General features: G+C 50.6%; 1 protein-coding gene and 2 pseudogenes across 9 annotated transcripts in view, besides 7 other annotated features; 2 read left to right on the top strand and 1 right to left on the bottom strand.

Annotated features, from left to right (window-relative positions):
• On the top strand, nucleotides 7379–14789 carry CFC1 (cryptic, EGF-CFC family member 1). 4 transcript variants are annotated; one of them, NM_032545.4, is made up of 6 exons: nucleotides 7379–7689; nucleotides 7995–8044; nucleotides 8139–8312; nucleotides 8972–9086; nucleotides 9351–9460; nucleotides 13878–14789. In NM_032545.4, the coding sequence occupies exons 1-6, from the start codon at nucleotides 7667–7669 to the stop codon at nucleotides 14075–14077; spliced, it is 672 nt and encodes a 223-aa protein (NP_115934.1). In that variant the 5' UTR covers nucleotides 7379–7666; the 3' UTR covers nucleotides 14078–14789. The 4 variants fall into 4 exon arrangements, with proteins under 4 accessions (NP_115934.1, NP_001257349.1, NP_001257350.1 ...); NM_001270420.2 differs by lacking the exon at nucleotides 8972–9086; NM_001270421.2 differs by lacking the exons at nucleotides 8972–9086; nucleotides 9351–9460.
• Nucleotides 8609–9109: an enhancer, noted in NCBI's record as "H3K4me1 hESC enhancer chr2:131355418-131355918 (GRCh37/hg19 assembly coordinates)". NCBI's record gives its function as "activates a minimal SCP1, AML or CMV promoter by ChIP-STARR-seq in naive H9 embryonic stem cells {active_cell/tissue: H9 hESC(naive)}" and the evidence as "EXISTENCE:reporter gene assay evidence [ECO:0000049][PMID:30033119]".
• Nucleotides 13270–13770: an enhancer, noted in NCBI's record as "H3K4me1 hESC enhancer chr2:131350757-131351257 (GRCh37/hg19 assembly coordinates)". NCBI's record gives its function as "activates a minimal SCP1, AML or CMV promoter by ChIP-STARR-seq in primed H9 embryonic stem cells {active_cell/tissue: H9 hESC(primed)}" and the evidence as "EXISTENCE:reporter gene assay evidence [ECO:0000049][PMID:30033119]".
• PRSS40A (serine protease 40A (pseudogene)) lies at nucleotides 22793–36108 on the bottom strand (annotated as a pseudogene). Of its 2 annotated transcripts, NR_027313.1 has the most exons (3): nucleotides 35974–36108; nucleotides 30106–30281; nucleotides 22793–24693 (listed from the first exon to the last, which is right to left on the bottom strand). The product of NR_027313.1 is annotated as a serine protease 40A (pseudogene), transcript variant 1 (transcript). The 2 variants fall into 2 exon arrangements; NR_027314.1 differs by lacking the exon at nucleotides 30106–30281 and having other exon boundaries at nucleotides 22793–24696; nucleotides 35974–36105.
• Nucleotides 23791–24291: an enhancer, noted in NCBI's record as "H3K4me1 hESC enhancer chr2:131340236-131340736 (GRCh37/hg19 assembly coordinates)". NCBI's record gives its function as "activates a minimal SCP1, AML or CMV promoter by ChIP-STARR-seq in naive H9 embryonic stem cells {active_cell/tissue: H9 hESC(naive)}" and the evidence as "EXISTENCE:reporter gene assay evidence [ECO:0000049][PMID:30033119]".
• Nucleotides 29873–30543: an enhancer, noted in NCBI's record as "H3K4me1 hESC enhancer chr2:131333984-131334654 (GRCh37/hg19 assembly coordinates)". NCBI's record gives its function as "activates a minimal SCP1, AML or CMV promoter by ChIP-STARR-seq in primed H9 embryonic stem cells {active_cell/tissue: H9 hESC(primed)}" and the evidence as "EXISTENCE:reporter gene assay evidence [ECO:0000049][PMID:30033119]".
• Nucleotides 37431–37932: an enhancer, noted in NCBI's record as "H3K4me1 hESC enhancer chr2:131326595-131327096 (GRCh37/hg19 assembly coordinates)". NCBI's record gives its function as "activates a minimal SCP1, AML or CMV promoter by ChIP-STARR-seq in naive H9 embryonic stem cells {active_cell/tissue: H9 hESC(naive)}" and the evidence as "EXISTENCE:reporter gene assay evidence [ECO:0000049][PMID:30033119]".
• Nucleotides 42711–43276: an enhancer, noted in NCBI's record as "H3K4me1 hESC enhancer chr2:131321251-131321816 (GRCh37/hg19 assembly coordinates)". NCBI's record gives its function as "activates a minimal SCP1, AML or CMV promoter by ChIP-STARR-seq in naive H9 embryonic stem cells {active_cell/tissue: H9 hESC(naive)}" and the evidence as "EXISTENCE:reporter gene assay evidence [ECO:0000049][PMID:30033119]".
• Nucleotides 43277–43843: an enhancer, noted in NCBI's record as "H3K4me1 hESC enhancer chr2:131320684-131321250 (GRCh37/hg19 assembly coordinates)". NCBI's record gives its function as "activates a minimal SCP1, AML or CMV promoter by ChIP-STARR-seq in naive H9 embryonic stem cells {active_cell/tissue: H9 hESC(naive)}" and the evidence as "EXISTENCE:reporter gene assay evidence [ECO:0000049][PMID:30033119]".
• The window catches only part of PRSS40B (serine protease 40B (pseudogene)), a 13359-nt pseudogene continuing 8874 nt past the window's right edge, over nucleotides 57026–61510 (top strand). Inside the window, exons 1-2 of one of the 3 annotated variants that reach the window (NR_171645.1) lie at nucleotides 57026–57190; nucleotides 60487–60761. The product of NR_171645.1 is annotated as a serine protease 40B (pseudogene), transcript variant 2 (transcript). The remainder of the gene's footprint in view (nucleotides 57191–60486; nucleotides 60762–61510) is intronic. The other 2 variants (NR_171646.1, NR_033930.1) reach the window with 2 other exon arrangements.

Below are 61510 nucleotides of genomic sequence, written 5' to 3'. Positions count from 1 at the left end.
TCACACACCCCTCCTTCCTGTTCAAATCAGGTACCCCTCCTTCCGTCTCCCAGCATGTGACCTCTATCACACCTCACACTGGAGCTGGCAGAGGGAAGGTGCTTTCTTCTTAACTTAGTGAGCCAGGGCCTGAGCAGGCTCTCAGGAGTGCTGGTGACTGAATTAGGAGGGTGGGAGCGTGCAGCAATGTCAACAGAGGTGCACCTGCTGGAGAGATTTCAGGAAATCCCTAAGCAGCTATTGTTCATAAACAGTTGTGTGACAATAGTTATTTGCAGCTCAAACACAAAGTCAACAATTAATAAACTATGTGGCATGAGGGGATTGTTGTCTTTGTGAAAATAGGAAGCTTATTTTTTCATTTGTACACATTCATGGGGTACATGTGCAATTTTGTTACATGCATGGATTGCATAGTGGCCAAGTTGGGGCTTTTAGGATATCCGTCACCAGAATAATGTACATTGCACCCATTAACCAATTTCTCCTCCTCCTCCTCCCTGCCACCCCTTCACCCTTTGTCTCCATTGTCTCTCATCTTACTTTCAGCATACATATTTTTTAGCTCCCAATTATGAGTGAGCACATGCAATGTTTGTCTTTCTATGCCTGGCTTATTTCACTTAAGAACTTAAGATAATGGCTTCCATTTCCATCCAGGTTGCTGCAAAAGACATGATTTCGTTCTTTTTATGGCTGAATAGTTTACCATTGTGTATATATGGCACATTATCTTTATCCGTTTATCCAATGATGGACACCTTGGTCGATTCCTTATCTTTGCGATTGTGAAGCTTTGACTTATTAATGAAGTGGCTTGAAATTCACCCAGGAAATTGCTGAGGTCTTATCAGAACTGAGTCCTTTGCTGGGTCTGCAGTCATTTGGATCAAGCATGACCTTATTCCCAGCAGGGTGGGCATTCAGAACTGCAGAGCTCTACTCCACACAGCCCCTCTGGGTCCCTTATTGGACCTGGGCCTGAAGAAAAGAAAATCTGTCTCTGCATTTTATGCAAAAGTACGGTTATTACTGGTTTGTTTTGTTGTTGTTGTTTGTTTTTTGTTTGTTTGTTTGTTTTGACAGAGTTTTGCTCTTGTCGCCCCGGCTGGAGTGCAATGGCATGATCTCGGCTCACTGCAACCTCTGCCTCCCGGGTTCCAGCGATTCTCCTGCTTCAGCCTCCTGAGTAGGAGGGATTACAGGCATGTGCCACCACGCCCGGCTAATTTTGTATTTTTAGTAGAAACAGGGTTTCACCATGTTGGCCAGGCTGGTCTCCAACTCCTGACCTCAAGTGATCTGCCTGCCTTGGCCTCCCATAGTGCTGGGATTACAGGTGTGAGCCACTGCACTTGGCCCGATTATTACTTTTTATCTTAAAACCTTGAAATTATCCCTCAAAAAAGGCTGTTCATGTTATTAAGTTTTTTGGTTTTTGTTTTTTTTTTTTTGTTTTTTTTTGAGACAGAGTCTCTCTCTGTTGTCCAGGCTGGAGTGCAGTGGCGCGATCTCGGCTCACTGCAAGCTCTGCCTCCTGGGTTCACGCCATTCTCCCGCCTCAGCCTCCCAAGCAGCTGGGACTACAAGCACCTGCCACCGCGCCCAGCTAATTTTTTGTATTGTTAGTAGAGACGGGGTTTCACCATGTTAGCCAAGATGGTCTCGATCTCCTGACCTCATGATCCGCCTGCCTCGGGCTCCCAAAGTGCTGGGATTACAGGCGTGAGCCACCACTCCTGGCCCATTTTATTAACTCTTAAATTGAGCTCAGTTCTCTATGTGAACTCAGTTGTCAATCATTAAAACTGGTAGGTTGGCTGTTTCAAGGCAAAATCTACTTCTTACTCCAAACTGGTTTCCTTTTCAAATTTAAACAGGGAGGAAGCCCCAGCCCAACTGGCTGGATCCCAGAGCTGCAGGTGACAACCCCCATGCACCCTCTGAGTCTCACTGTGAAATCCAGAACATTGGTGTGCAGTCTGGAGGGACTAGTGTTAAGCTCTTTATATATCAAGTGCTATCTATGAACAAATGAGGTTGATTCACAGAGTTTCATCAGCAGGGCATCATCCCCCAATAAAATACTAACTTTAAAGTTAATTCTTATTGTAGATCCATATAGAAGTGCTTCATATGGAAAATTACCTTTTAAGGGGCCCCAAAGACATGTGGCTATACCAAGAACAAAATGCAGGTTAGCAAAGCCCTGCATCAATGTTTATAATTAAGTGGTTCTTATTATATTGAGGCAAAATCCAGACTTTTGCTTCATCAAATTTTAGAATAAATCAGCTTTAACAAGTAGAATTAAATGAGATATAATCTAGTAAGAAGTTAGAAATTGAGAACAAAATCCAATAGAAAGGAAGATTGAGATATGAACTGAGGGGTTGATGGTGCTTACCGCTTGGGATTCTGAGGCAAAAACGCATCTCATCCCCAAATGGAATTTAGGCTGGATGGTCCAGGGTTCTGGAGCACTGTTGTTAATTCAGTTCCATCTAATACAGATTTGTGGGAACACAGCCTCATTTTTCAGACATCCTAAATATGAAAATATTCAGGAAGAAGATGTCATGATGTATGTAATTTACTTTAAAATTCTTCACTAAAAACAAAATAGCACATATGGCAAAACGAGTTTAATCTATGGGTGTGGCTAAGTCTCTGACAGGGCCCCAAAGAGTCCTTCCTGGCCTTCATGCCAATGTGCAACCTCCACCCTTAGAGTGGCCCTGGACTCACCTCTAACAGACAGCAGGTCACAAAAGGCGGGGACTCCCACTCTCTCACCCTCTCCCTCCTACCCTAGGGGAGGCCATATGTGCTGGTGCAGGGGAGAGGCCACCAGGCTGGAAGTGGAGGGTGTAGGGGCTGGGTGGAGGAAAGGGCAGGAAAGACCCTTCCAAGCCCAAATGCTTCTGGTCAAAGCACTCAGGCACTGCAGGGTCCTGGCTGTTTCCTGAATGCCACCCAGTTGAAAGGGAAGCTCCTGAGGGAGGGTGCTTCTCTGTGTCCCAGTCCTCAGGGCTCTGCAGCAGCACTGGCACTGCCATGGGAAGATAAAATGGTCTTGATGCCTGACCCAGCTCTGAGCCCAGAGGTGAGGACAGGCTGATTCCCCTCCTTGAGCCTGCACTCCCAGGAGGGCCCCTGCACGCCAGGCCTGTCCTTCAGCACGTGACTGCCTGCCTCCCTGAAAGATCCAATCTCTCTCTTTTTTTTTTGAGACAGAGTCTCACTCTGTCACCCAGGCTGGAGTGCAGTGGCACAATCTCAGCTCACTGCAACCTCCGCCTCCCAGATTCATGTGATTCATTGCTTTTGTTTGTTTGTTTGTTTCTTGAGACAGAGTCTCACTCTGTTACCCAGGCTGGAGTGCAGTGGCGCAATCTCAGCTCACTGCAACCCCGCCTCCCGGGTTCAAGTAATTCTCCTGCCTCAGCCTCCCAAGTAGCTGGGACTACAGGCACCCACCACCATGCCTGGCTAATTTTTGTACTTTTTTTTTAGTAGAGACAGGGTTTCACCATGTTAGCCAAAATGGTCTCCATCTCCTGACTTCGTGATCCACCCGCCTCAGCCTCCCAAAGTGTTGGGATTACTGGTGTGAGCCACCGTGCCCGGCCCCCATCTCTCTCTTAAAGTGCATTATTTTCAGCTTCCATTTTTACTTCAGGGAATTTTTGCTTTCTGCACCATGTTTTGTTCAAGTACATCTTTTCTGGCAGGTATTTTGTATGATTTAGAGACTAAAAGCATTGCTAATTATGCTAAATAAAAATTGGTATAATTAATAAAGGTCCTTATCTGAGCATAGCATCATCTGGAAAATGAAGTTTGGTCCTGGAGCCCGACTGCTTGCGGAGGTGATGTTCTGTCCAGCATGGTCACTGCCTGGAGGCCAAAATGAGCATCTCAGACTGTGCTGGGCTTTCTGAAGGGCCACACAACAGTTCAGATTCACCATTTGATTTAAAGGAACATCAGCCGGACTCACGCCATTGCCTTTGAGGACTGTCTACAGGGTCCCCCCGTGAATGAAAATGTCTGTGTAAGGACCCTGCGTAAAAGATGCTCTCTGTAATTCTAGAAAGCCACCAGTACAAATGCACTCTAAATGCAGCAAAAATTACTAAATTACATAACACATAACAATCATGGAAAAACAAAAACCTGGTGTATCTGTCAGCTCGGGCTGCCCTAACCAAATGCCGCAGGCTGGGAGGCCTAACCCACAGAGACATTTCCTCTCACAGTTCTGGAGGCTGGAAGTCTGAAATCAAGGCGTCACCAGATTTGGGTTCCCCGGAGTCCTCCTTTATCGGTATGTGGATAGCTACCATCTCACTGTGCTCTTCCAAAAGGTAGAAAAACCAAATATGCATCAACAGATGACAAACAGACAAAATGCGGTGGATGGGTGTTCGTGAAATATTATTCAGTCACAAAAGGAGTGAAGCTCTGATGTGCGCTACAGCACAGATGGACCTAAAAGACATTATGCTACGTGGCATAGGCCGGACGCAAAAGGAAAATACTGCATGATTCCCCTCACATGCAATCTCTAGATGAGGAAAATGTGTGAGACAGAAAGCAGCCCCACCCAAGAAGCCAGGAGGGTGGAGAAAGGTGTTTCTCACTCCCCACAGGTGCCGGGGACAGCCCACTTGGACAGCCATCGCTTTAAAGTCCTCCTCAGAGAATCCCTTCACACCTAATTTGTTGCAGAGCATTTTCCTTCATGATGGATGTGCTGAGAACATTGACGGGGCCTCCAGTCCTGGCACGGGGTTCCGGTCCCACACACTCTATGAGCCAGAACATTCCTCTGGAGTTTTGACGGGTGGGTCGGCTCCAGCCTTATCTGTTCACAGCTGATAAGGAGAAAAGAGGCCCTTTCCTGGCAGGGACCCACCTCCTCCCTTCCAGTGCTCCCAGGCAACCCTTCCAGCTGGGCCTCTTGATGGCAAACAGGGCAGCGCCTCTGCAGTAAAATGCAAAACCCTTTTATAAGACCTTTGAGTCAATGCGGCAACCTGGGACCGCTTTGTGTGGAGAGCAAGTGACAGTTTGGCGAAAATAGGTCATCAGAAGCTTTATTGCCTGGCCATCAGCCCTTCTCCTCAGAGCCGACTGCAGAGCTTAAGCAAACAGCTTAAGCACGTCGCACTGCTATTTCTTGCTTCTCAGTTCTGTCTTGCTGGCAAGACGTTTTTTTTTCCTAGTTTCCACTTATAAAGTGCAGATTTTCAAAATCTTACTCTACATATGAAATGTCATGATGTATTGGAGTTTTTAAAACTTCAAGAAAAAAGTTAGGGAGGAAACAAATGAAATAAAATTGGCAAAGGCTGATACTTAATTGTTGAACCTGGGTTTATTGGCTCATTCTACCAGCCTTTGTGTATGTTTGGAAATGTCCACTAAGGTAAAATTTAATAAATAAACTGTGGGGGAAAGTTAGATTTTAGAGGCTGCTTTTAAAGCTTTACTATTGTCAGAGAGGTTTGGTTTCAATATCACTCTGTAAAATGAACAGTTTTAAAACTTATTTATACAAAAAATACAATCATCTAGCTTATATACATCTTCATTTTAGTATACAAACAATTTAGCTCATGCAAAAGATTCTATTAACTTAAAGTCATAAAATGTACTTACTTTTACATATAATTAAATGATGCAATTAACCAGTAGTAACCACTGAGTTTAAAAGTGTATTTTTCGGCCGGGCGCAGTGGCTCATGCCAGTAATCCCAGCACTTTGGGAGGCCGAGGCGGGTGGATCACGAGGTCAGGAGATCAAGACCATCCTGGCTAACACGGTGAAACCCCGTCTCTACTAAAAATACAAAAAAATTAGCCAGGCATGGTGGTGGGCGCCTGTAGTCCCAGCTACTCGGGAGGCTGAGGCAGGAGAATGGTGTGAATCCGGGAGGCGGAGGTTGCAGTGAGCCGAGATTGCACCACTGCACTCCAGCCTGGGCCACAGAGCTAGACTCCGTCTCAAAAAAATAAAGTGTGTTTTTCACCGGACACGGTGGGTTTGTGCCTGTAATCCCAGCACTTTGGGAGGCAGAGGCAGGAGGATCGCTTAAGGCCAGAAGTTAGAGGACAGCCTGGGAAACATAGCAAGATCCCTATCTCTACAAAATAAAAAAAAAATTAGCTGGGCATAGGGGCGCGAGCCTGTAGTCCTAGCCACTCAGAGGCTGGGGTAGGAGGATCACTTAAGCCCAGAAGTTCGAGGATGTGGTGAGCTATGATCGCCCACTGCACTCCAGCCTGGCTGACAGAGTGACACTTTGCCTCTAAAAAACAAAATTAACAAGGTGTTTGTCTCATGACTTACAGCACTTACAGATGCTTGATGAAGTCCTGGGGCACCTTCCTCCATGTGCTCTGCCCACTCGGGTCTGCTGGCCTTGACCTGGTCCTTGCAGCCCACAGGACCCATTGCTGGGAGGCCCCCCAGGGTAGCCCGGTCCTCCAATTTCCTATTGCTTTATTTAACAGCCTCTTTAATAAACCTCACACGTAAAGATGTAAGAAATTAAATCACCATTAAAGACTATTTCAGCCTTGGAGGAAGAATACTATTTTTAGAAATGAGTTTTTATATTAAAATCACAGAACAATTTGCAACACTGGGTTGCAAAGTGTCTTCTTTAGTGCTGATAAAAGGGGCTCAGTCCCTATTCTGGTAGTTAGAAAAGCAGATTTAGAAGGTGCTAGAAAATACCCCAAATCACTCCTTCCTTGGGTTCCGTTTGGATTCAGCAGGCTCCTCTGGCGATGGGCGGGCGCCGCAGTTGCGCCTGTGCTCCTAAGGGCTCGCCTTAAATACCTGTGGGTATCTCCTCATCATATCGGTGCCATTCATGTTTCTCAGAGATCTAACTGCCAAAGGACTTAAACTCTCTAAGCCTCCCTTTCTCTCTTTTCACGTGGGGGATAATAATAGTGCCTACCCTAGAGGGTCCTATAGTAAATGGGGGCAGTGCCCCTCCCCCACTTGCTGGGCACAGAGAAGAGGCTCCATCTGCAGAGTAAGGGGGCCTCTCTTAAAGCAGGGGTGACGTGCTTTCCCTTATCCTCGTGTTCCCCACTCAGGGCGGCTGGGACCCCAGGCTGTTGCCTGTGCCCCACACAGGAGCTCCCTCTCCCACAGGGCCCCTCACCATCTCCCAGTACAAGTAGTATGCAGTAGAAAATCTCCACCTTCCTGTGAAAGCTTTTTGTTCATGTTGGGATTTTTTTTTTTTTCCAGTGAGAAAATGGCTCGTCACCTTGGATACCAATGTTTTACATCAGGGATTGGTCACTCCTGCTGCTGTCAGCACTGTAAACACTGCTGGGGGGAGTCAGCCCAAGTCCCCACCCCCCAGCCAGGTCTCATAGAGGGAATTGTTCTTCAGGCTCGGAGGGGCCTGCCTGTCACTGCGCCCCCGACCCTAGCTCAGGGACTGCAGAACTCAAGATACCATCCCGTTTCTCCTGGCTGAGGAAGGGAAGGGAACATCCACATCTTCTGTACTCGTCCATTCTGTGTCCCCGGGGCCTGGAGTAAAGACACCTTCAAATGCAGAGACTCTTCAGATTCAGCTTTCCTGGAAACTGATCTTCAATGCACTAAGAGAAGGAGACTCTCAAACCAAAAATGACCTGGAGGCACCATGTCAGGTAAGGACAGAGGTCATGAGATCTTAGAGCCAAGAAGGGGTCTTAAGAGCCTCAGAATAAATCGTAGTGCATGAGCCACTGTTCATTAAAGGAGGTGTACACTTTCTGTCTCAAAATCTTTCTAAGCCATAGCAAAATTAACAAAAACCTACAAGTTACAAAATGATTGCCTTATTCATTATAATTATTTTACATAATTTTATATTTATATATAATGATGGCATTGTATTTTTATGTGTATGTGAATTTCTGCTTATACTTCTAAAGATACTTTCAACTTCAATGATTTTCTTTAAATATTCTAGGCTTCTGTTTACGGTCAGTTTGGCATTACAGATCATCAATTTGGGAAACAGTAAGAAACATTTTATTCATAATTTCAGTTTTAATTGCATAAAATATTTGTTTCTCAATCATTATCAGTCTCACATTTTCAATATTTTTTAAAGGCTATCAAAGAGAGAAACATAACGGCGGTAGAGAGGAAGTCACCAAGGTTGCCACTCAGAAGCACCGACAGTCACCGCTCAACTGGACCTCCAGTCATTTCGGAGAGGTGACTGGGAGCGCCGAGGGCTGGGGGCCGGAGGAGCCGCTCCCCTACTCCCGGGCTTTCGGAGAGGGTAAGTTGCAGCGCTGCCCACAAAATCCGGGGCGTCATCTCAGTCTGCGGACTCAGAGTTTAGGACCTGAGAATATGTAGGATAAATTCAGGATAAAATCCAAGGAGAGCATTTTGTTATCTTCAAATGATGATGCACTTACAAAGCTATAAAGCTAGAGACAGTTCCTAGTGAGGTGTTAAAAAGCTTTACTCTTTCATTGGTAAAACGTTGTATTTGCTCTTCAATGGTTATTTTGCTGCAGATCTAGAGAACTGTGATTTAAATGTGTTGAAAATAAATATCCCAAGCCAAGATAACAGCGGACTCTTGCTTGGCTTCTCCCAGACACCGCGTCCCCAGGAGGCCCCTCGCCGGTGGGTTTGGCGTCATCACACCCGTGGGTGGTCCCGCCCAGGAGGCCTGTGCTTAATCACTGTCAGGTGAAGCCACAGCCAGAGGTTAACATGTGAAAGGAAGGGAGAGAGCAAGCCCGGCTTGCAGGCCGCACCCCTGATAGTTTGTTTCACATCCCTAACAAGCAGGGTTTACCTGAGCAAACACACTTGGCTGGAGGCTGATTTTACTGCCTCCCCTGGGCGGCCACGTTCGGCCCCGTCCCTGCGGGGAGGGCCACGGGCCGCGGGGGGCGCGGGGCTGACGCCCGGGTGACCCCGCAGGTGCGTCCGCGCGGCCGCGCTGCTGCAGGAACGGCGGTACCTGCGTGCTGGGCAGCTTCTGCGTGTGCCCGGCCCACTTCACCGGCCGCTACTGCGAGCATGACCAGAGGCGCAGGTGGGCACAGGGGTGCGCGGGGTGGGGACGGGGGTGGGCGCCGGGTGAGGGACCTGCGGGTCTGGGGGCGCGGGAGTAGGCGTCAGGAGAGGGGCGCGCGGGTGCGGGGGCGCGGGAGTGGGCGCCGGGCGATGGGCGCGCGGGTTGGGGGGCGCGGGAGTTGGCGCCGGGGGAGGGATGCGCGGGTGGGGGAGCGGCGCAGGAGTGGGCGCCGGGCGAGGGGCGCGCGGGCCACCGCATTGATGCAGGTCCCCGTCTTCTCAGTGAATGCGGCGCCCTGGAGCACGGAGCCTGGACCCTCCGCGCCTGCCACCTCTGCAGGTGCATCTTCGGGGCCCTGCACTGCCTCCCCCTCCAGACGCCTGACCGCTGTGGTAAGAGGCCCTGTGATTCGGTCCCCAGCTCACCCCCGCACGCGGTTGCGCCTTCATTGCGGCTCACCCTCCATACCGATCCACAGTGCATCTTCCAGTGCCAGGCCACATAGCATTTAGCAAAGTAGATCGATTCATCATTGAAGAAAGTCGCATTCATTGGGAATCATATAGTGAATTAAATTTTGTTTTGAAGTTCTCATATCCAGATTGCTGAGTTTAAAAATGATTTCCAAACCATGTCCTCACATGTCCGTTTCAGTGAGCAGAATTTCAGGAGATGACCAGCTGGTAATCGGAGAGGAAGCTGGGAGACAAGTTAGCTGCGTAAATCTCAGGTGGTTTCCCTGCACTAGGCCAGCACCATCTGCTCAGCTGTGGGACCAGCAGGGACACAGGCAGGAGCCGCATTTCCCTCTGGAATCCTGTGCCTTCTCTCCTCTCCTCTTTGGTGATCACTGGCTGGGGCTAGCAATGGAGGGCACAGCTAGTGAAGGCCCAGCCTCTTGGCCCCAGCCCGAGCTCTGCCCTCTCCCAGGCCCGGGTGGGCTGGTGGTGCAGTGTCCAGAGGCACACCTGATGAAGCCAAGGCCCCTGATCCACTCTCCTGCCCCCTCCCTCCACTTCAGTCAGCCCTGGGCACCTCCATCTGTCAAAGAGCACAGCCCCGCAACCCCACTTCCCACCTGTCGCTCTCAGGCCGTCCTGCTAGGGCTGCATGGAGGGCAGCACCAGTGGCCCAAAGATCTTCAACCCGGCTCCCCCAGCCTCCCTCTTGCTCTTGGAGGCCCACAATGGAGGAGTACACAATGCATGCTTAGCTCTCCTTCACCTTCCTGTCCTCTCTTCTCTCCCTGGTAGGACCAGCAGTCAAGGGACACTCTTAATAGAGGCACAGCCCCCAACCCCACTTCCCACCCTGCTCCCTTCTCCTCAGCTAGCTCTGCATGGTGCCAGCAGGGAAGAGCACTCCCCGCCTGCCGTGCAGACCACATTTTCCCAAAGCACCCCCTCTTCTATGTGTGCTCCTTTTGCTGGGCCTCTGCCTCTGAAGTCACCAGCTGCTCCTCTATGCCCTAGAGACAGGAGGACACAGATTTCATGGACAGGCATCAGAATCACAGGGGGTGCTTGTGTGGTCCTCACAGATGAAGTCAGTTCCCACCTGCCATTAGGCCGCCCCAGCAGGAATGTGGGGAAGGGACTAGCTGTCATGACTTCCAGGATATCTGGTCATGATTTTACATTCTTGGAAACATCCAGTGCTGGGACTGCTATTTGCCAAGGACAATGATAATGGCTCTGAAAATGTGGCCTCTGTTCATCAAAGCTAGACAAAATAGTGCAGTCATCCTTCAGAGTCATCTGTCAGGTGCAGAGAGGGCAGTAACACCTTTGTGTTCTTTTACCCATTCATCCTGCTTCAAGGCAAGTTACAGTGATGCTGGTGATGGCTGTGCTGATGGTGGTTATGATGACTTGAAGTTTGACAACAGTGATGATAGATGGAACATCCTCCGTGGCAGGTGCCATTGCAATAGGGCAAGCTCTTCTGGGTGTTACAGCATGAGAGGAGCCCTCAGTGTATTTCAGGCACTTTATATACCCATTATCCCATTTAACTCTTATGAAAGCCAATGAAGTAGGTACACCTTTTACATTTGGGGAAGCTGAGACACAGAGAGATCAACTCCTACAGATAGTAAACAGGGTCTGATTCTTTACCTTGTGCCATTCCTGTAGTCTTTTTTTTTTTGAGATGGAGTCTCACTCTGTCGCCCGGGCTGGGGTGCAGTGGCGCAGTCTCGGCTCACTGCAAGCTCCACCTCCAGGGTTCATGCCATTCTCCTGCCTCAGCTTCCTGAGTAGCTGGGACTACAGGCACCTGCCACCACGCCCAGCTAACTTTTTTTATTTTTTATTTTTAGTAGAGACGGGGTTTAACCATGTTAGCCAGGATGGTCTCGATCTCCTGACCTTGTGATCCGCCCACCTCAGCCTCCCAAAGTGCTGGGATTACAGGCGTGAGCCACCGTGCCCGGCCCATTCTTGTACTCTTTCTATAAGAGTAATTATCAATATGACTGGGTACAGTGGCTCATGCCTATAATCCCAGCACTCTAGGAGGCTTAGGTGGGAAGATTGCTTGAGGCCAGGAGTTCGAGAACGGCCTGGGCAATATAGCAAGACCTGTCTCTACAAAAAATTAGCCAGGTGTGGTGACGAGCACCTCTGGTCCCAACTACTTGGGAGGCTGAGAGGCAAAAGGATCACTTGAGCCTAGGAGTGTGAGGTTACAGTGAGCTATGATTGCACCACTGCACTCCAACCTGGGTGACAGAGCGAGACCCTGTCTCTTAAAAAGAAAAGAAAGAATAAATATGAAACAAATGAAGATTTTTTTATAGTGTTGTATAGAATATAGAAAATTTGGTCATGTTCCAAAGCCAACAGCACAGTAATAGATAAGTAAATGTTTTAAATCCTTTAATGGGAGATTATGATGGTTTTGAAGAGTATGTGGAAGATAGAATATGTTGCTACAAAAGCATGGCTGCTGCAGGGACTCTCTGTCTGGGGATCACCAAGAGCCCTCCTTGCTCTGACTGATGCTCTGCAGGTCCAAGAATGAAAAGCTTCCATGTAGCAGGGACTTTTGCGCAGTCCTGAGCTAGCCAGGATCTCCTTGTTAGTCTAAGGGGGTGGTTCTTTCTACTGTGGCCCTAAAGCATCAAGTATCAGTTTTCACAAGCATCAAGAGACAGTTTACTACTCTAAAATTCAGAGTCTGTGGAATGACACAGTGATGTAGCCAACTCAGGTGTCTTCAGAGATGGGCAGGTAACACGGAAGTGAGATGGGGCCCGGTGAAGACTCACCTCACTGCTGCAAACTCATTTTTAAACATGCCATTCTGGCAAAAACCCACCAACCAACCAACAAGCAAACAAACATCCGTGGGCCAGACCCAGTCTACAGACCTCTGGGATGCCATTGGAATGGCTCTCACAGGTCCTGGCACCAGCTGACTCTGAGCCTGTAAGCATACACCCTGTGTCCAGCCCTCCTGTTTCCTTCCCTCAGGGGAAGGCCAGCACGGACCCAGTACTGCTGACCCCTTTCTCACCTGAATAGCTTCACATGCTGTGAGCGCCTGTCTTAGCACCAGCTTCTCTGGAGCCTCGTCTGAGCCTAGACGTTAGCATTCCTGTTTGGGGATTCTGGCACCCCTGGAACAATCCTCTCTCCCAAGGTGGGGGGTGCTATGGGGAGGTGGCACCCAAGCCTGGAGTGAGCCTGACCTGGCCAATGCTACCACAGCCTACCTGTGGACAGGTGTAGAGTGGTTCTTGCTGCAGGTGTTCATCTGCATCATTCCTTGTTAATTTCCAGTTTCATGCTCATGCCAGGTTCCCAAGTCCAGAGGACATCTCCTGGAGGTATAGCAGAGGGCAGGGCAGGCCTGGTCAGGGGGCAGGGAGGTGGCTGGCCTTTGCTCAGTGGCCCCGGGGAGAGGATCCCTGTAGTTGGGCATGCTCTTCTACCAGCCTGACCCCACTCCAAGACAGGCCTGGACTCGCTTGTGAGAATGTTCTAGTGGTGCTGGTTGCCATGCCTGCAAGGTTGTCCGCTTCACATGGCAACCACCACCCAGGGCATTAGCCAAGACCCTGCCCAGCCCCACCACTCCAGAGATTCCCATTCCGCTGTTCTGGGCTGGGGTCCCAGCTACACAAAGACCAAGGCTCAGGGACCCTCAGGGTTCAGCATGAATGAAGCCTGCTGTGAGGGGTGGGGAGGGGACACAGGGACTAGGCGTTCAGGCATGGCCTCCTATGACCAGCGGTGTGGGCGAGGGGGCCGGCAGGTGAGTCCCATGGGGCGCGGCGCCACTCACAGGGCTAGGCCTCCTCAGAACAGCAGCCAGACTTTGGATGGCTGCACCCTCCTGCTCTATCAGCTGTCCCTCGTCAAAGAAATATTTCGAGCACTCATTTGGGGAAAAGTGGAACCTTTGTTGCAGCAGACGGAAGCGAGCTGATTTATATACTATAGCACTGTTTTAAATCGGGTCTATGTGCCCCATCGCTCAATGACCTGGAGCGGGACTCCCTGAAAGGTCACGGGCCAAATGAAAAAGACGGAAGGGCTGTTCTTCGTTCCCCCTTTAAACACAGTACTGTAATTCTCCTTCAGCTCTCCGAGTTCTACAAACATTTAGAGGCTTCCCTCTGTGCAGCCGGCCGGGACTGGCCTCCGCACACCTCACCCTGCAGCGCGTCCCAGGGACAGAGCCTAGTGAGGGCGCAGGAGAAAAGGGCCTGCAGAAGGCAGGGAGCAGGCGTTTCTATTGCACTCTCTCAAACCGAGCCGGAACACTTTATTTCATACATCTCCGGTTTCTCTGTTTTTCCAGACCCGAAAGACTTCCTGGCCTCCCACGCTCACGGGCCGAGCGCCGGGGGCGCGCCCAGCCTGCTACTCTTGCTGCCCTGCGCACTCCTGCACCGCCTCCTGCGCCCGGATGCGCCCGCGCACCCTCGGTCCCTGGTCCCTTCCGTCCTCCAGCGGGAGCGGCGCCCCTGCGGAAGGCCGGGACTTGGGCATCGCCTTTAATTTTCTATGTTGTAAATAATAGATGTGTTTAGTTTACCGTAAGCTGAAGCACTGGGTGAATATTTTTATTGGGTAATAAATATTTTCATGAAAGCGCCTTTGGCTCCAGATCCTTGGGAGAGGGACACGTGTGTCCCCAGCACCACTGTGACCGGTAGGTAGAGACAGCAGAACAACAGCGAGAAGGAGCCAAAGCTGGAGCCAGAAAGCCTGGCACCGCCACCTTCCCCTGACAGTTAGCACCTTCCTTTCACAACATCTCCCTTAAGGGGGAAGCGTCTGCTGTGGAACCCACCGCAAGGCAACGCAGGCAGAGTTCAGCCTGAAGAGCGCCAGGCCAGCCTCCTCTGTCTTCCGAGCACCGCTTCTCAGGTCGCTTCCCAATCTGAGGAGGCTGTCGTGTCCACAACCAGTCCAGGGGGATGTGCGCCACTAGCTGAGGACGCCAGGCCCGGCGACACCACAAAGGCTTGGCCATGCGGAATGTGCCCTCAAGAGCACACACTTCGGGTAGAGGGCACTTGCATTGAGCTCTTCAGCTTTTTAAATCCACTGTAGTTCATGAGCCTGTGTGACATAATTACTTTTACATTTTATATTGTCAATTAGTTTATTGGCATTTTCAATCTTTTCAACTATTGGCTATGAAAATATGAATTTAACGTAACATTCAAATGAGTATTAAAGAAAAATAAAGTAGAACTTCATTAGAGGGCTGGCTTGGAGTTCATTGGTTCATGAGAAAAATAATTATTCAAGTATTGAGACATAAATATTTCTAGGCATTAATATTTTTTGAGACCCGGCGCGGGGGCTCACGCCTGTAATCTCAGCACTTTGGGAGGCCGAGGTGGGCGGATCACGAGGTCAGGAGATCGAGACCATCCTGGCTAACACGGTGAAACCCCGTCTCTACTAAAAATACAAAAAAAAAAAAAAAATTAGCTGGGCGTGGTGGCGGGCGCCTGTAGTCCTAGCTACTTGGGAGGCTGAGGCAGAATGGTGTGAGTGAACCCGGGAAGCGCAGCTCGCAGTGAGCCGAGATTGCGCCACTGCACTCCAGCCTGGGCGACAGAGCGAGACTCCGTCTCAAAAATATATATATATTTATACCAAAGTTGTTTCAAGTGTGTTCTGAGCAGTACCTTTCCTTATTTCAGTTTATTGTAGGAATCAACAAGTGATGAACTTTGCAAATTAGCCTAAGAGCTTGATGAATATGTATATGCTATTCATAAAATTTGTGTTTACAAAATGCCTATTTTTTACAACACTGGCAGGCAAAAAAGACACTGCCTTATTTTCAGTAGGTGCACTTAGGAAATGGAACTTGAGAGGTCACAGTTGTGGTTAAAAGGAAAACTGAGAACTGTTCAATATTAGTATGAATAGGGTATAAATACGTTTTAATTAGAAAATTAGAAATCAGGCTCTATGGATTTCTCTACTAGAATACTAGAATGGATCCTTCTAGTGGAATGATTCTTGATTATAAGCAAGAAAGCCAAAGTTACCATTTATCTGTCTACTAACTGAGAAGCCCTTAAGTACCTAGCTCTGAAAAGACAAGGAGAATTTGAAGATAAAAGGCATTTTCTTTTGGCAGCCCAGGCGTCCAGGGAGACAGTTAAAAAGGAGAAACTTCTCAGGAGAGAAAAGAGCAATGCTGGGCTCATGGCTGTTAGCTTCACATAAATGTGTCCCAGATCTTATCTGTCCCCCGCAGTCGAGGAGGAGAGATAGAGAAATCCCCCTAGGCCACTATCTGCCAGCACCCCTTGCTGGGAAGAGCCTGTTCACACCTCTGGCTTTGCTCACCCGGATGGAGGGAGGGCATCTCCCTTCCCAGAGCAGTCCCCAGCTGTGTCCATTCTGCAGTGTTTATAGAAGCTGCCCTTTCCTTGCCAGCTTAGCCCTGGCTCAGTCATCCCCCACACATCCCAGAAGAGCAAAATCTGTCCTCACATCCCCTCTCCGAGGGAGCCACTCACCAGCGACACTGGGAGGAGACGCAGGGGATGCATAAGGACTTGTACCAGCACAGGGCTGGTATGTTCAGCCCATTCCTATGTTGGGGTTTAACTTCGGAGCCCCAGCGAATGCCTGCCGGCTGAGGGGCACTCTTGTTCCTTTCAGCCACATCACAATTTCCCCACTCTAGCCTAGAACCAAATCGACTCTTCTGGCTGTGAGCGTTCAAAAGCAGTCTCTGGATATTTTCCCAGTTTCCATTGTCTGCAAAGCCACTCTGGCACATACAGCCATACATCACACCACAAAAGTTTCTGGGAGTGACTTTTCCACAGAATTCAGTTTTGAGTATTTAAAATTAAGTTTGATAAGCTTTCTATGCGCAGGCACTTATCTCACTTGGACTGTCTGTTATAGGGAAAGGAAAACAAGGGGCTGTGTCTCCCATGGTTACAGCTGCTCGACTCACATTGATCTGGCCAGCACCTGGACCCCTTCAGAACCCCAGCACAGTACTAAGGAAGTTTGTGGCCACAGAGCTAGCTGGATCCCCAGGAGCTGAGTGCTGCCAAGTGAGTGGGGCCCTAGGCTGGGAAATGTCTGCAGTACTCCCAGGGGAAGGATGTGCTGCTCAGTGTGTAAGAACTGGCGCTCCAGAAACAAAACAGGTGCATCAGTATGCTGATATCACTTGTTTTTTGTTTTTGTTTTTTTATTTTTTATTTTTTGAGATGGAATCACGCTTTGTCGCCCAGGCTGGAAGTGCAGTGGTGCGATCTCGGCTCATTGCAAACTCCACCTCCCGGGTTCACACCATTCTCCTGCCTCAGCCTCCCAAGTAGCTGGGACTACAGGCACCCGCCACCATGCCCGGCTAACTTTGTGTATTTTTAGTAGAGACGGGGTTTCACTGTGTTAGCCAGGATGGTCTCGATCTCCTGACCTCGTGATCCACCCGCCTCGGCCTCCCTAAGTGCTGGGTGGGATTACAGGCCTGAGCCTCTGCACCCGGCCGATATCACTTTATTATAAGTTTTACTGATATAAAGTACATTATAGCACAGAATTTCAAGTAACAACAAAATATACAGTACTCTTTACTCCATGTAGCCTATATGCTTTTGTTGATTTTTATCAGATCTTCTATCTGTACTCAAACCTATGGTTGTGATGCAACCATGATTTGACAAGTGGAGTTGCATCCCAACTCACTGACTCTCCAACAAATTTATTGTCATTAAATCTGAAATGTGATCTACTGTAGAACTATGTCTAATCCTTATACAAATTATGTTAATTACCTGAAACAGCTAAACTCTGGCACTACATATGTGAGAACATTACTAGTTTGTTCGCGAGTGATTTATTTGCCGAGTCAGTTCGTTTTCAAATGAGATTCGTTTTAACCAGATATGGTAAGAATGCAGACCTGGAAATGATGTCAAGGAGGAAAAAGTGTGTATACTCACTTAGAAACAGGAGGCGTGTCATGCAGGGCCACATGGGGCAGCCCCAGGGTGGGCCGGGAGGCAGAGGGAGTGGGCACTGTGGGCAGGAGCCTGTACTGTGGCTTCTGTGGGAAGGAGTAGGTGAGGCAGGGGCAGATGGTGTAGGGTTGGCTAGTGAGTCATTTCTGCAGGCTTCAGGGCACAGGGGCTGTCCCTAGTTGCCTGGTACATTTTCCCCTTGCTCCCTTTGCTTCCTGACCAACCCTGGTGCCTCTCCATGTGGCCCTGTGTGGGGTGGGGTGGACTGTCCTCCTGCCCTATGAATATAATAAACTATCTTTTCATCATTTCCATGTCTGCATTCTTGTCCTACCTAAATAACAATAAAACCCACATTTAAAAACAAATAGGCAAGAGCTGTTCACACCATTAGAACCGCCATGGACTAAGGAGCCACTGAGGCCTTGCTTCTGGGCTGTCCTTGCTAAAGCTCCCCTGATGCTGGTGGGGTGACTTTCTGTCTCGTTGGCGGGGCACACCCCAGAGCCGAGACGAGGATGATGAGTAACAAGCATCTGCTCGGACCCAGCATTGTGCTCAGCAGCCTGCTGCTGCCTCTGAGGTTTACTCTCTGGCAAGGACACCTCAGTAAACCTAGGGGGAAGTCTCATCACCACCCAGAACATGCTCACTGGGTTCTAAACGGACACACCCTGCTTCAGAATCTGTCACGGAATCAATGACTTCATTTAATAATGAATCTCAGGCGGGGTGCAGTGGCTCACGCCTGTAATCCCTGCACTTTGGGAGGCCGAGGCGGGTGGATCACAAGGTCAGGAGTTCGAGACCAGCCTGGCCAACATGGTGAAACCCCGACTCTACTAAAAATACAAAAAAAAAAAAAAAAAAAATCAGCCGGGTGTGGTGGCAAATGCCTGTAATGTCAGCTACTCCAGAGGCTGAGGCAGGAGAATTGCTTGAACCGGGGAGGCGGAGGTTGCAGTGAGCAGAGATTGTGCCACTGCACTCCAGCCTGGACGACAAAGCTAGACTCTGTCTCAAAAAAAAATAATAGGCCAGGCGCTGTGGCTCACGCCTGTAATCCCAGCACTTTGGGAGGCCGAGGTGGGCGGATCACGAGGTCAGGAGATCGAGACCATCCTGGCTAACATGGTTAAACCCCGTCTCTACTAAAAATGCACAAAATTAGCCGGGCATGGTGGCAGGCGCCTGTAGTCCTAGCTACTCGGGAGGCTGAGGTGGGAGAATGGCGTGAACCCAGGAAGCAGAGCTTGCAGTGAGCCAAGCTCGGCCACTGCACTCCATCCAGCCTGGGCGACACAGCCAGACTCCCTCTCAAAAAAAAAAAAAAAATAATAATAATAATAATAATAATAATAATAATAATAATAAATCTCACCTCCAAGCAGACCTTTGTATTTTTCCCTCATGGCATGTGATAGATCATGATGAAAGAAAAGCCACCTTTACGGTCTTTGACTTATGTAGAAAACCCAGGCTTGAGGAGGTGGGAGAATTCAGCAGGTCCGGAAGCCAGCGAACAGGAAATCAGGGGGCTGCAGTTTGGCCCCTGGATTCCAACCCCCAGGCACCTTTTCTGCAGTCTAGGAGAGACTGTAAACCTCCACTACAAGTTTGACGTCAATTATCATTTTAACCCTTGTTCCTGAGCCTCCCTGTGTGGGGTGCTTGCCAGGCCTGAGACTTCAGTCATCCCAGAGTCTTTGCTCCCTCAGACACTTTTGGCATCAAATGAAAACTTCCAGCCAGGTACACAGTGGCTCACCCCTGTAATCACCACACTTTGGGAGGCTGAGGCAGGAGGATCACTGAGCCCTGGAGGTAGAGGCTGCAGTGAACTATATAATATGATGCCACCGCTGCACTCCAGCCTAAGCTACAGAGCAAGACCCTGTCTCAAAAATTTTTAAATTAAAATTAAATAATATATTTTTTTTTAATAAAAGAAACTTCCCCCACTGCAGCATCACTCCAGCCCCTCTCTCATTCCCATTGGTATTACAGGCGGCCTCAGTCAGCCCTCCCAGGATCTCAATAGCTGGAAGGCAGGACAGGGTTCCTGCCTTCTGCAGTCAGACCTCGGTGTAGCCACATCCGCCAAGTGCTGCTGAGAACCTCAGGAAAAAGGAGCCATTGGGCAGAGCTGGGGGAATCATCCTCCAAGTTTCACCATTTGGGGTCTAATATTTTGCTTTAAACAATGTTGCCAAGAATAGGAAATGCCGTTATCGTGTGGAAAGTCTGTCTCTTTCACTCCTGCCCGCCATAATTCCTGTGTGGTGAGCAAGAAACACTATAATATGAAAATCGACATGAGGGTTTCTTCAGGGAAGAGCGTCAGGACCGCACATGGTCCTCTTCCTGCGCGGGAAGGCGCAGGCTGAGAAAAGCTCCGCAGGGGATGGGGGAGGGGGTGCCGCGCCCCACCCGAGTCCGCCCACTCTACCCGTTGAAATTCTTGCTGTGCTCTGCACACCTTTGCAAGGAAACCCGTCGAGGTTGTCATTTTGAGTAAATATAAATATAAAATGAGGCCAGGCACAGTGGGTCACCCCTGTAATCTTAGCACTTTGAGAGGCTGAGGCAGGAGAATCACTTGAGCCCGGGAGTTCGAGACCAGCCTGGGCAACATAATGAGATTCCTTCCTTACGAAAAAGTCTTAAAAAATTAGCCAGGCGTGGTGGTGCGCGTCTGTGGTCCCAGCTACTCGGGAGGCTGAAGAGGGAGGATCACGTGAGCCCAGGAAGTAGAGGCTGCAGGGAGCCGTGATCACACCACTGCACTCCAGCCTGGGAGACAGAATGAGACTCTGTCTCAGATACATGAATAAATAAAAACACAGATGGCCAGGTGCGGTGGCGCTCACTCCTGTAATCCCAGCCCTTTGGGAGGCTGAGACGGGCGGATCACGAGGTCAGGAGTTCAAGACCATCCTGACCAACATGGTGAAACCCCATCTCTACTAAAAATACAAACATAGGCCGGGCGCGGTGGCTCACGCCTGTAATCCCAGCACTTTGGGAGGCCGAGACGGGCGGATCACGAGGTCAGGAGATCGAGACCATCCTGGCTAACACGGTGAAACCCTGTCTCTACTAAAAATACAAAAAAAAAATTAGCCGGGCATGGTGGCGCGCGCCTGTAGTCCCAGCTACACGGGAGGCTGAGGCAGGAGAATGGCGTGAACCCGGGAGGCGGAGCTTGCAGTGAGTCGAGATCGCGCCACTGCACTCCAGCCTGGGCGACAGAGCGAAACTCCGTCTCAAAAAAAAAAAAAAAAAAAAAATACAAACATTAGCTTGGTGTGGTGGCACATGCCTGTAATCCCAGCTACTCAGCAGACTGAGGCAGGAGAATCACTTGAACCTGGAAGGTGGAGGTTGCAGTGAGCGGATATTGACCCACTGCACTCCAGCCCGGGCGACAGAGTGAGACTCTGTAAAAAAAAAAAAAAAAAAAAAAACAAGAAAAACTCAAACACATTATAGTTTGAGTTTCCTTCTGGCTCATGTATATGTGTGAAATACATTGTATTTAAATAGAATTGTTTGCCCCAGAGAGACCCCTCACCCCTTTTGCCAAGTGAGGACACAGCCAGAAGGCATCATCTATGGAAGTGGGTCCTCACCAGACACCAAATCAGCCAGCACCTTGAAAATAGACTTCACTTCTCCAGAACTGTGAGAACTAAATTTCTCTTTTTTTGTTTTGTTTTGTTTTGTTTTTCCTTTTTTCTTTTTTTCTTTTTTTTTTTTTTTTTTGACACAGAGTCTCGCTCTGTCGCCCAGGCTGGAGTGCAGTGGTGCCATCTCGGCTCACTGCAAGCTCCGCCTCCCAGGTTCATGCCATTCTCCTGCCTCAGCCTCCCGAGTAGCTGGGACTATAGGCGCCCACCACCGTGCCTGGCTAATTTTGATATTTTTAGTAGAGATGGGGTTTCACTATGTTGGCCAGGCTGGTCTTGGACTCCTGACCTCGTGATCCACCCGCCTCGGCCTCCCAAAGTGCTGGAATTACAGGCGTGAGCCACCAAGCCCGGCCGTTTCTGTTCTTTACAAGCCATCCAGCCTATGGCATTTTATTATAGCAGCCCAAACAGACTAAGACATTACTTATGTTCCTTTTATCTGTTTCCCAATCTTGTAAATAAATAAAATAAATAAAAATCAATATAACTCGATTTTTCACATTTAAAAAGCAGCATCTTCTGTAACATTTTCATGTTAGAACATGAAACATAGAACTATGTCTTTCTTACCATAGCATAAGTTTTTAAAATTGAAGTTTTGGTGGTTGTGTTTATGGAAAGAAAAATTACCATTAGGGGACAAAGAAAGAGCTCCCGGAAACTCTTCATTTTTAGGAGACAGGGTCTTGCTCTGTCACCCAGGGTGGAGTGCAGTGGTGTGATCATAGCTCACTGCTGCCTCAAACTCCTGGGCTCAAGGGATTCTCCTGCCTCAGGCTCCGGAGAAGCTAGGATTGCAGTCGCACACCACCATGACTGGCTAATTTTTGTGTTTTTATTATAGTAAAGACAGGATTTCACCATGTTGGCCAGGCTGGTCTCCAACTCCTGGGCTCAAGTGATCCACCATCAGCTCTCCTTGAGTCTCTAGCCTGCTGGCCTGCCTGCCAACCTCCGTAATCTCATAAGCCAATTCCCTAAGATGAAAAGTCTCACTATACAATATACATACACATCCTATTGGTTCTGTTTCTCTGGAGAACTCCAACACAGCTCCACTCCTGGGCCTTGACTTCTGCTGTTTTTGCAAAGGTCTGCTGAGGTGCAGCCCAATTGTGAGCTCTGAGAAGGCCCTCCCAGCAGAGACCACTGTGCGTCCCAGACATGTGATGACCATTCTCATGGCAGGCTTCCCTCTAGAACATGGCCTAGCAGATCCCCGTTCTCTTTCTACATTTCCAATGTCTTTATGAAGATTTTTTTTTTTCTGAGATGGAGTCTCGCTCTGTCGCCCAGGCTGGAGTGCAGTGGCACGATCTCAGCTCACTGCAACCTCCGCCTCCCAGGTTCACACCATTCTCCTGCCTCAGCCTTCCGAGTAGCTGGGACTACAGGTGCCCGCCACCACACCTGGCTAATTCTTTGTATTTTTAGTAGAGATGGGGTTTCACTGTGTTAGCCAGGATGGTCTCGATCTCCTGACCTTGTGATCTGCCCACCTTGGCCTCCCAAAGTGCTGGGATTACAGGTGTGAGCCACCACGACTGGCCGAAGATTTTTTTTTAAATAATACAATCAACACTTTTATTGATTTCTGTGTTTGTTTTAAGCAGGAGAGCTGACCCAAGTGACCGAGGCCACCTGCAGCTGCTCTCTCCACTTGCCATGGGAGCCTCAGCCGAAGATGTGGGAATGAAGTAGTCAGGGCATTTGTTTCCATGAAAATCCTCTTTGTGAGGCCGCCTTGGCTGGCTGTGTCCCTCGGCTGAGTGTCCCTGCTCCTCTCAGGCACCCTCTCCCCACGGCTCCTACTTCACTGGTCCCTCAGGGCCTTGGGTGGCAAGAGCTCTGCTTCTGATGCCTGTGCCAGGCCCCTGCCCTGGGCTTTCCCGGAGCCTTCAGCCCAAACATACCTGGGTGATTAGTACTTTTGTAAATAAATGCTCTACAAATTACCCCAACTAAAGTGGACCGGCTCCAAAGTCCACACTGTGACAGCCATACCTTTAAAGTAACGACTGGCTTCCTCTTTCATCTGCATTGACCCTGTTTGCTCAATGTAATGTGGTCTTTAATTCAACGATTACATTTTGCATATGTAATATTTTGACTTGGTTCTTTTCGGTAGTTTCTTTGTCTTAGGTCTTATTACTAATAATATTTTTCTGTATCCAAAAAGATATTTATTGTGCTTATTAAGTATGTTTGGTCTGTCTTTTCCAGCAACTCTACTTCCAGTAGTGGATGCTGTGCAGCCTACTGTGTTTCGGTGGGCATTGGACTCTTAAGATAGGCAGCTGCTCCAGTGCACGTGTGTGCATTCCCTGGGCTTAGCAGCTCCTGGTCACCCTGTCTGCACTAGCAAGGCTCCCAGTGAGTCAACGAGGAGGGTGGCCCCAGAGCAGAGGGCCCCAGGCACGAAGCACCTCACTCACTCTCTCCTGCATCCTGCCACCCCACAAGCCACTCCTGCAGGCGGGCCTGCCGGTGAAAGCCCTGGAGGAGATCACAGTGGAAGAGGCCCATTTCCCTGGATAGCAACTGTCCCACCCAGGGGGGTTTCAGGAGGAGGATGGAGGGCACACAACACCGGTGGCTTGTGGGGCCCTCACACTGGCTGACACAGCCACCTTGCAATCCTGACACCTGAGCGGGACCAGGCAGCATTTGTCACGAGGTGTGGGAGGCAAGCAACAAGAGCAGAGTGTGAACAGCCTTCTTAAGTCTGGCTCCTGGCTGCCCCATCCTCCATTCCCAGCTACAGCCGCCCAGGGTAACTTCAGTTTCTCCAAGATTTTCTCACTGATTTTGGTTAGTTTCTGAAATGCACACTGCCTTCTCGCCTCCACAGCTCACCCAGGGTCGATTTTGGAGAGGGAGCCAGTAGCCCGTGCAGCACAACACATGGAGGCCTGGAGCCCCTGACGATGGGTCTAGGGAAAACCACGCAGGGGCCACTCCCAGCCTTTCCGTAGCACCACTCACTGGCCCTGCAGATCTGTTCTGTTCCCTGATGTCAGTATTGTGGCCTGGGGTCCTCCCTTGCCACTGACCAGATAGAATCTGGCCACACTAGAGACAGGCCAGCTAGAGCCTCTCAAGGCAGTCTGGGAAGGTGAGACAGGGCCGGAGGCCTCTGGAAACAGCTGCACTCATGGAAAGCACAAGGCTTCTGAGCTCTCTCTGGAGATGTGGGTTTGAATCCCTGTTCCAGTATTTACTACCAAGTGACCTTAGACAAGTTCCTAACCACGCTGGGCTTCGGGTTCCAGATCTATAAAAAGAGACTGAATGCGGCTTGTGGTCCTGAGGTGGGTTCCAGGCGCAGAAACCTACAGGCGCTGTGCTCCAGCAGGCCTGCGGAGCTCCTAGGTGTGGATTTGCAGCCACAGAATCGGAGGAGGCCAGAGGAACTTCATGGACAGGCAGGCCATTGCGTAACTCCATGCTTCACGTAGGAACATGCCTGCTGATGGACAAAGCACAAGTCACCACGTGAGGGAACTCCAGCCCAGCCAGCATGGGGCCACCATGGGCAGAGGGAAAGTGGCAGTTCTGGCAACAGCGGTGGCTAATGCTCTAAATCTGAACTGATCAAGTGCTAATTCCCACCTCAGGGCCCAGCAGTCCCACTCTGCAGCCCCATAACTGAGTTTGCCATCAGGAGAGGAAATGCTTTCTTCTCGCTTCCAGACACTGCTGAGCTTGTAAAGCCAGATACCGTGCTGGGCATAGGTGTCTGGCTCAGTGGCACCTCACCAGGAAGGAGGGAAGGAAGGCTCTGAGTTGGAAAGGAAACCTCTGCATTAGTGTCAGAGGGCTTCAAGACCAAGAGATTCTGCCGATCATTCCCATGAGACTTCACTTGTTCCCACCTGCTGGTGAGGGCCTGGGCTATCTGGGTGACAACAGGACTAGAAATAATTTGCACAGAACACCTGGATGGCACTTGGGGCACAATGTACCTTCAGTGAAGGGGGGCTGCCCTCTTTTTATTGTGAGTTCAGGTTGGGGGTTGCGGGAGAGCTGCGGTGCGAGGCCCTTCGAGAGTCCTGCTGACTCGCTAGGATACAAACCTGACTCAGACAGGTTTACAGGGGCAACTCAGAGTCTGGTTTATGGGCTCAGTGCTGGACCAGCAAGTCCTGGGTCAGCTAAGCCACAACCCCTACAAGCTGGAGCAAGCCACAGGGATGGGGGCTGGGTTTCTGGAGGCAGGGAGAGGGCAGGGCAGCGGGTACAGGGGGCAGTCAGCTGAGAGCTGACCCATGGGACACAGCTCTGGTACTGCTGACCGAAGACCTCAGCCCCCTTCACAGTTTACTTGCAAGCTGTCGAGGAGAGCCTCTGTGACCTGCGCACCTGGAAGATGCCGCTTCATCCCTGACCGGTGCACAACACCCAGCTCCAGGAGGACAGGCAGCTTCTTCCATGTGGGGAGGCCCTGGCCCCATTTTTCTGGAAGACTGCATGCCCTGGAGGACCCGAATGGGGCCTGAGTCTGCGCGACCCAACTTCCCAAGGAGAGTGACTTGGCTCCCATATGGTCAGCCTGGACCCTGCCCAGGGAGGAGGGAGACCTTCCCTCCCTGAGGAGCTGGAGACACAGTGGAGCATGGGAGATGGCTCTGGTGGGCCAGAAACCAGAGCCAGAAGCTTCTTGGGTGGTTTTTAGTTTGTCAGGCCTGAGGCAGGGGTGGCCTTGGGTGGACAGGAGAGCTCAGAGATGGAAACACGTCAGGAGTGTGCAGAGCTCAGCAAGGAGGCCGGCCTGAGGTGGGCATGCTTGTGGTAAGAGGCCAGGGGCCCTGGCCCTTCACAGGCTCCCCAGGAGAATCAGCAGCAGGAGGAACATGTGAGCAGCCAGAAGGGCTGCGCAGAGCCCGGGCTTGTGGACGATGCCCTGAGAGGTCATGCTGTCCAGGGCTGGGGGTGTTTCCTGAGGAGGAGCCAAGGCGGGATCTGGAGGGGTGCTCTCCCTCTTCTTCTGGCTGATCCAGTTGGTGAAGTAGGGGAGCCTGGTGAAGACCCTGGGACCGACGGGTGAGCAGCAGTCGAGGCTCCAACTAGACAGCCCCATCAGGAACCAGGTGCCATTTAATGGGCAGACGAGGGGACCCCTGGAGTCTCGCTGAGAACAGAGAGGACATGGGTGGTAGGGACCAAGACAGGGAGGGACACGCATTGTTCAGGGCACAGGAGGGGACCTTACGCTTCTCCAGGATGGAATGTGGGAAGCAAGGTGTGGGGCAGGTGTCTCCACTGTCTGAGTGAGTGGCGCTCATCAGTCACCTGGGCGATGTTAGAAGCCCAGACCCAGGAGGGACCTCCTGGATCAAAATCTCGAGCACGGGGCCCTGGAGCTTCACTCCACAAAGCTCCCAAGGAGACCCTGGGCAGAGCCTCCATCCTGGCAGTCACAAACCCATGAGAATAAGCAGGGGATTCTAGGAGATGGACATCCAGGCCTAGCCCTCCTGACCCCAGTGGGGAGAAGGCACTGCCTGTGGTCCCCAGGGTGGCTGGGTGCCAGCCTGGAGGAATGGCTGTGCCTTGGCCTGAATCTTCCTCCAAGCACTGCATCCCACCAGTATTTTTTTTTTTTTTTTTTTTTGAGACAGAGACTCGCTCTGTGCCCAGGCTGGAGTGCAGTGACGCGATCTCAGCTCACTGCAAGCTCCGCTTCCTGGGTTCACCCCATTCTCCTGCCTCAGTCTCCCGAGTAGCTGGGACTACAGGCACCCGCCACCACACCAGCTAATTTTTTGTCTTTTTAGTAGAGACGGGGTTTCACCATGTTAGCCAGGATGGTTTCGATCTCCTGACCTCGTGATCCACCCGCCTCGGCCTCCCAAAGTGCTGGGATTACAGGCATGAGCCACCGCGCCCGGCCATTTTTGTTCTTTTTTAAACTTTTTTTAAAAAATTAAAATGGAGATGGAGATCTTGCCATGTTACCAGCAGATCTTGAACTGATGGTATCAAGTGATCTTCCCGCCTTGGCCTCCAAGGTGCTGGGATTAAATCTAGTCCCAAATCCAGATGTCCTTCACTTATTAAGGTCTCTAGTGTTCCCTCCATTTCTTGGTTGAGCTTTTTAGAAAATGCCAGGCTGTGGGATGTGCTGAGGGGAAAAGAGGTGCTGCCCGTGCCCAGCGTGGGGGTAGGGCAAGTGCCAGGGGTTCCCAGGTGAGCGCGGGGGATTGTGAGTGTGGCAGGGCCCCCAAGCGGGGAAGTCCCTGACATCATGGGCAGAGCACCCGCATCCCATAGGCCAAAAAGGGAAACCCAAGGAAACAAGCATCCTCCTGCCATCTGTGCAATCAACATGACCAAGTCTTTCTGTGTGCACACAGCACTGAAGAGGCCCCGAGGGACCTTCCACATGAACAGACATCGCAGACGTGGGGTGTGGATCGGGGCGGCCTGGAAGGACCCCAGAAGGGCTGCTCTAATTCTAGAGCTTCTCTGAGCCAACACAGGAAGGAGGGGCAAGACCTGACTGTGCCAGCCCACAGCCTCCTCAGAGGGCAGGGAACCCATGGGACCTGGTGCAGATTCTGTCTGATAGGATGGTACTGGCCTGAGCCCCATCAGGACACAACTGCAGGAGAAGGGATGGCAGAGGCTGGCGGGAAATGGTCAACAGACGGGACTTGCCATATCTGACCCTTTCTCTCTGTCTAAGGAAATGGGGCAAGGCAGGGGAAGCAGGCCCAGTGGTGCACAGTGGGCTGTTGGTGTCAGGAGGCTGAAGGGCCCCTCCAAGGAGGAGAGCAGAGAGCAGGAGGGGCCGCCCACAGTGTCTGATGGGGGATGCTGCACCAACGCCTGACAGCATGGCTGTGGTGAGGACGGAGCCCAGGAAGCAAGAGAGGGCACAGGCAGGCACCCTGGGGTGAGCCCTGCTGGGATGGGTGGGGTGGGAGGAGGTTGTGGGGAGCAGGGAGGGTGCCTGTAGGGCATTTTGTGATGAGAGTCATCGAAGAATGTTTCTGCACCATGAGGTGACCAAAGAGAGAGAAAGAAAAAGAGGGAGGCGCAACAGAGGGAGAGGAGGCCGGGCACGGTGTCTCACACCTGTAATCCCAGCACTTTTGGGATGCTGAGGCAGGCAGATCACTTGAGGTCAGGAGTTTGAGACCAGCCCAGCTAACATGATGAAACCCCATCTCTACTAAAAATATAAAAATTAGCTGGGCGTGGTAGTGCATCCCAGTTACTCAGGAAGCTGAGGCAGGAGAATCACTTGAACCCAGGAGGCAGAGGTTGCAGTGAGCCGAGATTGCACTACAGCACTCTAGCATGGGCGATAAAGTAAGGCCCTGTATCAAAAAAAAAAAAAAAAAAAAAAGAGGGAGAGGATCCTGCAGGAGTCCTCCTGGGACCCACAGCTCCCAAGAAGGGCAGGGCCTCTCCAAGCTTGACTGTGGCTGTGACCCCTCACCTTGGGTGATACACTTCCTCTCTGGGCCTCAGTTCCCCGCACTATAAAATGAAAAGATTACACATAGTGGGATAAGACATTCATAATATATGAACATATCCAATAATGGGCTCATAGCCACAATAGATAAAGAACTCCTATGATTCAGAATGAAAGGCAGACAATCCCATAGTTGGCAAAAAACTTGCACGGACACTTTACAAAAGAGGCAATAAACATATAACAAAGGGCTTATCTTCACCAGTCACCAGAGAAATGCACATTAAAAACCATACACAAGAGTTCATATGAAAATGGCAGACAATTTGAAGGACTGGCAACAACAGGGTGCAACCTGAACTATCACTCACCAGCTGGTGGAAATGCAAATTGGTACAACCAGGTTGCAGAGTTTCTCAGATGATCAACGAGAGATGAACATGTGCATGTCTCATGGCAAGGCAATTCCATTGCCAGGGGGACCGCCAACCAGAATGGGAACCTATGTGCTCTGAAATGCATACACCAGGAAGTTCACAGCAATTCCATTTGCAACAGCCTCAGATGGGAACCACCCAAATGCCACCCACACTAGAATGGATGAGTAAATTGCAGTGTCTTTGCACAGTGGAATAGCATACGGCAATAAAAATGAACAATACAGACTGCACGCCAGATGGATGCATCCCACAGACACAACATTGACTGATGGGACCAGGCAAAAGCTTGCATACCATATGGCTTCACTCAGCTAAAAGTCCCCACATGAAGCTATGGTGCTTTAGAAAGCAGGCAGAGTTATCCTGGGGGAGTTAGCGTCAGGAATGGGCAAGGATGAAACCCACGGGTGCCGGGTACATGAGTGGTCAGTCTCTGAAAATTCCTCCACAGGACACTTGTACTTTTGCCCTTTCCTGTGCATGGTGTGCTTCAATAAGGTTTCTTTTTCCTTTCTTTCTTTTTTTCTTTTTTTTTTTTTTTTTTTGAGACGGAGTCTCACTCTGTCACCCAGGCTGGAGTGCGGTGGCATGATCTCAGCTCACTGCAACTGCCGCCTCCCGGGTTCAAGCGATTCTCCTGCCTCAGCCTCCCAAGTAGCTGGGATTATAGGCACGTGCCACCATGCCCGGCTGATTTTTGTATTTTTAGTAGAGATGGGGTTTCACCATGTTGGTCAGGCTGGTCTCAAACTCCTGACCTCAGGTGATCCACCCGCCTCGACCTCCCAAAGCGCTGGGATTACAGACGTGAGCCACTGTACCCTACCAACAACGTTTCTTAAAAGATACAAAAAAAACAGATGGGCCAGTGCTTGTTGGGAGTTTCTGTCCTGGCTCCGACACCTCAGGCTTGGCTGGGCTCAGGAAGAAGTCGGGGCTGGGGCAGGGTCCAGAGGAGACCCTGTGGCAGAGGCCCAGGGCAGCACAGGGGAGAGAGAGTGAGCCCACTCACTCGGCAAATGGCCTTTCCTGTTATGAGGTCCCCAGCGCACAGCATGTCCTCGTGGATGGTGTAGTCACTGCTGCTTGGCTGGCCGGGGTACTGGGGCTGGAAAAAGGATCCGCAGACAGTGTTGTCCATGACACCGACCTCTGCCTCCTGAAGTTGGAAGGGCTCAGGCAGGAAGACTGTGGGAGGAGATGTCAGATGTGGGAGGAGATGTCAGATGTGGGAGGAGGTGTCAGATGTGGGCCTCAACTGCAGCTGCAGCCAGAGGGAAGCCCTCCCTCCCCAGCCTGCTGGCCCAGGGAGAGCACACGAAGATAAGGGGACAGCCAAAGGGGGAGGGCCTGCAGTAGGAAGAACCAGGAGGGAGGCCAATGTGGCTGCAAGGGAGCAGGCGTGGGGTGAAAGGTGAGGTGCAGCCGCCTCAGGGCCCAGAGCAGGGGCCCTCCTAGCCAGGATGTGGTGTTGGAGGTGTCGTTCCAAGCACACTGGGACACAATAGAAGGGTCAAAAACAAGCCCTCTGGCTGCTAAGAGGAGGCAGAGCTGGAGGCAGGGAGGGTGGCAGCTGGATTGCCAGCCTGGCCGGTGGCATACCTAGCAGGTGCTGGGTGGGTTTGAGCAGTGTAGCAGTGTGACAAATCAGGCATGGCCCTTCCTCAAGGAGCAACTGGTCTGGGGACACTTGGGCTCTGTTTCCAGATGTCGCTCCCAGATCTGGCCTGGGGTCCCCATGTGGGAGCAGCGCGATGACAGGGGCCGACCCCTGCACAATGCCTGCCCTGTGTGGGCCTCATGTGTCCTTGGGGGCTGCCGGTGTGTGGAGAGAGAAGGATGACTAGAGCCCAGATCTCTCATCAAGGTCGGTGGCTCTCTGCTCAGTAGCTGATCCAACTAACTGGTGACTTCCCCAGGCCCTAGCTCCTCCTTTCCCACCTGGAGAATCTTCTCTGCCTTGATTCTTAGAGAATGACAGTCCCTTGGAGGCCGAGGAGGGCAGATCACCTGCGGTCGGGAATTCGAAACCAGCCTGACCAACATGGAGCAACCCGTCTCTACTAAAAATACAAAATTAGCCAGGTGTGGTGGTGCATGCCTGTCATCCTAGCTACTCAGGAGGATGAGGCAGAAGAATCGCTTGAACCCGGGAGGTGGGGGTTGTGGTGAGCCGATATCATGCCATCCCACTCCAGCCTGGACAACAAGAGCAAGACTCCGTCTCAAAAAAAAAAAAAAAAATAGTTTGAGAATGACAGTCCCAGGAGGCTGTCTTTGGAGGGCTGGCTGCTCTCATGACTAGGGCCACGTGACTGGCATTCAGTGGCCAAGGCAGGGAGGCCAGCTCTGGCCTGTTCATGGAAGAAAGTCCTGTCCCAAATGCCTCCTCTGAGATATTCTGCCAGATCATGACCCCACAAATAATGCCAAATTGCCATTCTACTTTTTTGCACTCATCATTACATTTCCCTAAATCAAAAGCATTCACTCTTTTGCTAGAGTCTTTGCCTAACATTTCTTCCCTCTCAGTCTACAAATATACAAATATATGACAAATATACTGGGTGAGCAGTGAGGTTCACATTCACAGAGATAAGTGTTCTTGAGCCATAAACACTTGGACTGGAGGACAGGCCTGCTCTTTTTTTTCTTGAGACAGAGTCTCACTCTGTTGCCAGGCTGGAGTGCAGTGGTGCGATCTCGGCTCACTGCAACCTCCGCCTCCCAGGTTCAAGCGATTCTCCTGTCTCAGCCTCCTGAGTAGCTGGGATTACAGGCAAGTGCCACCATGCCCAGTTAATTTCTGTGTGTGTGTGTGTGTGTGTGTGTGTGTGTGTGTGTGTATAAAATATATATACATATATTTTTTTTCTTTTATTAGTAGAGATGTGGTTTCACCATGTTGGCCAGGATGGTCTCGATCTTCTGACCTCGTGATCCACCCACCTCAGGCTCCCAAAGTGCTGGGATTACAGGCGTGAGCCACCGCACCCGCAGGCCTGCTCTTACTTGCTACTGATGCCCAGCACCTTCCACAGCTGTGGAAGCTCCAGTAGAGTTTGGTGAGGCCCTGGAGGAGGTCAGATGGCAGCAGGCCCTTGTAATCAGGGTGGAGTCAGAAACATTCAGAACCAGGGAATCCTGAATGGCTCAGAGTCAAAGAGCCCAAGTACCTGCCTCCAAAAGTGGGAGAAGCTCAGGCCGCTTGACCCATGCCAGGGGGAATTGTGACACTAGGGAGGACTGGCAGAGCCCCGAAGCGGCCTCCCGCACCTTCACCTGCATTGCCTGCCCTGCACTGCTCACCATCCTCGGTGACCATTCCCCAACCAGATATCCAGCAGGAGCTGTCAGGGGCCAGCCACGTGGTTGGTTCCGGAAGGCAGGCGGGGAGGATGTGGGAGCTGAATTCCACATGACGGTGCAGCTGCAGCAGGGTGATGTCACTCCCCATGCGGTGCAACTCGTTATAGTCAGCGTGCACCATGATCTTATTCACTGTCATCTGCTTGCTGTGCTCTGTGGGATGGCTTTGCTGGTCATACCCAAGCAGGATCCGGTAATCAGATGGGTTAGTGGACCTGTTGTGGGGAGGCTCCTCTGAATGCTGGGCCGGCACCCTCACCCCGGCTGCCCACCTGGAAGGCACCCAGACCCCACCATCACTCTGGGGTTTCTGTCTCCTCCCTTCCTCGTGTCAGATAGCCCTGCTTTGCTCTTGACACAAGCTTGAGGGCCTACAGCCTCAGGACACTTGGCCTTGGATGATTCCTGATGGCTTTCCCAGCATGCCCCAGACTCAAAGGAGTAGAGAATCTTAGTGCAGAAAACACTGGCGATGCATTACACTTCACCCCTTCATTTCAGAAAAGAAGAGACTTGGCTCATTCCTAGCTCTGACCAGAACCTTCCCAAGGCCCCATGACCTACAGCAATTCTCAAAGACCCTGTTTCCCTAGCCAGCATGCTCCACCCACTTCTCCCCGGTTCTCACACACCACCTTCTCCAAGGCTGCCCCACCTGGTGACAGGAACTCAGTAGGTATTTGTGAAGCACATGGAGGAGTTAATGGAACTGAACTTCTTGTTTCCAGAAAACGAGTGACTTTCCAACCCACAGGTCCTGGCTGTGTGGTTCTCCTCCCCCAACATGGCTGCATCCACCTCCCCCAAGGCCTCTCCTGCTCTAAGCCCCTGTCTGGCACAGGGTCTACCATGGTCCTGGGCTTGCGCCTCACTTTCCTGACAGGATGAGAAGCCTCAGAGTGGGGCTTGCATCTCTATGTACCACACAATGGGCCTCACTTGAGGCCTGGCACCTGTGGATGCTGAATAAATGAGTGGGACCTGAGGAGGATGCTACAGCCAGCTATGTCCAAAGCTCTGGCTTCCTGGCTCAGAATTGGACATCCTCCCTGACTCCCTTTGGGCACACAGCGAGCCCAGGAAGCATCGGAGGAGTAACTCAGTCTCTTGACCCTCTGCCTCACACCTCCTGGGACAGAGGCCATCTGTTTCATCCCTCACTCTGGTCTGTGGGGACGGTGGCAAATAATTCTCCAGAAGTGACAAAAACCCCCTGGTGGCTGGACATACAGAGTCGCAGGACCCTTCTGGGGAAGAATGTGCCAGCATATGTGGGTAGCCAGGACCTAGGGGAGCCTCCGGCAGGTGTTCCCCGGACAGCCTGCAATGAGCCCTGGTTGGAAGGGGCCAGGTGCTCGACCATGCCTGCCTGGCCCTGAGAAGCCCTGGGACTGTCACTCTGTCTTATCACCTGAAGTGTGTGTCAAGTGTGTGGCCTGGGACACTGCACACCCACTACCATTTACACAAGAAAAACCGAGGCCCACTGAGATTGTGTGGATGGCCTAGAGCTGGGCAAGATGCAGAAACCAAAGTTCACCCTGAGGGGAACATTAGGATTTTGATTCCTAAAGTTTACAGCAGACGGAGAATGGGCTGGAAGTGGTTCCCTTTAGAACGAAAGTCTGTTTTCCTGTATTTATTGACAGTCCCAACTAGAGTGAGTTAATTTTCATTTAGCTATTTATTTTATTTTATTTTTGAGACAAGATCTGGCTTTGTGGCCCAGGCTGGAGTGCAGTGGCACAACCACATTTCACTGCAGCCTCGACCTCCCTGGGCTCAGGTGATCCTCCTGCCTCAGCCTCCTCAGTAGCAGGGACCACAGGCCTGCCCCATCGTACTTGGCTAATTTTTTTATTTTTAGTAGAGATGGGTTTTGCCATGTTGCCCAGGCTGGTCTTGAACTCTTGGGCTCAAGCAATCCACCTGCCTTGGCCTCCTAAAGTGCTGGGATTACAGGTGTGAGCCACCGTGACAGGCCTTAACTATTTATTTTTACTTTTAATTATTTACTTATTTTCAGACAGGTCTCATTCTGTCACCCAGGGTGGAGTGCAATGGTGTGATCACAGTCACTTGCAGCCTTGACCTCCCAGGCTCAAGTGATCCTCCCAAGTAGCTGGGACTACAGGCGCACACCACCAGGCCCGGCTAATTTTTGTACTTTTTGTAGAGATGAGGTGTCACTATGTTGCCCAGGCTGGTCTGGAATTCCTGGACTCATACAATCCTCCCACCTTAGCCTCCCAAGTACTAGGATTACAGGTGTGAGCCATCACACCCGGCTCCATTTAGCTATTTCAAAGTAATGTGCAATGTAATGAGGCAACCACACCATCTTAGCAGGCTGACCAATGTGGTGTGGGGTGGGGTGGGGTTGGGGAATGCCCAACCCCAGAGTGAGAGATGAGGTAGGAGCCTCTGCTTGGGAGATGCCACACAGTTGGTCAGGAGACTGGAGCAGAGTGACGAGCAGGGACAGCATTCCAGGCACAGGGCACTGCTGGGTCAAAGGCAGGACACCTGGGGCAGCAAACTGTCCCAGAACAAAGCGTACAAAGAAAAGACTGCGCCCTCACTTTGGGCTTCCCTCTTGCATGCACTCCCACAGCGGGGCCCGTGGAGGGAAGATGCATCTTTGGAAGCAGTGAGCAGCAGAGGCCACCCAGTTGCTGTCGATGAGGGCAGCTCCACAGATGTGCCCGCCTAGGTAGAGGAGACTGGCCTGCCATGGCCACCGCTAAGGCTCAGCCCTCTGGCCTCCAAAGATCTTCCCGGTGGGCCTCCCGGAGGAATTGCCGCTGAATCTGGCCTTCTCACACACTGTGGAGACAGCCCAGCAATGAGGTGCCTGCACGAAGGACGCCAGCCAGCCCCGGGTGCCCCCAAATATCAGGATCAACAGGACTCGGGGCCACCAGGCCCCTCCTCTCACTTCACAGGAGGGACAAGTCCAAGGCTCAGGTTGAAGCCACGTGGCCCATGTGACAGCACCACCTGGATGACCCGGGAGCACACAGCCCATGGCCCCCTGTCAGGGGCGACGGCCCGTGGGGCTACGGGGTGAGCACTGGGCCCGACTTTTCCCAGGCCTCAATGCCGTTTGTGATGGCGCAGAAGCTGCCTGCTACAGAAGGGATGTACTGCTCCACTGCGCGGCCCCTAAGCGGCAGTGCCCTCCCTTCCCGGCCCAGTGTTCTCCCAGACTGAAGCGAACGAGAGACAGTCCGCGCACAATCCCGTCTGCAGTAGCATTTCCCCATCCTGGAAATGAGGGTGTGTGGGGCGCTGGACTGTAGAGGCCTGAGATCCAACCCGGCAGAGCCAGCGGGGGAGCGCCCCGCCCTCTCCCCTCCTTCCAAAGGCGCCTTCCTCCCAGGGCCCGGAGAGCCAGACCTGGCCTGGCTGGGCCCTCCTGGCGGGTGTCCTCATCGGGCGGAGGGGGACGGCCACGAGAGGCAGGCGACCTCTGCTCCTCGCTCTGTCTGGGCCACCCCTGCCCGCTCACCTGCAGAGAGGGACGAGGTGGACTAGACGCGCAGCGGCAGGAGGATTGGCCAGAGGAGGGAGGCGGCCAGTGCGCAGTGCCCCCGCCGGCCCTGGCCTGAGCGCTCTGCCCCTGCTTCCCTCATCAGGCCGGTGGCCTGGGCGTCCCCGACGGGGCGGAGAGCGCGGGGCGTGGCCAACCGCGGGGCTCCAGGAAAACGCCTGCGTCCATCAGGATGCTGGGACTGGATCTCGCGCGGCGGGTGCGGGGAGCCCAGGTCGGTAGGAGGCAGGGGTCGCTGGAAACCCCCAGAGCATCACAGGGCCCCTCCCTCCAGGAAGTCCACTGTGCAGGGGAGACATGAAGGCAACTATGGCCCAAGCCCAGAAATATACAGTAATGATGAGAGGGCAAGTGCTTACATCACGTCATCAAGCATTTCCAGCTTGCTTTCCGAGTTCAACCCACTCCTCCATAAGGACGCCGGCTCAAGGGATTAGGTCAGGCCCACTAGGGACAATACAATATCCTTTTCTTAAACTCCAGCATACAACAGTCACGAGAGGGCTGTGCCATCTCAGTCACAGGTCCCTCCACACTCAACAGGAGGGTCATAGACAACAGCTGAGTGGCAGCGAGTCATCTTAGAATTCTACCTAACACAGCCCAACCTCCGGCCTCCAGTGACGCATGTCCCTCCCAATCCCCAAAATGCATTCAGCATACCTCAAGGTTACCAAGAGCCTCATCCTGTTACTGGAAAGGGGCCGATTCAGACATCAAGACAGGATTCTTGGATCTTGCAGAAGAAAGAGTTCGGGCGGGTCCATAAAGTGAAAGCAAGTTTATTAAGAAAGTAAAAGAATAAAAGAATGGCTACCCCATAGGCAGAGCAGTCCTGAGGGCTGCTGGTTGCCCATTTTTATGGTTATTTCTTGATTATATGCTAAACAAGGGGTGGATTATTCATGGGTTTTCAGGGAAAGGGATGGACAATTAACAGAACTGAGAGTTCCTCCCCCTTTTAGACCATGTAAGGTAACTTCCTGACCTTGCCGTGAACTGTCATGGCACTGGTGGGAGTGTCTCTTAGCATGCTAATGTATTATAACTAGTATATAATGAGCATTGAGGACCACCAGAAGTCACTCTCGTTGCCATCTTGGTTTTGGTGGGTTTTGGCCGGCTTCTTTACCCCAACCTATTTTATCAACAAGATTTTTATGACTTGTATCTTTTGCCTACCTCCTATCTCATCCTGTGACTTAGAATACCTAACCTCCTGGGGGCTGGCCACGGTGACTCACACCTGCAATCCCAGCACTTTGGGAGGCCGAGGCGGGCGGATCACCTGAGGTCAGGAGCTCGAGACCAGCCTGGCCAACATGGTGAAACCCCGTCTCTACTTAAAATACAAAAATTAGCCAGGCATGGTGGCGGGTGCCTGTAAGTCCCAGCTACTGGGGAGGCTGAGGCAGGAGAATAGCTTGGACCTGGGAGGCGGAGGCTGCGGTGAGCCGAGATCACACCACTGCACTCCAGCCTGGGTGACAGAGCTAGACTTTGTCTAAAAAAAAAAAAAAAAGGCCAGGCGCGGTGGCTCACGCCTGTAATCCCAGCACTTTGGGAGGCGGAGGCAGGCAGATCACAAAGTCAGTAGATTGAGACCATCCTAGCTAACACGGTGAAACCCCGTCTCTACTAAAAAATACAAAAAAATTAGCTGGGGGTGGTGGTGGGTGCCTGTAGTCCCAGCTACTTAGGAGACTGAGGCAGGAGAATGATGTGAACCCGGGAGGCGGAGCTTGCAGTGAGCCAAGACTGCGCCACTGCACTCCAGCCTGGGCAACAGAGCGGTGAGACTCCATCTCAAAAAAAAAAAAAAAAAAAAAAAAAAAATGCTTAACCTCCTGGGAATGCAGCCCAGTAGGTCTCAACCTCATTTTACCGGCCCCTATTCAAGATGGAATTGCTCTGGTTCGAACGCTTCTGGCAATCTCATTAGAGTCTCAACTTAAAATTCAAAATCTCATCATCTAAATCTAAATAGAATTATCTCATCAGCTCAAAATCCACAATCTCATCATTTAAATACTCCAAATAGAATATGGATGAGGTTCCCAGCTGTAATCTGCTAAACACAGCCCTTGAGTACAATTCTTCCTCACCTGTGGACCTATGAAATTAAAGAAACTTCCTACCCCAACATTCTGCACATACAATGACAAGATGGGCACAGCATAATGCTCAAAAGGAAGTTGGGGGAATGGACAGTGAAAAGCAGTTACTGGTCCGTAACAGCTTTTATATCCTTCTGGACAAACTCCATTAGGTTTCAAGGCCTGGGAGAAAATTCTCTGTGGCTCTCAGCTCTGGTCATCCTTCCTTTTTTATACAAAGTAGCACGTTTGCATCCAAGTAGTTCTATTGCCTTGCTTCCCGCAAGTGGAATTCTGGGGGCCTTCTTTCATGGTGTACTTTCCCTGTCCCTGTCAGTATGAGCTGGGAATGTTCTGCTGACATAAACATCTCAAGAACCTCATAGTCCTTGTAAGTGTGTTTCACCAGTTTCACTTCATTAGATAAAGTCACATGCACAATATTTTTGAGATAGTCCCTCCTCCACCTGGGCCTCCTGCTGAGATGGCAGCGGGCTTGGGGCCCTCTGTTGTGACTATACCTCAATGTCTTGAAAGGGCCCTTTGATCGACTGACTTTTCTGACCTCTTGGTCTTTCTGGGGTCTTAGCAGAACATTATAGTGTCGACCTTTTCTCTGTGCTGTGGTTTCAGTGACCATCTCTGACTTTTAGCATCTTTTGACATCTGGAGAGGCTAAGAATTTTCAAAACCCTCCAGTCCTGGTTCCTTTTGGTTTAGCAGTTCTTGCCTCAGTTTATCTCTCTTCCTTCACATTTTGCTATAAGTAGCAAGATGAAACCAGGTAGCACCTCAAAGCGTTGCTTAGAAATCTCCTAAGCCACATGAAACTGCCTTTGCAAAATTATAACTGTAAGAGAAATCTGACATAGTTGACTCCATCTTGCTTCTGACCTCCAAGCTGTCCTTGGTCATTCCTGGGGCTAAGCCAAGCTAACTTTGAGAAGAATTTAGTTTATAGTTTAATTTGAAAGCAAGGATAATAATAGCTCCTCCCGAAAACTAATCCCTTCCTTGCTCAGGGACTGAAAACCACCTTTGGTAAGACTAACGAAAGGCCACAAGAATAGGATTATGGGAGGGGACTAAATTCTGATAAGGTAGGCATAGTTTCTATAATCCCTTACAGCTCAGGAGTCAGATGGCCAGAGGTCACAAGATTTGTGACTCTTCCAATTGCTCCTGTAGATAATGTCACTATTGTAGAACCTAAGATCGTTTTTTTTTTTTTAGATTTTTCAGACTGACCCCACCTAGACTTGTGACTCATGACTCAAATGGCCCTGTGACCCCACCCAGAGGTGGACTCAGTGCACGGGAACCATTTTCCACACCTCTATAATTTCATCCCCAACCAATCAGCTGCACTTATTCCCTAACCCCCTGTCCATCAATTGTCCATAAAATCCCCTGGCTTCTGAGCCTTCAGGGAGACCAATTTGAGTGAGAATGCCAGTTCTCCTGTGTGAGCTGGGCTTGGTCAATGAAAGTCTTTCTCTACTGCAACAGCACAGTCTCAGTAGATTGATTTTGTCTGTGCAGCAGGCAGGAAGAACCTGTCTGGTGATATGTGATTACACATATGTGCAAACAGGCCCCTGAAAGTTTGCTCCCTACACAGCAGCTGGACACAATTTCTGCTGTGACGCCACCAGGACCTACCCCGTTTCCAGTGGCATACCCCCCACCTGGTGAGCTCTCAACCATGGAAGCCTTAAATTCTAGATTTCTATGCACAGTCTATCCGAGGAAATAGAGGCTTTCCCTAAGGTAGTTTAAGTTTTTTAAATGAGGTTCCTCAAAATATTTCCAGGCCCCATCCACTGCCCAGTTCCAAAACTACCGGCATATTTTTAAATGTTTCTTACAGCAGCACCTCATTCCTGGAACCAAAATTCCTATTAGTGTTCTGTTGCCGTGCAACAAATTGCCACAAACCTCGTGGCTTAAAACAACACAAATATATGACCATGCCATGCCCATGGGTGAGGAGTCTGGCATGGCCCAACTTGGTTCTCTGCTGAAGGTCTCATGCTCAAGGTGTCGACTGGCCACAAGTTCTCTGAAGGCTCTGCAGAAGAATTTGCCTTCCAGCCCATTTAGGTTGTTGGCAAAATTCCGTTTCTTGCAGTTGAATGACTGAGGCACTCATTTGCTTGTTGGGAGCCACTGTCGACTCCTGTAGGCCACTTGGCTGCTTCCCACAGGCCCTCTCACAATACCGCAGCTTTCTCCTTCAGGGGTAGCCTCAGGATCTCTTGCATCAAATCCTTCCTAGGCTTTGAATCTTTGACTTCTCCTGTTTGTGACCTCTAGACCCAGATACAAAGGACTCCCATGATTTGGTCTGAACTTTCAAGGACATCACCCTTCCTTAATCAATAATCTCCCTTTCTTAAAGTGCTATATGGTTAACACAGTCACAAGACTGATAGCCCATTATATTCACAGTCCCTCCCACCCTTGTGGGGAGGAATTACATAGGATGTGGGTTGTTGAGGGTTAGCTTAGAATTCTCCCTACCACAGTCTCCTATGAGACAGATTCTGCTAACGCAGACACGAGATGCAGAAAAGTAAATTGATAATTTCCTTTTTTTACTTTTTTATTTTTTATTTTTTTTGAGACAGAATCTTGCTCTGTCGCCCAGGCTGGAATGCAATGGCGCAGTCTCTGCTCACTGCATCCTCCACCTCCCGGACTCAAGCCATTCTCCTGCCTCAGCCTCCCAAGTAGCTGGGATTGTAGGCACATGCCACCACGCCCAGCTATATTTTGTATTTTTCGTAGAGATGGGATTTCTCTATGTCGGCCAAGCTGGTCTAGATCTCCTGACCTCAGGTGATCCGCCCACCTCAGCCTCCCAAACTGCTGGGATTACACGCATGAGCCACTGTGCCCAGCCCTTTTTTTTTTTTTTTTTAATAGTTTCACTCTTGTAGCCCAGACTGGGGTGCAATGGTGCAATCTCGGCTCACTGCAACCTCTGCTTCCTGGGTCCTGGGTTCAAGGCTGGTCTTGAACTCCTGACCTCATGTGATCCACCTACCTCGGCCTCCTAAAGTGCTGGGATTACAGGAGTGAACCACTGCACCTGACCAATTGATGATTTCAATGTACTGTGAAAAGAACCAGAATAAACACAGGCAAAAGAGTCTCAAGTTTACACATGGAACAATGGTGTATTTCTAACTTATCTACTTTTATCTACCCTTTAAAAAATACTTGATCTTTTTATACTCTCTGAACTGTTTCTTTTCTTTGTAAATCATACATCTGATAAAAGGTTAATATACAGAATATTTTCTTTTTAAACTTCTACAACTGAACAACAAGAATCAAAGAACCCAATTCAAAAACGGGCACAGGACTTGAATAGACATTTCTTTTTTCTTCTTCTTCTTCTTTTTGAGACAGAGTTTCACTGTTGTTGCCCAGGCTGGGGTGCAGTGGTGCGATCTTGGCTCACTGCAACCTCTGCCTCCCAGGTCCAAGCTATTCTCCTGCCTCAGCCTCCTGAGTAGCTAGGATTACAGGCGCCTGCCACCACGCCCAGTTAATTTTTTTTGTATTTTTAGTTGAGACGGGGTTTCACCATGTTGGTCAGGCTTGTCTTGAACTCCTGACCTCAGGTGATCCACCTGCCTCGGCCTCCTAAAGTGCTGGGATTACAGGCGTGAGCCACTGCACCCGGCTTTGAATAGACATTTCTCTAAAGAAGATATACAAATAGCCAATAGCATATGAAAAGATGCTCAACATCACTAATCATTAGGGAAATGCAAATGAAAACAATGAGATACTACTTCACATCCCTTGGGATGACTACCATTAAAAACACAGAAAATAAAAACCGTTGTTGAGGATGTAGAGAAACCGGAACCCTGCGCACTGCTGTTGGGAATCTGAAACGGTGCAGATGCTGTGAATGCCAGTTCCTCAAACAATTGAACATCAAGTTTAAAAATAAAACTTAAACTTCACTTAAAATTTAAACGTAAAATTATGGTAGTTCCTCAAAAAATTAAACAGAATTACCCTTTGGTCAGCAATTCCACTTCGGGGTATACACCCGGAAGAATTGAAAGCAGGGTCTCAAAGCGACAATTGTCTGCCTAGAAGCATCATTCACGAAGCCCAGAGGTGGAATCAACCCAAGCGTCCATCTGTAGATGAATGGATAAATAAAATGTGGTATAAACACTCAGTGGGATAGTATTCACCCTTGAAAAGGAATGAAATTCTGATGCATAGTACAACGGCTGAACTTTAAAGACATTAAGTGAAAGAAGGCAGCCACACCAGCACAGGCACTGTGGGGCTCCACTCCCATGAGGTGCCTCGAGAGGCCAGAGTCCTAGAAACAGGAAGTAGAATGGTGGGGGCTGGAGGGAGGGGAACAGGGAGTTCGTGTTGAATGGGGACAGAGCGTCAGTTTGGGAAGATAAAAAGGTCCTGGAGATGGACGGTGGTAATGGCTGCACAACAGTGTGAATGTACCTCATGCCACTGAACTGTACACTTAAGACTGGTTAAAATGACAAATTTATGTTATGTATATTTTACCACAATTTAAAAAATACTGGAAAAAAGTAATGTGTCCCTCCCCAATATAGCCAGAGGTGTAGAGGATGAGACTGAGAATTGTATAGGGAAGCTAGAGGGGGTGGGCAACGCAAGAAGTCTGAGGGTGGCCACAGAGGAGGCGCCCGGAGTGGGGTGCGGAGGTGTCACACAGGGTGGGTGACACTGGGCGGGGCCGAAACACACTAGGCGGGTGGGTGAGGACGAAGGTGGCCTGGCCCCAGGAAGCTGCAGGAACACTGTCTTCAGGGAGGTGAAAGGGGCTTTGGAGAGCTGGGGTGCTGGAATGCACTGCTAACCATCTGGGCTGTTCCTCAGGCATCCAGGGACCACACCTCCCACACCATGTCACCTCACAATCATGCGCATTGTCAGTTTGCAGATGAGGAGCCTGAAGCCAAGGAAAACCCACCTCATGTGGGGAGCATGGGCATGGGGAGCATGGGCGTGGGCAGGCCTGCTGGCCACCTGCCCCTCTGTGTCCTGCTGCTGGTCCTAAGCACGACCCCTCTTGCCTGGCCCAAGCTGCTCCCAAGTGAGCGCAGAAGAAAGATATTGTTCAGTCTGGATACGGGACAGGGTTGCCACAGTCACAAGCTGGGTGGGCCTACAGAGTAGGAGGTTCCCAGTGACAGCCTGTAGTGCGTGAGCAGAGGTGGGACTCCAGGCAGGCTGTGGGCACCCAGTGGGGCAAGTGCCCTGAAGCCTCACAGCCACCCCTGCACTCCCCCTCACAGACGAGGTGCCAGCATCACCCAGTGGCACAGTGACCTGCAGGCAGGTTCAGGGCAGCACTGGGCCTCAGCGGAAGGGCTCTGGTGACCAATGCCCTCACGGCCTCTCTCCACAGGCTCAAGGTGCCAAGGGGCTGTGCTCTCCCATGCCATGCCCTGCATGCCAGACCAGACAGCGCCTTCCTCTTCTCATTGCATTCTCACCACCAGATGGTTTTTCCTCTGTCTGTTTTCCAGGAATAAGTTGCTCTGAGCTTGCCACGAGGTGGCAGTGTTAAACTGTTTTATAAGGGCCTAATCAGCTTGTAGGCCCGGGACCTAAAATCACAGCCCCAAACCCTGGACTGGTACCTACTGTTCCCTCCATCAGCAGCCTCAGTTTACCTGTGGCTCCCGCATCCCCTCCAAGCCATCCACACCACCCCAGACCCGCAGGAGCATCCTGTTTCTCCTCCTCCCCTCGGGAGGGAAAGTTCACTCTTTCTGGGAATCCCTTTAGCGCTCAGTGGGGACTTTCGAGTTCCCCCCTCTCTTCCTCTGTGGGTCCCCGGGTGTGCCAACCACCTTTCTCACTGTATTCATCAGTGTTCTCCAGAGGCAGAGAACTAATAGGAGATATATATATATCTCCTATATATATATATAAAATATATAAAACATTTATATATATATATATATATATATATATAAAAGGGAATTTATTGAGAATTGACTCCTTTATTAAGGAGAATTGACTCACGTGATCACAAGGTGAAGTCCCATGATAGGCCATCTGCAAGCTGAGGATCACGGAAGCCAGTAGTGGCTTAGTCTGAGTCCAAAAACCTCAAAAGTAGGGAAGCCAACAGTGCAGCCTTAAGTCTGTGGCCGAAGGCCCGAGAACCCCTGGCAAACCACTGGTGTAGGTCCGAGAGTCCAAAAGCTGAAGAACTAGGAGCCTGATATGCAAGAGCGTGAAGCATTCAGCACGGAAGAAGGATGAAGGCCAGGAGACCCAGCAAGTCAGCTTCTTCCACCTTCTTCTGCCTGCTTTTTCTAGCCACACTGGCAGCCTACTGGATGGTGCTCACCCACATTACAGGTGGGTCTTCCTCTCCCAGTCCACTGACTCAAATGTTAATCTCTGCTGGCAACACCCAGAAACAGCCAGAAACAATACTTTGCATCCTTCAATCCAATCAAGTTGACACTTAATATTAACCACTAACCACCACACTCACCTTCCCCGCTGCTCTGCAAGCACTGTTGGGGCAGAGGCCACGTCTCACTTGTGTTGCTGACGGCATGGGCAGTGGGAGATGTTGCTCTCTGAGGCCTCTGTGACTGCCTCCTCCTCCCCAGCCATGGTGATGAGGCTGGAGGAAGGCAGTGACTGCCATTCCAGAGAGATGTTGTTGCAGGATCAGGAAGAACAGAGGGGCAGGGTTGAGAGGCGCCATCTCACACTGCGCACCCCTGTGCAGGGCCTCCCGTCTGAGACTGAGGTTGGTGTCACATGGTCCCCTGATGCCTTCAGATCATCTACAGGGGCACAGACTATGTTCCATTCTATGTTGAGAGTGAGGGGTGCCGCTACCCTGCCTGCATGTTGTCTGAGAGAGGAAAGTGCTCTTATTCTTTGGACATAGTTCCAGAGGACTCGGGTCACTGGTGTTGAAGGCAAAGCATCCCTTCCCTGTCTCAGCTATATTTGAAGAAACCTTCAGTGCCTGCCTTGACAGAGCAGGTTCCAGTAAGTGGCAGGTGAAGACACCTGGAGAAGTGAGGCTGTCCACTCCTGCTGGCATCAGATGTGCTGGTGCTACAGGGATGGTGACAACAGATGGCTGTCCTACCACATGACCAGGAGGGGAACACAGCTCCTTATGCTACCTACAACGCAACACATCTAGATCCAAACAAGAACCCGCCTCCTCCTCAGTGCCGAGGGTCCACCTCCAAAGTGGTGCCTGAATGAACTTAGCAAACCTCACAGCACTTGACGGGAGACCGGCCCACCCTGTAGGGCCTAGGCTCCTCTGAGGGTCCCGTGACCACTCCAGCAGGGCCTTCTCACACGCTGCTGGGGAGTGTAGGGTGGATGCTGTGGAGGGCAACACGGCGCATCTCGTACAGCTGACCATGTGATTCCTCCTGCTAGAGAAACATCCTAGGTGAACATTCAGACTCCACCTAGCAACCTTGTCACTGCCCTGCTTGTAAGACTGGAAAAAAGCAAAAACATCCATCAAGGAGCAGCGGAGAAATAAGTGGTGAGGTGCCCAGAGAAGGGAACGCTGTAGAGCATTTTCATAGAATGAACTAGGCCTGTGAATGGCAACAGCGTTGGCCCGGAAGGTGGGATGTTGAGTGGAAAATGCCAGCAGTAGAATGAAGCAACCATACCAAATATAGAATAAATGCTATATATAGTTCAGGGACCATGTATTTGCAGCAAAAGTTCAAAAATATGGGCAGGAGGAAGATACAGTAACTTCAGGGTGGATACTGTGCAGGGAGGGAGAGAATAGGCCAGAGGATGGTGACAAAGGGGTCTGTAACTGTATGTGAGAGGCTTTGCTGTGTTAAAAAATGTATACAATATGTAATATATGTTTACATGTAAATATATTTATATCTAGTTATATGTAACATAAAACGTTATATAAAAATAATTAGAAGCAGGCCAGACGCGGTGGCTCACACCTGTAATCCCAGCACTTTGGGAGGCCAAGGCAGGTGGGTCAGTTGAGGTCAGGAGTTCAAGACCAGCCTGGCCAACATGGCAAAACCCTGTTTCTACTAAAAATACAAAACTTAGCTGGGCGTGGTGGCACGCACCTGTAATCCCAACTACTTGGGAGGCTGAGGCAGGAGAATCGCTTGAACCCGGGAGGCGGAGGTTGCAGTGAACCAAGATTGCACCACTGCACTCCAGCCTGGGCGACAGAGCAAGACTCCGTCTCTAATAATAATAATAATAATAATAATAATAATAATTGGAAGCAAATATGGCAAAATGTGAACATTCGCTAATCCTGGATAGTGGGTCCATGAGTGTCTGCTAATCCTGGTCTGCATTTCTCAGTGTATTTCAAATACTGCACAGTGCTAGTAAAAGAACAAAGTGTTTGCTATAAATTATTTTTTTCTAGAGATGGAGTCTCACTCTGTCACCCAGGTTGGAGTCAACCCCAACCTCCTGGGCTCAAGCGATCCTCCTGCCTCAGCCTCCCAAGTAGCTGGGACTACAGGCATGCATCACCAGGCACGGCTAAGGTTTTAATTTTAAAAATTTTTTTGGAGAGACAGAGTCTCACTATGTTGTCCAGGCTATTCTCAGACTTATAACCTCAAACTTCTGGCCTCAAGTGATCCTCCTGCTTTGGGCTTCCAAAGTGCTGGGATTACAGGTGTGAACCGCTGTGCCCGGCCTTTTCAGTATATTTCAGATAGGTCACAGTGCTAATACAAGAGTGCTTACAAAGCGTTTGCTGTAAATTAATCTTTTTTTTTTTTTTAGACAAGTCTCACTCTGTTGCCAGGCTGGAGTGCAGTGGTGCAATCTCGGCTCACTGTAACCTTCGACACCCTGGTTCAAGTGATTCTCCTGCCTCGGCCTCCCGAGTAGCTGGGATTACAGGTGTGAGCCACCGCGTCTGGCCTGCTTCTAATTATTTTTATATAACGTTTTATGTTACATATAACTAGATATAAATATATTTACATGTAAACATATATTACATATTGTATACATTTTTTAACACAGCAAAGCCTCTCACATACAGTTACAGACCCCTTTGTCACCATCCTCTGGCCTATTCTCTCCCTCCCTGCACAGTATCCACCCTGAAGTTACTGTATCTTCCTCCTGCCCATATTTTTGAACTTTTGCTGCAAATACATGGTCCCTGAACTATATATAGCATTTATTCTATATTTGGTATGGTTGCTTCATTCTACTGCTGGCATTTTCCACTCAACATCCCACCTTCCGGGCCAACGCTGTTGCCATTCACAGGCCTAGTTCATTCTATGAAAATGCTCTACAGCGTTCCCTTCTCTGGGCACCTCACCACTTATTTCTCCGCTGCTCCTTGATGGATGTTTTTGCTTTTTTCCAGTCTTACAAGCAGGGCAGTGACAAGGTTGCTAGGTGGAGTCTGAATGTTCACCTAGGATGTTTCTCTAGCAGGAGGAATCACATGGTCAGCTGTACGAGATGCGCCGTGTTGCCCTCCACAGCATCCACCCTACACTCCCCAGCAGCGTGTGAGAAGGCCCTGCTGGAGTGGTCACGGGACCCTCAGAGGAGCCTAGGCCCTACAGGGTGGGCCGGTCTCCCGTCAAGTGCTGTGAGGTTTGCTAAGTTCATTCAGGCACCACTTTGGAGGTGGACCCTCGGCACTGAGGAGGAGGCGGGTTCTTGTTTGGATCTAGATGTGTTGCGTTGTAGGTAGCATAAGGAGCTGTGTTCCCCTCCTGGTCATGTGGTAGGACAGCCATCTGTTGTCACCATCCCTGTAGCACCAGCACATCTGATGCCAGCAGGAGTGGACAGCCTCACTTCTCCAGGTGTCTTCACCTGCCACTTACTGGAACCTGCTCTGTCAAGGCAGGCACTGAAGGTTTCTTCAAATATAGCTGAGACAGGGAAGGGATGCTTTGCCTTCAACACCAGTGACCCGAGTCCTCTGGAACTATGTCCAAAGAATAAGAGCACTTTCCTCTCTCAGACAACATGCAGGCAGGGTAGCGGCACCCCTCACTCTCAACATAGAATGGAACATAGTCTGTGCCCCTGTAGATGATCTGAAGGCATCAGGGGACCATGTGACACCAACCTCAGTCTCAGACGGGAGGCCCTGCACAGGGGTGCGCAGTGTGAGATGGCGCCTCTCAACCCTGCCCCTCTGTTCTTCCTGATCCTGCAACAACATCTCTCTGGAATGGCAGTCACTGCCTTCCTCCAGCCTCATCACCATGGCTGGGGAGGAGGAGGCAGTCACAGAGGCCTCAGAGAGCAACATCTCCCACTGCCCATGCCGTCAGCAACACAAGTGAGACGTGGCCTCTGCCCCAACAGTGCTTGCAGAGCAGCGGGGAAGGTGAGTGTGGTGGTTAGTGGTTAATATTAAGTGTCAACTTGATTGGATTGAAGGATGCAAAGTATTGTTTCTGGCTGTTTCTGGGTGTTGCCAGCAGAGATTAACATTTGAGTCAGTGGACTGGGAGAGGAAGACCCACCTGTAATGTGGGTGAGCACCATCCAGTAGGCTGCCAGTGTGGCTAGAAAAAGCAGGCAGAAGAAGGTGGAAGAAGCTGACTTGCTGGGTCTCCTGGCCTTCATCCTTCTTCCGTGCTGAATGCTTCACGCTCTTGCATATCAGGCTCCTAGTTCTTCAGCTTTTGGACTCTCGGACCTACACCAGTGGTTTGCCAGGGGTTCTCGGGCCTTCGGCCACAGACTTAAGGCTGCACTGTTGGCTTCCCTACTTTTGAGGTTTTTGGACTCAGACTAAGCCACTACTGGCTTCCGTGATCCTCAGCTTGCAGATGGCCTATCATGGGACTTCACCTTGTGATCACGTGAGTCAATTCTCCTTAATAAAGGAGTCAATTCTCAATAAATTCCCTTTTATATATATATATATATATATATAAAAATGTTTTATATATTTTATATATATATATAGGAGATATATATATATCTCCTATTAGTTCTCTGCCTCTGGAGAACACTGATGAATACAGTGAGAAAGGTGGTTGGCACACCCGGGGACCCACAGAGGAAGAGAGGGGGGAACTCGAAAGTCCCCACTGAGCGCTAAAGGGATTCCCAGAAAGAGTGAACTTTCCCTCCCGAGGGGAGGAGGAGAAACAGGATGCTCCTGCGGGTCTGGGGTGGTGTGGATGGCTTGGAGGGGATGCGGGAGCCACAGGTAAACTGAGGCTGCTGATGGAGGGAACAGTAGGTACCAGTCCAGGGTTTGGGGCTGTGATTTTAGGTCCCGGGCCTACAAGCTGATTAGGCCCTTATAAAACAGTTTAACACTGCCACCTCGTGGCAAGCTCAGAGCAACTTATTCCTGGAAAACAGACAGAGGAAAAACCATCTGGTGGTGAGAATGCAATGAGAAGAGGAAGGCGCTGTCTGGTCTGGCATGCAGGGCATGGCATGGGAGAGCACAGCCCCTTGGCACCTTGAGCCTGTGGAGAGAGGCCGTGAGGGCATTGGTCACCAGAGCCCTTCCGCTGAGGCCCAGTGCTGCCCTGAACCTGCCTGCAGGTCACTGTGCCACTGGGTGATGCTGGCACCTCGTCTGTGAGGGGGAGTGCAGGGGTGGCTGTGAGGCTTCAGGGCACTTGCCCCACTGGGTGCCCACAGCCTGCCTGGAGTCCCACCTCTGCTCACGCACTACAGGCTGTCACTGGGAACCTCCTACTCTGTAGGCCCACCCAGCTTGTGACTGTGGCAACCCTGTCCCGTATCCAGACTGAACAATATCTTTCTTCTGCGCTCACTTGGGAGCAGCTTGGGCCAGGCAAGAGGGGTCGTGCTTAGGACCAGCAGCAGGACACAGAGGGGCAGGTGGCCAGCAGGCCTGCCCACGCCCATGCTCCCCATGCCCATGCTCCCCACATGAGGTGGGTTTTCCTTGGCTTCAGGCTCCTCATCTGCAAACTGACAATGCGCATGATTGTGAGGTGACATGGTGTGGGAGGTGTGGTCCCTGGATGCCTGAGGAACAGCCCAGATGGTTAGCAGTGCATTCCAGCACCCCAGCTCTCCAAAGCCCCTTTCACCTCCCTGAAGACAGTGTTCCTGCAGCTTCCTGGGGCCAGGCCACCTTCGTCCTCACCCACCCGCCTAGTGTGTTTCGGCCCCGCCCAGTGTCACCCACCCTGTGTGACACCTCCGCACCCCACTCCGGGCGCCTCCTCTGTGGCCACCCTCAGACTTCTTGCGTTGCCCACCCCCTCTAGCTTCCCTATACAATTCTCAGTCTCATCCTCTACACCTCTGGCTATATTGGGGAGGGACACATTACTTTTTTCCAGTATTTTTTAAATTGTGGTAAAATATACATAACATAAATTTGTCATTTTAACCAGTCTTAAGTGTACAGTTCAGTGGCATGAGGTACATTCACACTGTTGTGCAGCCATTACCACCGTCCGTCTCCAGGACCTTTTTATCTTCCCAAACTGACGCTCTGTCCCCATTCAACACGAACTCCCTGTTCCCCTCCCTCCAGCCCCCACCATTCTACTTCCTGTTTCTAGGACTCTGGCCTCTCGAGGCACCTCATGGGAGTGGAGCCCCACAGTGCCTGTGCTGGTGTGGCTGCCTTCTTTCACTTAATGTCTTTAAAGTTCAGCCGTTGTACTATGCATCAGAATTTCATTCCTTTTCAAGGGTGAATACTATCCCACTGAGTGTTTATACCACATTTTATTTATCCATTCATCTACAGATGGACGCTTGGGTTGATTCCACCTCTGGGCTTCGTGAATGATGCTTCTAGGCAGACAATTGTCGCTTTGAGACCCTGCTTTCAATTCTTCCGGGTGTATACCCCGAAGTGGAATTGCTGACCAAAGGGTAATTCTGTTTAATTTTTTGAGGAACTACCATAATTTTACGTTTAAATTTTAAGTGAAGTTTAAGTTTTATTTTTAAACTTGATGTTCAATTGTTTGAGGAACTGGCATTCACAGCATCTGCACCGTTTCAGATTCCCAACAGCAGTGCGCAGGGTTCCGGTTTCTCTACATCCTCAACAACGGTTTTTATTTTCTGTGTTTTTAATGGTAGTCATCCCAAGGGATGTGAAGTAGTATCTCATTGTTTTCATTTGCATTTCCCTAATGATTAGTGATGTTGAGCATCTTTTCATATGCTATTGGCTATTTGTATATCTTCTTTAGAGAAATGTCTATTCAAAGCCGGGTGCAGTGGCTCACGCCTGTAATCCCAGCACTTTAGGAGGCCGAGGCAGGTGGATCACCTGAGGTCAGGAGTTCAAGACAAGCCTGACCAACATGGTGAAACCCCGTCTCAACTAAAAATACAAAAAAAATTAACTGGGCGTGGTGGCAGGCGCCTGTAATCCTAGCTACTCAGGAGGCTGAGGCAGGAGAATAGCTTGGACCTGGGAGGCAGAGGTTGCAGTGAGCCAAGATCGCACCACTGCACCCCAGCCTGGGCAACAACAGTGAAACTCTGTCTCAAAAAGAAGAAGAAGAAGAAAAAAGAAATGTCTATTCAAGTCCTGTGCCCGTTTTTGAATTGGGTTCTTTGATTCTTGTTGTTCAGTTGTAGAAGTTTAAAAAGAAAATATTCTGTATATTAACCTTTTATCAGATGTATGATTTACAAAGAAAAGAAACAGTTCAGAGAGTATAAAAAGATCAAGTATTTTTTAAAGGGTAGATAAAAGTAGATAAGTTAGAAATACACCATTGTTCCATGTGTAAACTTGAGACTCTTTTGCCTGTGTTTATTCTGGTTCTTTTCACAGTACATTGAAATCATCAATTGGTCAGGTGCAGTGGTTCACTCCTGTAATCCCAGCACTTTAGGAGGCCGAGGTAGGTGGATCACATGAGGTCAGGAGTTCAAGACCAGCCTTGAACCCAGGACCCAGGAAGCAGAGGTTGCAGTGAGCCGAGATTGCACCATTGCACCCCAGTCTGGGCTACAAGAGTGAAACTATTAAAAAAAAAAAAAAAAAGGGCTGGGCACAGTGGCTCATGCGTGTAATCCCAGCAGTTTGGGAGGCTGAGGTGGGCGGATCACCTGAGGTCAGGAGATCTAGACCAGCTTGGCCGACATAGAGAAATCCCATCTCTACGAAAAATACAAAATATAGCTGGGCGTGGTGGCATGTGCCTACAATCCCAGCTACTTGGGAGGCTGAGGCAGGAGAATGGCTTGAGTCCGGGAGGTGGAGGATGCAGTGAGCAGAGACTGCGCCATTGCATTCCAGCCTGGGCGACAGAGCAAGATTCTGTCTCAAAAAAAATAAAAAATAAAAAAGTAAAAAAAGGAAATTATCAATTTACTTTTCTGCATCTCGTGTCTGCGTTAGCAGAATCTGTCTCATAGGAGACTGTGGTAGGGAGAATTCTAAGCTAACCCTCAACAACCCACATCCTATGTAATTCCTCCCCACAAGGGTGGGAGGGACTGTGAATATAATGGGCTATCAGTCTTGTGACTGTGTTAACCATATAGCACTTTAAGAAAGGGAGATTATTGATTAAGGAAGGGTGATGTCCTTGAAAGTTCAGACCAAATCATGGGAGTCCTTTGTATCTGGGTCTAGAGGTCACAAACAGGAGAAGTCAAAGATTCAAAGCCTAGGAAGGATTTGATGCAAGAGATCCTGAGGCTACCCCTGAAGGAGAAAGCTGCGGTATTGTGAGAGGGCCTGTGGGAAGCAGCCAAGTGGCCTACAGGAGTCGACAGTGGCTCCCAACAAGCAAATGAGTGCCTCAGTCATTCAACTGCAAGAAACGGAATTTTGCCAACAACCTAAATGGGCTGGAAGGCAAATTCTTCTGCAGAGCCTTCAGAGAACTTGTGGCCAGTCGACACCTTGAGCATGAGACCTTCAGCAGAGAACCAAGTTGGGCCATGCCAGACTCCTCACCCATGGGCATGGCATGGTCATATATTTGTGTTGTTTTAAGCCACGAGGTTTGTGGCAATTTGTTGCACGGCAACAGAACACTAATAGGAATTTTGGTTCCAGGAATGAGGTGCTGCTGTAAGAAACATTTAAAAATATGCCGGTAGTTTTGGAACTGGGCAGTGGATGGGGCCTGGAAATATTTTGAGGAACCTCATTTAAAAAACTTAAACTACCTTAGGGAAAGCCTCTATTTCCTCGGATAGACTGTGCATAGAAATCTAGAATTTAAGGCTTCCATGGTTGAGAGCTCACCAGGTGGGGGGTATGCCACTGGAAACGGGGTAGGTCCTGGTGGCGTCACAGCAGAAATTGTGTCCAGCTGCTGTGTAGGGAGCAAACTTTCAGGGGCCTGTTTGCACATATGTGTAATCACATATCACCAGACAGGTTCTTCCTGCCTGCTGCACAGACAAAATCAATCTACTGAGACTGTGCTGTTGCAGTAGAGAAAGACTTTCATTGACCAAGCCCAGCTCACACAGGAGAACTGGCATTCTCACTCAAATTGGTCTCCCTGAAGGCTCAGAAGCCAGGGGATTTTATGGACAATTGATGGACAGGGGGTTAGGGAATAAGTGCAGCTGATTGGTTGGGGATGAAATTATAGAGGTGTGGAAAATGGTTCCCGTGCACTGAGTCCACCTCTGGGTGGGGTCACAGGGCCATTTGAGTCATGAGTCACAAGTCTAGGTGGGGTCAGTCTGAAAAATCTAAAAAAAAAAAAACGATCTTAGGTTCTACAATAGTGACATTATCTACAGGAGCAATTGGAAGAGTCACAAATCTTGTGACCTCTGGCCATCTGACTCCTGAGCTGTAAGGGATTATAGAAACTATGCCTACCTTATCAGAATTTAGTCCCCTCCCATAATCCTATTCTTGTGGCCTTTCGTTAGTCTTACCAAAGGTGGTTTTCAGTCCCTGAGCAAGGAAGGGATTAGTTTTCGGGAGGAGCTATTATTATCCTTGCTTTCAAATTAAACTATAAACTAAATTCTTCTCAAAGTTAGCTTGGCTTAGCCCCAGGAATGACCAAGGACAGCTTGGAGGTCAGAAGCAAGATGGAGTCAACTATGTCAGATTTCTCTTACAGTTATAATTTTGCAAAGGCAGTTTCATGTGGCTTAGGAGATTTCTAAGCAACGCTTTGAGGTGCTACCTGGTTTCATCTTGCTACTTATAGCAAAATGTGAAGGAAGAGAGATAAACTGAGGCAAGAACTGCTAAACCAAAAGGAACCAGGACTGGAGGGTTTTGAAAATTCTTAGCCTCTCCAGATGTCAAAAGATGCTAAAAGTCAGAGATGGTCACTGAAACCACAGCACAGAGAAAAGGTCGACACTATAATGTTCTGCTAAGACCCCAGAAAGACCAAGAGGTCAGAAAAGTCAGTCGATCAAAGGGCCCTTTCAAGACATTGAGGTATAGTCACAACAGAGGGCCCCAAGCCCGCTGCCATCTCAGCAGGAGGCCCAGGTGGAGGAGGGACTATCTCAAAAATATTGTGCATGTGACTTTATCTAATGAAGTGAAACTGGTGAAACACACTTACAAGGACTATGAGGTTCTTGAGATGTTTATGTCAGCAGAACATTCCCAGCTCATACTGACAGGGACAGGGAAAGTACACCATGAAAGAAGGCCCCCAGAATTCCACTTGCGGGAAGCAAGGCAATAGAACTACTTGGATGCAAACGTGCTACTTTGTATAAAAAAGGAAGGATGACCAGAGCTGAGAGCCACAGAGAATTTTCTCCCAGGCCTTGAAACCTAATGGAGTTTGTCCAGAAGGATATAAAAGCTGTTACGGACCAGTAACTGCTTTTCACTGTCCATTCCCCCAACTTCCTTTTGAGCATTATGCTGTGCCCATCTTGTCATTGTATGTGCAGAATGTTGGGGTAGGAAGTTTCTTTAATTTCATAGGTCCACAGGTGAGGAAGAATTGTACTCAAGGGCTGTGTTTAGCAGATTACAGCTGGGAACCTCATCCATATTCTATTTGGAGTATTTAAATGATGAGATTGTGGATTTTGAGCTGATGAGATAATTCTATTTAGATTTAGATGATGAGATTTTGAATTTTAAGTTGAGACTCTAATGAGATTGCCAGAAGCGTTCGAACCAGAGCAATTCCATCTTGAATAGGGGCCGGTAAAATGAGGTTGAGACCTACTGGGCTGCATTCCCAGGAGGTTAAGCATTTTTTTTTTTTTTTTTTTTTTTTTTTTGAGATGGAGTCTCACCGCTCTGTTGCCCAGGCTGGAGTGCAGTGGCGCAGTCTTGGCTCACTGCAAGCTCCGCCTCCCGGGTTCACATCATTCTCCTGCCTCAGTCTCCTAAGTAGCTGGGACTACAGGCACCCACCACCACCCCCAGCTAATTTTTTTGTATTTTTTAGTAGAGACGGGGTTTCACCGTGTTAGCTAGGATGGTCTCAATCTACTGACTTTGTGATCTGCCTGCCTCCGCCTCCCAAAGTGCTGGGATTACAGGCGTGAGCCACCGCGCCTGGCCTTTTTTTTTTTTTTTTAGACAAAGTCTAGCTCTGTCACCCAGGCTGGAGTGCAGTGGTGTGATCTCGGCTCACCGCAGCCTCCGCCTCCCAGGTCCAAGCTATTCTCCTGCCTCAGCCTCCCCAGTAGCTGGGACTTACAGGCACCCGCCACCATGCCTGGCTAATTTTTGTATTTTAAGTAGAGACGGGGTTTCACCATGTTGGCCAGGCTGGTCTCGAGCTCCTGACCTCAGGTGATCCGCCCGCCTCGGCCTCCCAAAGTGCTGGGATTGCAGGTGTGAGTCACCGTGGCCAGCCCCCAGGAGGTTAGGTATTCTAAGTCACAGGATGAGATAGGAGGTAGGCAAAAGATACAAGTCATAAAAATCTTGTTGATAAAATAGGTTGGGGTAAAGAAGCCGGCCAAAACCCACCAAAACCAAGATGGCAACGAGAGTGACTTCTGGTGGTCCTCAATGCTCATTATATACTAGTTATAATACATTAGCATGCTAAGAGACACTCCCACCAGTGCCATGACAGTTCACGGCAAGGTCAGGAAGTTACCTTACATGGTCTAAAAGGGGGAGGAACTCTCAGTTCTGTTAATTGTCCATCCCTTTCCCTGAAAACCCATGAATAATCCACCCCTTGTTTAGCATATAATCAAGAAATAACCATAAAAATGGGCAACCAGCAGCCCTCAGGACTGCTCTGCCTATGGGGTAGCCATTCTTTTATTCTTTTACTTTCTTAATAAACTTGCTTTCACTTTATGGACCCGCCCGAACTCTTTCTTCTGCAAGATCCAAGAATCCTGTCTTGATGTCTGAATCGGCCCCTTTCCAGTAACAGGATGAGGCTCTTGGTAACCTTGAGGTATGCTGAATGCATTTTGGGGATTGGGAGGGACATGCGTCACTGGAGGCCGGAGGTTGGGCTGTGTTAGGTAGAATTCTAAGATGACTCGCTGCCACTCAGCTGTTGTCTATGACCCTCCTGTTGAGTGTGGAGGGACCTGTGACTGAGATGGCACAGCCCTCTCGTGACTGTTGTATGCTGGAGTTTAAGAAAAGGATATTGTATTGTCCCTAGTGGGCCTGACCTAATCCCTTGAGCCGGCGTCCTTATGGAGGAGTGGGTTGAACTCGGAAAGCAAGCTGGAAATGCTTGATGACGTGATGTAAGCACTTGCCCTCTCATCATTACTGTATATTTCTGGGCTTGGGCCATAGTTGCCTTCATGTCTCCCCTGCACAGTGGACTTCCTGGAGGGAGGGGCCCTGTGATGCTCTGGGGGTTTCCAGCGACCCCTGCCTCCTACCGACCTGGGCTCCCCGCACCCGCCGCGCGAGATCCAGTCCCAGCATCCTGATGGACGCAGGCGTTTTCCTGGAGCCCCGCGGTTGGCCACGCCCCGCGCTCTCCGCCCCGTCGGGGACGCCCAGGCCACCGGCCTGATGAGGGAAGCAGGGGCAGAGCGCTCAGGCCAGGGCCGGCGGGGGCACTGCGCACTGGCCGCCTCCCTCCTCTGGCCAATCCTCCTGCCGCTGCGCGTCTAGTCCACCTCGTCCCTCTCTGCAGGTGAGCGGGCAGGGGTGGCCCAGACAGAGCGAGGAGCAGAGGTCGCCTGCCTCTCGTGGCCGTCCCCCTCCGCCCGATGAGGACACCCGCCAGGAGGGCCCAGCCAGGCCAGGTCTGGCTCTCCGGGCCCTGGGAGGAAGGCGCCTTTGGAAGGAGGGGAGAGGGCGGGGCGCTCCCCCGCTGGCTCTGCCGGGTTGGATCTCAGGCCTCTACAGTCCAGCGCCCCACACACCCTCATTTCCAGGATGGGGAAATGCTACTGCAGACGGGATTGTGCGCGGACTGTCTCTCGTTCGCTTCAGTCTGGGAGAACACTGGGCCGGGAAGGGAGGGCACTGCCGCTTAGGGGCCGCGCAGTGGAGCAGTACATCCCTTCTGTAGCAGGCAGCTTCTGCGCCATCACAAACGGCATTGAGGCCTGGGAAAAGTCGGGCCCAGTGCTCACCCCGTAGCCCCACGGGCCGTCGCCCCTGACAGGGGGCCATGGGCTGTGTGCTCCCGGGTCATCCAGGTGGTGCTGTCACATGGGCCACGTGGCTTCAACCTGAGCCTTGGACTTGTCCCTCCTGTGAAGTGAGAGGAGGGGCCTGGTGGCCCCGAGTCCTGTTGATCCTGATATTTGGGGGCACCCGGGGCTGGCTGGCGTCCTTCGTGCAGGCACCTCATTGCTGGGCTGTCTCCACAGTGTGTGAGAAGGCCAGATTCAGCGGCAATTCCTCCGGGAGGCCCACCGGGAAGATCTTTGGAGGCCAGAGGGCTGAGCCTTAGCGGTGGCCATGGCAGGCCAGTCTCCTCTACCTAGGCGGGCACATCTGTGGAGCTGCCCTCATCGACAGCAACTGGGTGGCCTCTGCTGCTCACTGCTTCCAAAGATGCATCTTCCCTCCACGGGCCCCGCTGTGGGAGTGCATGCAAGAGGGAAGCCCAAAGTGAGGGCGCAGTCTTTTCTTTGTACGCTTTGTTCTGGGACAGTTTGCTGCCCCAGGTGTCCTGCCTTTGACCCAGCAGTGCCCTGTGCCTGGAATGCTGTCCCTGCTCGTCACTCTGCTCCAGTCTCCTGACCAACTGTGTGGCATCTCCCAAGCAGAGGCTCCTACCTCATCTCTCACTCTGGGGTTGGGCATTCCCCAACCCCACCCCACCCCACACCACATTGGTCAGCCTGCTAAGATGGTGTGGTTGCCTCATTACATTGCACATTACTTTGAAATAGCTAAATGGAGCCGGGTGTGATGGCTCACACCTGTAATCCTAGTACTTGGGAGGCTAAGGTGGGAGGATTGTATGAGTCCAGGAATTCCAGACCAGCCTGGGCAACATAGTGACACCTCATCTCTACAAAAAGTACAAAAATTAGCCGGGCCTGGTGGTGTGCGCCTGTAGTCCCAGCTACTTGGGAGGATCACTTGAGCCTGGGAGGTCAAGGCTGCAAGTGACTGTGATCACACCATTGCACTCCACCCTGGGTGACAGAATGAGACCTGTCTGAAAATAAGTAAATAATTAAAAGTAAAAATAAATAGTTAAGGCCTGTCACGGTGGCTCACACCTGTAATCCCAGCACTTTAGGAGGCCAAGGCAGGTGGATTGCTTGAGCCCAAGAGTTCAAGACCAGCCTGGGCAACATGGCAAAACCCATCTCTACTAAAAATAAAAAAATTAGCCAAGTACGATGGGGCAGGCCTGTGGTCCCTGCTACTGAGGAGGCTGAGGCAGGAGGATCACCTGAGCCCAGGGAGGTCGAGGCTGCAGTGAAATGTGGTTGTGCCACTGCACTCCAGCCTGGGCCACAAAGCCAGATCTTGTCTCAAAAATAAAATAAAATAAATAGCTAAATGAAAATTAACTCACTCTAGTTGGGACTGTCAATAAATACAGGAAAACAGACTTTTGTTCTAAAGGGAACCACTTCCAGCCCATTCTCCGTCTGCTGTAAACTTTAGGAATCAAAATCCTAATGTTCCCCTCAGGGTGAACTTTGGTTTCTGCATCTTGCCCAGCTCTAGGCCATCCACACAATCTCAGTGGGCCTCGGTTTTTCTTGTGTAAATGGTAGTGGGTGTGCAGTGTCCCAGGCCACACACTTGACACACACTTCAGGTGATAAGACAGAGTGACAGTCCCAGGGCTTCTCAGGGCCAGGCAGGCATGGTCGAGCACCTGGCCCCTTCCAACCAGGGCTCATTGCAGGCTGTCCGGGGAACACCTGCCGGAGGCTCCCCTAGGTCCTGGCTACCCACATATGCTGGCACATTCTTCCCCAGAAGGGTCCTGCGACTCTGTATGTCCAGCCACCAGGGGGTTTTTGTCACTTCTGGAGAATTATTTGCCACCGTCCCCACAGACCAGAGTGAGGGATGAAACAGATGGCCTCTGTCCCAGGAGGTGTGAGGCAGAGGGTCAAGAGACTGAGTTACTCCTCCGATGCTTCCTGGGCTCGCTGTGTGCCCAAAGGGAGTCAGGGAGGATGTCCAATTCTGAGCCAGGAAGCCAGAGCTTTGGACATAGCTGGCTGTAGCATCCTCCTCAGGTCCCACTCATTTATTCAGCATCCACAGGTGCCAGGCCTCAAGTGAGGCCCATTGTGTGGTACATAGAGATGCAAGCCCCACTCTGAGGCTTCTCATCCTGTCAGGAAAGTGAGGCGCAAGCCCAGGACCATGGTAGACCCTGTGCCAGACAGGGGCTTAGAGCAGGAGAGGCCTTGGGGGAGGTGGATGCAGCCATGTTGGGGGAGGAGAACCACACAGCCAGGACCTGTGGGTTGGAAAGTCACTCGTTTTCTGGAAACAAGAAGTTCAGTTCCATTAACTCCTCCATGTGCTTCACAAATACCTACTGAGTTCCTGTCACCAGGTGGGGCAGCCTTGGAGAAGGTGGTGTGTGAGAACCGGGGAGAAGTGGGTGGAGCATGCTGGCTAGGGAAACAGGGTCTTTGAGAATTGCTGTAGGTCATGGGGCCTTGGGAAGGTTCTGGTCAGAGCTAGGAATGAGCCAAGTCTCTTCTTTTCTGAAATGAAGGGGTGAAGTGTAATGCATCGCCAGTGTTTTCTGCACTAAGATTCTCTACTCCTTTGAGTCTGGGGCATGCTGGGAAAGCCATCAGGAATCATCCAAGGCCAAGTGTCCTGAGGCTGTAGGCCCTCAAGCTTGTGTCAAGAGCAAAGCAGGGCTATCTGACACGAGGAAGGGAGGAGACAGAAACCCCAGAGTGATGGTGGGGTCTGGGTGCCTTCCAGGTGGGCAGCCGGGGTGAGGGTGCCGGCCCAGCATTCAGAGGAGCCTCCCCACAACAGGTCCACTAACCCATCTGATTACCGGATCCTGCTTGGGTATGACCAGCAAAGCCATCCCACAGAGCACAGCAAGCAGATGACAGTGAATAAGATCATGGTGCACGCTGACTATAACGAGTTGCACCGCATGGGGAGTGACATCACCCTGCTGCAGCTGCACCATCATGTGGAATTCAGCTCCCACATCCTCCCCGCCTGCCTTCCGGAACCAACCACGTGGCTGGCCCCTGACAGCTCCTGCTGGATATCTGGTTGGGGAATGGTCACCGAGGATGGTGAGCAGTGCAGGGCAGGCAATGCAGGTGAAGGTGCGGGAGGCCGCTTCGGGGCTCTGCCAGTCCTCCCTAGTGTCACAATTCCCCCTGGCATGGGTCAAGCGGCCTGAGCTTCTCCCACTTTTGGAGGCAGGTACTTGGGCTCTTTGACTCTGAGCCATTCAGGATTCCCTGGTTCTGAATGTTTCTGACTCCACCCTGATTACAAGGGCCTGCTGCCATCTGACCTCCTCCAGGGCCTCACCAAACTCTACTGGAGCTTCCACAGCTGTGGAAGGTGCCGGGCATCAGTAGCAAGTAAGAGCAGGCCTGCGGGTGCGGTGGCTCACGCCTGTAATCCCAGCACTTTGGGAGCCTGAGGTGGGTGGATCACGAGGTCAGAAGATCGAGACCATCCTGGCCAACATGGTGAAACCACATCTCTACTAAAAAAAGAAAAAAAAATATATATATATATATATATTTTATACACACACACACACACACACACACACACACACACACACACACACACAGAAATTAACTGGGCATGGTGGCACGTGCCTGTAATCCCAGCTACTCAGGAGGCTGAGACAGGAGAATCGCTTGAACCTGGGAGGCGGAGGTTGCAGTGAGCCGAGATCGCACCACTGCACTCCAGCCTGGCAACAGAGTGAGACTCTGTCTCAAGAAAAAAAAGAGCAGGCCTGTCCTCCAGTCCAAGTGTTTATGGCTCAAGAACACTTATCTCTGTGAATGTGAACCTCACT

This window comes from Homo sapiens, chromosome 2, assembly GCF_000001405.40.
Source record: "Homo sapiens chromosome 2, GRCh38.p14 Primary Assembly".
Taxonomy (NCBI): Eukaryota; Metazoa; Chordata; class Mammalia; order Primates; family Hominidae; genus Homo; species Homo sapiens.
The sequence above is the reverse complement of the archived record's forward strand: the minus strand, read 5'-3'. Positions and strand labels throughout refer to the sequence as shown.

Coding starts and splice junctions, on each gene's coding strand:
- CFC1 (NM_032545.4), top strand. CDS start 7,667: ATGACCTGGAGGCACCATGTCAG. Junction 8,313..8,971: donor CTCCCGGGCTTTCGGAGAGG/GTAAGTTGCAGC, acceptor GTGACCCCGCAG/GTGCGTCCGCGCGGCCGCGC. Junction 9,087..9,350: donor GAGCATGACCAGAGGCGCAG/GTGGGCACAGGG, acceptor CCGTCTTCTCAG/TGAATGCGGCGCCCTGGAGC.